The following is a 72,089-nucleotide window of genomic DNA, read 5'->3' on the forward strand; positions in this document are numbered from 1 at the left end:
ACAGCAATGTTAATAGCAGCATTTTTCAACGCAGCCAAAATGTGAAAACAACCCAAGTCTCCATGAACAAATGAATGGCTAAACAAAATGTGTTATATACATGCAGTGGAATATCATTCAGCCATAAAAATGAGTAGAATTCTGATACATGCCATAACACGGATGAAACTTGAAAACATTCTGATGAGTGAAATTAGTCAGACACAAAAGAACAAATATTATTTAGTTCCATTTATATGAAATATCCAGAATAGGAAAATTCATAGAGCCAGAAATAGATCGAAGATTACCAGAGGCTGAGAAGAGGGGGCTTAGAGAGTTAGTTTAATGGGTAAAATGTTTCTGCTTGCTGTGATAAAAAAAATTTGGAAATGGGTAGTGGTGATAGTTGTATAACATTGTTAATTTAATTAATTCAAATTTAACTTAAAAATAAAGGAAATTTTATGTTATATATATTACCCCAATAAAAATATTTTAAAACGTCATTGTTTAAAGAAATCCCCAAAGTTGTTTAAAATACTGTTTGGCAAACAGTGTGTATCAAAAAATGGAACAAACTACACCAAGCTGAGATAAAGATTTTATAAGACATACTAAAGCTGAAAGAGACCCTCTCCAGAAAACCTGCACTGCAAAAAATGTTAAAGGAAATATGTTAGGCAGAAGGAAAATCATACCAGATAGAAATATGAATCTGACTGGGAATGGTGGCTTATCTTTGTAAATCCCAGCACTTTGAGAGGCTGAGGTGGGAGGATGGCTTGAGCCCAGAAGTTCAAGACCAGCCTTGACAACATAGTGACACCCTGTCTCTACAAAAATAAATAAATACATAAATAAATAAGCTAGGCATGGTGGCACACTCCTGTAGTCCCAGATATTCCAGAGGCTGAGGCAGTGAGCTATGATCGCACCTCTGCACTTTAGCCTATGTGTCAGAGAGTGACAGAGTGAGACAATGTCTCAAAACAAACAAATGAAACAAACAAACAAATGAAACAAACAAACAAACAAACAAAAACAGAAACTGAGAGTGCCAAAATGGTGACTACATGGGTAAATATAAATACTTTTTATCATTATTTAAATTATTTTAAAGATAACTTTAAGTGGCCGGGCTCAGTGGCTTATGTCTGTAATCCCAGCACTTTGGGAGCCCAAGGCTGGCAGATCTCTTGAGCCCAGGAGTTGGAGACCAGCCAAGGCAACGCAGTGAAATCTGTCTCTACAAAAACTACAGAAGTTATCTGGTTTGGTGACTTGTGCCTGTAGTCCCAGCTACTTGGGAGGCTGAGGTAGGAGAATCTCTTCAGCCTGGGAGGTTGAGGCTGCAGTGAGCTGTGATGGCATCACTACACTCTATCCTGGGCAGCAGAGCAAGACCCTGTCTCAAAAAGAAAAATTCCTTTAATGAATAACTTTAAGGAAAACATAATAAAGTATTTCCAGGCTTATGACATATGTAGAGGCAATACTTATTACAGTAGTCTACAAATAAATGTAAAAATACTTATTTTGTAAAATACTTTGTAAAAATACGTATTACAAAGTCTACAAGGGGAGAAATGGAGAAATACTGTTGCAAGGCTCTCAAATAATACATAAAATAGTATTATATCACTTGAAAGTGTACCATAATAATTTAAAGATGTATACTATAAACCCTAAATTTACCACTAAATAACAAAGTTATAGCTAATGAACCAATGAAAGACATATATAGGAATCATAAAAATAATAAAAAAGAAGCTTCCCCAATAAAGGCAGAAAAATTAAAGAACATACAGCATGAAAAGAAAATAGTAATTTTCTCAATAATCATCACATTAAAGGGCAGAGATTGTCAGATTATATTAAAAGAGCCAGATACAACTATGTATTGCCTATAATAAAGTTACTTTAAATACTAAACACAAATAAATTATAAATAAAAACATGCTAAAAAATATACCCTGCTAAAAGCAATAAAAATTAAACTAGAGTGATTATATTAAGATCAACCAAGTACATTTTGGAGCAAAGAATATTACCAGGGATAAAGAGGAACTTTCATAATGACAAAGGGATCAATTCTTGAAGAGGACATAACAATCCAAAATGTTAATGCATCTAATAGTAGAGCTCCAGATACATGAAGTAAGTAGACAGAAAATTATGTAAGATATAGAAAATATGAAAAACACTATCAACCAGCTTACCTTAATTGACACTAATAAAACACTCTCTCCCTACCCCCAACACACCAATATGTCTTTTAAATACATATGAAACACTTCCCAAGATAGATTTAAGTTATACAAAGTATGCTCTCTTTCTCAATGGAACTAAATTATAAGTCAGTAATAAGAAGATATCTGGAAAAACTCCCAAATATGTAGAAACTAAAGAGCATACTTAAATTATACAACCAAAAAATTAGAAAAATATTGAACTGAATTAAAATGAAAACACAGTGTATCAAAATACTGCAGTGAAGCTAAATGTAGATTTATAGTACTAAACACCTATTCTCAAAAATAAGAAATCCCTCAAATCGATAACCTCGACTTCTACCTTGCAAAATAGAAAAAGATCAAATCAAACAAAAAAAGCACAAGAAATGAAAAATATAGATCAAAGAGGAAATCAATGAAATTGATAACAGACAATCAATGGAGATAATAAAATGAAAAACTGCTTTTCTCAGATAATAAAATTTATAAATCCTCCAACTAGTCTGCTCCCCCAAAAAAGAGAGGAGACACAAATTAACAACATCAAGAATGAAAGTGGAAACATTATCAAAGATTCTAAAGATATTAAAATGACAATAATAAGAGAATATTATGAACAACTTTAGCCAATAAGTTTGACAATTTAGATTAAATAAATGCCTTCCTTGAAAGAGAAACTATAAAACTATCAAGGATCACTCAAAGAGTAAAAAACCTGATAGCCTTATATCCGTTTTTAAAATTTTAGAAATTGAATTTACAGTTAAACCTGTTTACAAAGAAAACTCCGGGACCAGATGGATTCACTGGAAAGTTTTCCAAACATTTAAGGAAGAAATAACATCAGTTATACACAACTCTTCTAGAAAATTGAGGAGGAGGGAATATTTCCCTACTCATTTTATGAGACTGACATTTCTCTGACACTAGAACTAGAAAAACACTTATAAGAAATTAAAACATACTTACCAATGTCCTTTATTGATAGAGATTTTTAAAAATCTTAACACAACTTAAGGAAATGGAATTCAACAATGTATAAAAAGATTTACTATACCATACCAATTGGGATTTATTCAAGGAATGGTTGAATATTCAAAATTCAGTCAATATATGTGGTCCACCATATTAACAGACAGAACCATAAGAAAACCATATAATCATCTTAATAGGCACACAGGAAGTATTTGACATAATACAACATATTCCAAATTAAAAATAAAGACTTCCAGCAAAGCAGAAATGAAAGATGTAGTAGTTCATTTTGCATAGCTATAAAGGAATACCTGAAACTGGGCAATTTACAAAGAAAAGAGGTTTATTTTTGGCTCATGATTCTGCAGGTTGTACAAGCATGAAACCTGCATCTGCTTGGTGTCTGGTGAAGCCTCAGGAAGCTATTACTCATGGTGGGAGGTGAAGGGGAAGCAGGAATTTCACACAGCAAGAGAGAGAATGAGGTACCAGCCTTTTTTAAACAATTAGTTCTTCTGTAAAGTAATAGATTGAGAATTCACAGGGGATGACACCAAGCCATTCATGAGGAATCCAACCCCATGACTCAAACCTCTTCCACCAGGCCCCATCTCCAACATTGGGGATCACATTTCAACCTGAGATTTGGAAGAGACAAAACATCCAAACTATACCATTCTGTCCCTGGCCCCCCAAATCTCATGTTCTCACATTGCAAAATGTAATTATTCCTTCCCGATAGTTCCCAAAAGTCTCAACTCATTCTGGTATCAATTCAGAAGTCCAAAGTCCAAAGCCTCATTTGAGACTCAAGGAACTATGAGTCCTCACTTATGAACACATAAAAGCAAACCTAAGTTATTTACTTCTGAGATACAATGGTAGCACAGGCATTGGGTAAACATTCCCACTCCAAAAGGAAGAAATCAGCCAAAAGAAAGGGGTAATAGGCTCCACACAAGTCCAAAACACAGCAGGGAAGACATTAAACCTTAAAGCTTTGGCATAATCCTTACCTTCTGCTCTGCATCCTGGGCACGCTGGTGCCAGGGCTGGGATCCCAAGGCCTTGAGCAGCTTAACTCCTGTTGCTTTTCTGGGTGCAGCCCATGTGGCTGCTCTCAAGGACTGGAATCACTTGTGGTGTTTCTAGGCTATGGGTGCAAGCTGCAGCTGTCTCTACCATTCTAGGGTCTGGAAGGTGACAGCCCCATTCCCACAGCTCCACTAGGCAGTGCCCTACTGAGGTCTCTGTGTGGAGGCTCCAGCCTCACATTTCCCCTCAGCACTGTTCTAGTAGGAGCTCTTTGTTGAGACTCCACTCCTGTGGCATGCTTCTGCTTAGGCACCTAGGCTTTCCCAAACATCCTCTGAAATCTTTGTGGAAGCTGTCAAGCCTCCTTTACGCTTGCATTCTGTACACCTGCAGGCTTAACACTACATGGAAGCCACCAAGGCTTACGGTGGCTTGAGCTCTCCAAAGTGGCAGCCCAAGCTATACTTTGGGCCCTTTGAGCCACAGCTGGAGCTGGGTCAGTCCAGATGCGGGGAGCAGCTTCTTGCCGTAGCACAAGCCAGTGGCATCCCAGGGCTGGCCCATTATTTCTTCCTAAGCCTCTGGGTCCATGATGGGAGGGATTGTCCCAGAGGCTTCTGAAATGTCTTTGAAGCCTTTTCTCCTTTGGCTTGGATATTAGCACCTGGCTTTCCTTCAGTCATGCAAGTTTCTCTAGCAAGTGTTTGTTCTGCAGCCCATTTGTGTTTCTCTCCTGATGATGGCTTTGTCCTTCTCTGCCACACAGGATGGCTGCAATTATTTTAAATTGTTATGCACTGCTTCTCTTTTAATTATATGTTCCAACTTTAAGTCATTCCTGTGGTCTCACATCTGATGAGGGCTGTTAGAAGCAAACATGTTATCTCTTGAACACTTTGCTACTTAGAAATGTCTTCCACCAGGTACTCTAGGTCATCAATCTTAAGTTCAACTTTCCACAAATCTCTAGGGCGTGAATACAATGTAGCCAAGCTTTTTGCTAAGGTATAACAAGGGTGACCTTTACTTCATTTTCCAGTAACTTCCTCATTTCCGTCTGAGACTTCATAAGCCCAGCCTTCATTGTCCATATTTCTGTCAGCATTTTGGACTAACCAGTTAAGCAGCCTCTAAGAAGTTTCAAACTTTCTCTCATCTTCCTGTTTTCTTCTGAGCCTCCAAACTCTTCCAACCTCTGCCTGTTACCTAGTTCTGAAGTTGCTTCCATGTTTTCAAGTATCTTTATAGCCATACCAAACTCCTGGTACCAATTTTCTATATTAGTCCAATTTCCATTGCTATAAAGGAATATCTGAGACTAAGTAATTTAGAAAGTGTTTTTTTGTTTTGTTTTGTTTTGTTTTTTTGCAGGGGGGCTTATGTTTCCGCAGGCTGTACAAGCATGAAACCAGCATCTTCTCCGTGCTTAGCAAGGCCTCAGGAAGCTATCACTCATGGTGGAAAGTGAAGAGGGAGCAGGCACATCACACAGAAAGAGAGAACATGAGAGAGAAGAGGAGGTGCCAGGCTCTTTTCAATGAGTTCTTGTGTGAATTAATACCGTGATAATTCACCCATCACCCAGGGGATGGCACCAAGTCATCTATGTGGAATCTGTCCCCATGGCCCAAACCTCTTCCAGTAGGCCCGACCTCCAACATGGGGGATCACATTTCAATGTGAGATTTTGAGAGGACAAACATCCAAACTATATCAGAAAGAAACGTCCTCAACCTGATCAAGAAAATCTACACAAAAACCTACATTTAACATTATACTTAATGGTAAAAGGTCAAATGCTTTTTACCTAAAATAAAGAACAAGTCAAGCATGTCCACTTTTATCAATTTTCTTTACAATTGTACTTGACCCACGGCAGTAAGTCAAGAAAAAAAATTAAAAGTACCCAGGTTGGAAAGGAAAAAACAAAACTGTCATTATTCATATATTGTATGATCATCTGTGTAGAAACTCTGATGGAATCTATAATAAAAGCTACTGGAAGTAATAAGTTAGTATAGCAAGGTTAAAAGATACAAGACAGATATAAACATTAATTTAACTTCTGCATACTACCAACAAAAGTTGAGATAAAAAGAAAAATGTCATTTACAATAGCATCAAAAAATACTCAGGGATATGTCCGGGCGTGATGGCTCACACCTGTAATCCCAGTACTTTCAAACGCCAAGGCAGGCAGATCATGAGGTCAGGAGATCGAGACCATCCTGGCTAACATGGTGAGACCCCGTCTCTACTAAAAATACAAAAAATTAGCCGGGCATGGTTGTGGGCGCCTGTAGTCCCAGCTACTCGGGAGGCTGAGGCAGGAGAATGGCATGAACTCAGGAAGCGGAACTTGCAGTGAGCAGAGATAGTGCCACTGCACTCTAGCCTGGGTGACAGAGGGAGACACCATCTCAAAAAAAAAAAAAATACTCAGGAATGAATCTAACAAAGAGCTGAAGAAACCTATGTTCACTGAAAGCCACAAATTATTGCTAATTGTAATTAAAGATAGCTTAAATAAATGAAAAGTTATGTTTATGAAGCAGAATACTCAGTAGTTAATAAGTTAATTTTTTCCATATCTAGATTTAATAAAATATCAATGAAAAATCCCAGCATGAATATCTTGAAGAACTTGGCAAGCTGATACTAAAATTCATATATAAATGGAAAGAATTTAGAATAGGCAAAACAACTGTTTAAAAAAAGTAAAGTTGGAGTACTAACACTACCTGATTTTGAGGCTTGTTATACAGCTACAGAAATTAAGCTTTTATGACAACATTAAAGTAGGCAAATATATAAATGTAACAGAAGAGAGAGTCCAAAAATATCCACACACATATATGGTCAATTAGTGGTGCAAAAGCAATTCAGCAGAGAAAGGATTATCTTTTAACTAAGCTGAAACAATTGTATTTCCATAAATAAAAAATGGAACTCAAATTCATATTTTATATAATATGGAAAGTTTAACTCAAAATTACTAATAGACCTAAATGTATAATCTAAAATTACAAAACATTTAGGAGAAGAAAACAGAATACAAGTTGAGTATCTCTTACCTGAAATACTTGGGACCAAAAGTATTTTGGATTTAGTGTTTTCAGATTTTGGATATTTGCATATGCATAATAAGTTGCCTTAGATGAGACCCAAGTCTAAATGTGAAATACATTTATTTTTATTATTTACTTATTTATTTTTCTTAGAGACAGAGTCTTACTCTGTTGCCTAGGCTGGAGTTCAGCGGTGCAACCTCAGCCTCCTGAGTAGCCAGGATTACAGGCATCTGCTATCATGCCTAGATAATTTTTTTATTATTATTATTTTTTGTAGAGACAGAGTCTCACTATGTTGAGCAGGCTGGTCTTAAACTCCTGGCCTCAAGCAACCTTTTCCTCTTGGCCTCCCAAAGTGCTGGCATCACAGGCATGAGCCACTGCACCTGACCAAACACATTTGTTTCATGTACATCTTACACACATAGCTAGAGTGTAATTTTAAACAATATTTTAAATAACTTTTTGTATGAAACAAAGTTTGTGTACATGAGGTCACGTATGGAATTTTCCACTTGTGTCATCATGTTAGCACCTCAATAAAATAATATTACATGTACATTCACCAGCATGTTTAAAATTAAAGGAATAATCACACCATGTATTGGTGTAAGTGTGGAGAAACTGGAACTCTCATTCACTGCTAATAGGAATATAAAAACCACTGTGTGCCAACCACATCTTAGAAATTTCTTAAAAGTTTAAACATACATCTGCTATATGACCCAACCATTCCATTCACATGTATTTACCTCCCCTCCAATGAAAACATGTGTGGATACAAAGACTTGTACATGAATATTCATATCAGCTTTTTCTGGAGTAACCAACCACACATTGGGAAAAAAGAAGTGTCCACCAACAGGTAAAAGAGCTTGGCAGATGACAATGTGGTGTGAAGCTATTTGGAAGGCTGAGGTGGGAAGATCACTGGAACTTAGGAGTTTGAGGCAACGGTGAGCTATGATCACACCACTGCATTCCAGCTTGCATGACAGAGAGGGATTTTGTCTCTAAAAAGAAAACAACAACAACAACAACAATGAAAATACAGGTCAAAGGATAAACAAGTTGGGACTTATCCATACAGTGAAATATTTTATAGTAATAAAAAAGAAATGAACTATTGATATCATCAACATGGATGAGTTTCAAAATAATTAAAAACAGGAAATACCGTTTGGTTCCTGTGGAATCCTGATAAGTAAGAAACAGTGAGGAAGGGATCCCAGATGGAGGAGGGTCCCAGGTTGGGGAGGGCCCCAGGTAGGGGAGAACAATGAACAGTTGTTCTGAGAAATGGCTAATCACAAACAACTGGCACAACCGCTTTGCTCTGCACATAGCCCCAGCAGCACAAACTCGTTCTGCATTAGCCTCCTCCAGCACAACTCAATAAAACTTTCCTCCAGCCCCCACCTCTTGGCAGACAGGTCCTTCTCTGCTGTGCTGTCTATTGCACTCTGTGTATTAGTCTGCTCTCACACTGCTATAAAGAAATAACTGAGACTGGGTAATGTATAAAGGAAAGAGGTTTAATTGACTCACAGTTCCACATGGCTGGGGAGGCATCAGGAAACTTACAATCATGGCAGAAGATGAAGGGGAAGCAAGCACCTTCTTCACACGGTGGCAGGAGAGAGAAGAGTGAGCAGAGGAAATGCCAGATGCTTATGAAACCATCAGATCTTGTGAGAACTCACTCACTATCACAAGAACAGCATGGGGCAACTACCCCCATGATTCAGTCACCTCCCACCAAGTGTCTTCCTCAACACCCGGAGATTATAATTTAAGATGAGATTTACGTGAGGAAACAAAGCCTAACCATATTACCCTTGCAACATATTTTCATACTTTCTCTAATAAATCTGCCTTTCTTTACCTGAAACTGACCTGGTAAATTATTTACCACTGATGAGACCAGGCCCAGCTAGTAGCATCGGTAACATTTTGGTGGCCTGCTGGGGGACTTCTTCCCTGCTTTGGTCTCCTCCAACTCCAACCTTTAAGTGGACAGCATCCAAGCCTGAAGACAAATAAAGGTCCAGGCCACTCCTTAGTGGACCAGAAGGCCCTGGTGGAAAGATGTCTGACAACCACTGCCCCATTGAGTGAGAGTTCAGAATTTGCTTTCATTTTTAGTTTTCCAGTAGACAAATTCTGGTACCCCTTTGGCAATTGTTAGCAAATGGCCAGGGGCACTTTCTAGTGTAGCCTGAAGGCCAGGGGGTGAAACAGTTTGGCTGCCTTGCCTGGAAGGGAGACAGGCTCTCTCCTATTCTTTCTGGTCAAAAGTCCCCTGTCCCTAGGTATAGCGCAATTGGCAGCGGAAGCTTAATCAGGGCAAACCTACACACGTTTTGGGGGACTCAGAACCCCCCTTTCTCACTCTAAACTCTCCCATAAAGACAATCAGCCATGCTGCTCCGGATGTCTTAAGCCAGGCGATCCCAAACAGCACCAGGATGATGAGTCTTCCCTCAGACTTTTCCCCTCATACCTGGATTGAGCACCCAGCATACTTTGTACCTGGACTGACCTGGGATCTCTCACCCTCTGTTCATCTAGAGTAAGGTCCTAGTACTGGGAGATCCTTTCCAACAGGTGGGATGTCTCTTTGGAAAGCGCATCTCAAAGTTACTCAGTGGACTTGAGTGGAGCCCTCTTCCTTCAGTTAGAAGCCTTGAGAAAAATTGACAGGGCTAAGGAGAAAAAAAATGTAGGGATAAGAGGCAGGCTCAATTGCTGGCTGCTTCACAAATGTCCAGCCTGCTCCAGCTTGCCCTAAGGACACTCATCCAGGTAACTTACACAGGTTCAGAAAGACACTGGAAGGCAAACTGTACCCATGGGACAAATGGGAAAAAGCCCTGCATAGCTAGGCTTATCTGCCACAAGCTCAGCCACTGGAAATGGAACTGCCCTGAGAATCAAAGGGTCCCTGAGACAGAATCCCAATCCCTGATGGCCTTGAGCTGAAGGGGCTTTCTGCTCTACTGGCTTCCAAATCAAACATTGTCATCAGTATGAGAAAGCCAAGGTCAATACAGGAGGTAACAAGTAAGATTATAAATTTTCCTTTGTTCCCAAGAGGTGCCTACTCTGTACTGATTACCTTCTCTGAGTAACTATCCTCCAAATCCTGTCTAATAATGGAGGCAAATGGCACCCCTCCCTCTAAAAGAAAAAATTCACACCCCTTTATATTACTTAAGGAACCAATTACCATTCTCCCACCAGTTCCTGGTAATGTCTAAGTACCCCACACACCTTTCGGGCAAAAATATACTTTCCAAGATGGGTGCCTGCTTAATATTCACCCAACATCTGAATTCATCTTTCCTTCTAATAGCCCTATTTCTCCTGGGAAAGCTACCTAAATCTTTAATGAATAGCTTCAACCTAGATAGTCCTACCTCAAGAGATTAAAATAGCCCACACTTATTCGACAAGCCTAGCAATAAATCAGAGCAATCTTCTGATGGGGGATAACTTCTACAGTATGTATATAATTTTATTTGCTTCCCCTTTACAGGGCTCACACAGCAACATGCAATACAAACTTTAACTTCCTAACAAAAGGAAGATAATTTTTGTCTAATTCAAAGGTTATTTTAAAGTTATATATAAAAAAAGGTAAAAGAAACCAGGAAATAAGAGAGACATAAAGAAGGTTATAAAGGTAAAGAGCTATTTTTAGAAAGGAAGGTTATAAAAAAGAGATTTTACATGAGAAAGGATCTTGTATGGTAAGTTCTTGTCCTAAAGTAAAATGACTAGTTGTTTAAGAAAGAGAGACGTTTAGGACAAGTCAGAAAATCCAAGCATGTCATAGATGGTCTGTGTAAGTAATGAGAAAATTCATGGAAGGAAATTTATAAAAGGAGTATTATACATAATTAAGGTATAATATTTTCTCTAAAACTGGTTCCACATTCTGCGTCTAATTAAATTCAAACACTTTTTCACCAAGTTTCACTTCCAGGTTATCTAAATGGGTTTCCAATAAAGAAAAAATAGTCACACTGCAAAAGGTTTTTCTTTGCCTTTTCAGTAACTGGCTTAAGAAACAAAATTTTATTTTCTATAATTCAGCAGTTTCACCTTCAAAAGATGCTGTGAACAGGATATAAGTCTCTTCCCAGTGATGCCTTCTACCTTTACAAATCTCTCCTGGATTCACCTGGACACCAATTTTGCCTTGACATGCTCCTCATCTCTGATGAGTCCTTTCCTCCACGAAGATCCAATATCCTAAGTCCCACAGTCTGAGACAATGATGCACAGAAGCTCCTGACAGACCAACCCTCCTAGGTAGGGTCAACTCTATGGTCCAGGCCAGCAGGAAGTAGTTGGAAGATGAGACCTCTTCCCTGATGCAAAGGATTTGTCATTGATGTTTTTTGAGAGGAGGAATGTGTTATTCCAATAAGTAAGTAACAATGAGGAAGGGGACCCAGGTGAAGAAGGGCTACTGATGGGGGAGGGCTACAGGTGGGGGAGAAAAATGAACAATTATTCTGAGAAATGGCTAAATCACATGCATCCCTCTGATATAACTACATTGCTCTGCATGTAGCCCCCTCCAGCATGACCTTATAAAACTTCCCTTGAGCCCCCACCTCTTAGCAGAGAGCTCCTTCTCTGCTGTGCTGCCTATTGCACCCTTGCAATGTACTTTCATACTTTCTCTTAAAAATCTGCCTTTTTTTACCTACAACTGTCTTGGCAAATTCCTTTATTAGCCATGACGCAAGCCCCAGCTAGTTGCACCCACAACAGTTCCACTTATATAAAAATCTTAAAAATGCAAACTAATTTATAGTAAAAGGAAGCCAATCAGTTGCTGCCTGTGTGTCATGGTGGCATGGAAAGGTGGAAGGGAGAAATTACCTAAGGGCAAGAGAAAATTTGGGGGGGATGAGAGATAAGTTAATTATTTTGATTGTGGTATTGGTTTTACGGGTGTATACATATGATAAAACTTTTCAAAGACTATTATATAAATATGCACATTTTACCGTATGTCTGGTATATCTTTAAAAAGCAATTAAAAGAAAAGAGAAAGACAGTCCTTGCTCTCAAGGAGCTTTCTCTTTTTTCCCCCCAGAGACAACAACTGCTCTGTTGCCCATGTGGGAGAGCAATGCAAGATCCTGGCTTACTGCATCCTCAAGCTCCTGGACTCAAGGGATACTTCCCACTTCAGCCTCCGGAGTAGCTGCAGCTGCAAACACACACCCCCACACTTAGTTAATACTTTCATTTTTTGTAAAGAAGAGGTCTTGCAATGTTGCCCAGCCTGGTCTTGAATTCCTGGCTTCAAGCAGTCCTCACACCTTGGCCTCCCAAAGCACTGGGATAACGGTCACTACTTACAGCCTCAGGAGTTTTCACTGTTGACTCTGTTGGGAGGGTTACATGGTTCTGCAATGGCTTTTTAGCAAATACATTCCAATTTAAATACTATTGCATTTTTATATGGTAAATAAAAGCATTTGTCAATTTAACAAATAGAAATTCATTTTTCTTTACTTGTGTACACAATCTGCCAGACTATTTTGTATTTAGTATTCCTAATGAAAACATTATTAGCCTTCTAAGAATCACAACGTGTATAAACATGATGTCTATGAAATAATGCCCTGAGGCAGATTCTGACCTTTCTCTGGTAGATAAAATTCTATACGGCTTATCTTCTATGAATTTCACAGCCAGTATAAGAATTAGCCACTTGGGAATTTACTACAGAATCAAATGTGACATCATAGTGTGTTTAAATCAAGAAGTAGTTTATTTTTCAACTTGATAAGTCTTCCCAGTGAAAGATAAGTTTTATTTGAGTGTTGTGGCTTTTATATGCTGTGTAGAAAGCTCAAATTTAACCCCATAAAGAATTTCAAGTTGCTAGTTCATTTTGCTTCTTTTTTCCATTCACACATTTATACCATCAGTAGTCTCAAAAGAAAGATTGTTCTTCCAATCATCCCATCTTCCTTTGCTGCTTTTACCCTTGCTGCTCCTTCTGTTCTGGCCCATAAGATGTTCTTTCCTATTTCCTCTCCCTTCTTAATCTGCCTCCCTAACTTTCCCCAACTCACTCCCATGTTCCCTCCTTATTCCCCACCAACCTTAGAACTAACCAACTTGGGAATGAATATTTGGGAAAAACCTATTTACACAAAGAAATAACTAGTTGTTATATACATATATTGAACAAACACAATTTCTCACATATTAAAGTACAACTTTATTTTCATATTTTATGAATTTTTTTCATTGAGATTAATATATCTCTCGCCAGATAGAAACAGTAAGATTTCATCAATTTTGTTCTCACTCTCATATACAAACTTAGTCCAATAATTAGTGTCTAGTAGAAGGTATTACTCAATACTTTGATTTTCTTCCAAAGTTAAACCTTTCATTTTCTTTACATAAGCTAAAACCTGTAGTTAGTGTTTACCTGCACCATCATACAAGAATTATGATTCAATTTCTTTCCTTTTTTATAACAACTTCTTCATTTGATTGCTGCTATGTCAGACGATTTTAGGTTCATGAATAGGGGAGGGAGAAAAGGTGAGAGACAGAGCTTTTCTTATGAGGCTGGGTGGTTTCCCACTGTAAGGGTCTGACAGATGGTTAAAAGTCAACCCTCGGTGGGTATTTAAGGGTTCTTTTGAGATTCCTATCAATAGGGCCACTCTCATGAAATTTCTCTGACTCCAGATGGAGACTATTCTATACTCAGTGGTCCATTGCAAATCATTCTGCTAACTCTAGGATCCAAATTCACCTTCAGCTTCATATTGCAACCCTTAGGTCCTCCTTTTGAAAATGATCCAAGGCAGCAGTATTTTGTTCTTAGTGGTTTTGTTCTTAGTGCGTTCTTTGTTCTTAGTGGTCCATTTGGAGTATGAGAAATTCTCATGTATTCCTTGCATCTACAAGGCGAATCTTCCTTGTAAAATCTTTACATAGGCTTTCTTTTCAAACCCAATTTGGAATCCAATATCTGTCATATTGGCTTTTGAGTTGAAACTTCAATTTTGACCCCTATTACATTAATTAGGCTTAAAGTCTTACATCTCTTATGCCCATTTGTACCTTAAAAACAATCACTCCTTAAGACATTCAAAGGAATCTCTATCTGTAGATTTTCAGATCTTACTGAAATTTTGCATTCTATATGCTCCCACATAGAAGGTGTTTAGAGAAACAAAAATTCTTCCTAGAAGTCTAGAAATTATTCCACAAAGGCAACTGCAGTAAGCTTTAGCTGTAATGTTTATCTTAAATTTTAACTAGAAAAAAAAAGAAATTGTAATTGCATTACCGAAGTGAAAAATCTATTTTCTTCCTTCCTTTTCTCCAGTGCATACTTGGCCTATAGGAATTATGCAAAATGGTGGCAAGCTCTGAGAGTTACCATTCTGTCTTCTTCATGGAAAAGACGGTTGTAAGGCAGAGGCATCCCAAGTAGAAACAAAACTCCAATGCCCCACCAGAAGACAGACTGTTTGCATAGTGGGATTATCATAACGCCAAGCATACACTAATTTGCCTATGGCTTGAACTACCCAAGTAGCCTAGATCAAGAGATAAGCCATGATCAGAGCCATCTAGTGGGCATTGGTCATAACTCTGGGCAGGATCCTGGTGGCTACAAAAGTCAGAAAAATGATGAGCAGTTTGATCTAGGTAGAACATTATGGCATTCTTACCTCTCCATATGTAAATACAGAATGCAGCTGCTGGAAATGGATCATCAAAAGGGTTGGATCCAGGTGAAGGCAGACAGCTAGGAAAGAGGGTGCCAGAGAAATATGAGAGGGAATGGAAGTTTATAGAAGTTACTCAAAGTTCAAATTTCCTATTTAAACCATACAACACTGAGAAACTAATAAAAATGTATATTTAAGGTGATACTTCTAGTGATAGCTTTTGTCTACATTCCTACTGGTAGAGAGAGAGCTCTCAAAATTTCCATCATTACTTTGGACCAAAAGGTAAGTTTATAAATTTATTCACAACAAACTCAAGAAAGATAATTTTCTTGTATTCTTAGAATGATTTTTTAAATATCCCTTTAAATTCTTCTGGATTACATTTATTTTTATTAAATCTTGTTGAAGATGAGAATGACTTTTGGCCCACGCAAAGCTGACAAAATGTTGGCACAAATCTGCAGGTCTGAACTCTAGTATGTAAGGTAGTACTGACATTCAAATTCCTACATATTTTAACAATACTCAACTGTTGTGCCCGAGTCATCTATATATGAATAAAAACAAGTGAGTAGAGAAATTGCAGAAAAATTAATTGTGTCTACATAGAAGTGTCTGCTTATTTTTCTCTAATTAACCTAAGTGGAAGAGTTCTTGTTGTGACTGGTGCTATTTCACAGGAATTGACTTAATCTTTTGGAAAAATGAAGATGGAGGAGAAAAATTTGGAAATAGGGCTTTTACCTTCCAATACTGTAGACCTCACTTATTTAGAAAGCCTTTAACACTTTGCCAAAGTTTATTTTATTTGTTTTCTTTTGTTCTGGCTAAAAACTAACTATCCTATGTACCTGGACAAAGCATCTTATTTCCTCCCCTGTTCTTATGTTCAACTCAGGGATAGAAGTGTGCCAAATATACTATTGAGAAAGAGTTTTCTAAGTCTTTGAGAAGCTTCAGGATAAAAAGTATTAAATTACAAATACACATATTACTAAAATATCAAGCTTCATGTTTGTGGTCCTCTCCTTCCCCAGCCGTCACCTCCACCACCCATTTCCTCTATAGAATTTCAAATCAAGAGCAGCCAGCCAAGGAGTCATGGAAAAGGTGTTAAGCCAAAGTTGAGTTCTAGGACCTCTGCTGTACACCCTGTTTCCTCTAAAAATGTATGGCTTGAATTCTTTGGTATAATTAATGCATATTTTATGTGATAGATGAAATTTTGAAGCCTGGGAGTGATATACATATCATAAGACAGTCAAAGTGTAAAAATGTTTTTGTGATTTCAAGTTGCTGATTTGTGTGTTCTGCACAGCCTAAGATCATAATTGGCCATCTCCCTATATGTGCATCATATTTCTAAATGTTTGTAAAATATGAATCTGCATCTCCTCCCAGGATTAAAACTTTTTTAAAAAGCTTTTCTGTAACACCTGTTTTCAATCAGACCTGACACATATATTTATCACAAATATTTCCATAAAATGAATTTAATATTTAAAATGCAATTTTTAAAGGTTAAAAGCAAGTTACTGGATATTCAATAACATATCCAAAGTGATCTTAAGAACACACATACTTAGGCACCACATTTTAAACTCCTGTTATTACAGTAACTAGTCACAAAATGGCTCCCTATTTATGCAATATGTTAGCTGCAATGTTACTTAAATTGAACAGACGAGTGCCTTCTAATAATGTATGTTTACTTCATGAACTTATGGGCAATTACATTATAATTATGTCTTTGTAGGTGCTTTTTACTGACATATAGAACGCCAGTGCATTTTAAGTGTAATTGCAGTTCTCTGTACCATTTAGCAAAGCTGAAAATTGTTAAAGGTTTGTAAATTACCTACATTTAGACCATAGACAACTAGGCAAATTAAGTGACACTGTCAGTAATGTTACAACATAAATTGGTACCAAGTATAAATTCAAGGTAGACTTTCTTTTCTAAATTAGAATGTTGTTTATAGAATGTATTCTAAAAAAAAAAAAAAAAAAAAGATAAGCAAAAAATAAAGAAAGTGCATGTGGCTCATTGACAGGATAGGTCAGCCTTTTAAGACACATGAGAAACAATGACTGGTCTAAAATATTATAATTAAAATTGTAAAGCTGTTTAAAATTAGGAATTAGAGTTGATTCTATGGTACCCAGAGAAAATAAGATATTTGCCTCCTGATGCCCATGATGGCTTTTGGAAAGATGCTACTATGTACACTTTTCATGAAACTATGCAGAAAAGTGGGAAAAACCCAGCATTCACAGTTGAACAGAATTCTATCACTTTTAATTTCCATGGCCTGGTTCAAGTCACTTAATTCTTGAGCCTCAGGTTTTTAATCTTAAAAATGGGAATAATAATAGCCAGCTTCAAAGGGCTACTGTGAGGATAAGGACAAAATAATTTTTGTGGGCCCTCAAAAAATGTGAGTTCCCTTAGTCTTATCTTCTCCTGATAGGTGATTTTGTCTGCTATTTTTTTGTTGTTGTTAATTATTCTTTTCTTTATCTTTGCAAAATATAGGCCTCTCTGAGACTGTGTTGATTCAGCCACAGCACTGCAACATTTATACAGATTTACTTCACCCCATGAGATTAAGAAATCTAGCTACAATTGTATATTGAAAAATGTTCACTTTTGCTTGTAGAGCAACGTCCCATAGAGGAGACCAGTCTCCAAAGACCAGCAACGTCAGTTAAGGAAATTAATTTTGAAAGTATTACTCTGTCACTTTGTGCCTTCAGGCCAGTTACTTATTGATGGTAAGGGTTTACATTCGGATAAAACCATTTCACCCATGCAAGCCCTCTCCATTAAACGGGAAACAAGCATCTAGGCTTGACAGCTCAGAGGGCTCAGCTGTGCAGAAAGCCATTCTTAGAAGGTCATTTTACTTAAGCGTAAGATGAGAGAGAGTTGGTACAAGATCATTTTCTTAAAGTACAAATAATGAATTAATAGCATGATAAAACTACATGCATTTTTTAAAATCCCATATTCATATGTGCATGATTAAAATTAATGTTTTAAAACCCTGTAGCTGTATAGAGAGTCACTGAACAAGTGTCAGATGATGGTTGCATAACAGAGGGTTTCTTTCTCACCAAGTAACCACAGAAATGTCAATTAGCATTCTGAGTTACAATCTCCTTTTTAAAAAAGGAACAATAACTAACAGCTGCCCTTCTTCCTCACAGTTTTAAGTTTATGAATGAGAAAATGTGTGGGAAAAAATCTTTATCAAGTACTGTTGCTATATAGTAAAATATTTTATTATGTACTGAGTGTTCTTAGACATTTGGCATAGAAACTTAAAATGTTGATATTATAATTCTCTTTCCCATATTCTTATTATTACATTTTTCCATCTTGCCTAGAGATATAATTGATCATTGGTCTTTGTAGCAGAAAGATCAAAGAAAAAGTCACCGCCACCTTCATACAAGCAAAGAAAGTGGCGTGTGAGCCTGTAATGTGTGACACAGCAGAAACCAATAAAAGTCTCTTCATAGATAGAAATAAGCAAAACTTAGCTGTCATTCAAGGGGCAGTAGCGTCCTGTGGAGGGAGGCAAATTGAATTAAAGTTGGGAGGTAGAGGGAACTTCTTGGGAAGCAGAAGAGCTATTTAGAGCAGATTTGGAATTTCACAGATCTCAGAAGAGTCTACCACATCAGGGAACATCCAATAGCATGAGGTTGAGAAAATGTCAGCAGAAAGTTTACTGGAGAAGCTTGAGGCGTAAGTGCGATGGGGATTAGTGACCCAGTGAAAAAACTGGCCTCAAGATTCCTGGCCAGTGAGAAGGCCTCAGGCATTTTCAGGGGCCAAGCGAGGCCAGAAGTCTGTGTCCTGATCTGAAAAATATCTTTTGATCTTTTGCTCAAAATGCAGTACTGGTACAAGGCACTAGAGAAACCTCTGTCCAGGTGTTTGGTGGAGAGATTTAATTTTTCTGAAAATGAAATGGAAACAGAAAACCAAATACCACATGTTCTCACTTACAAGTGAGTGCTAAGTGATGAGAACTCATGTAACACAAAGAAGGAAACAACAGACACTAGGGTCTACTTGAAGGGGAGAGTAACAGGAAAGGTAACTATTGGGTAGTGGGCTTAATACCCGGTTGAAGAAATAATGTGTACAAGAAACCCTCTGTGACACAGGTTTATCTATGTAATAAACCTTCACATGTACCCCAAACTCAAAATAAAGTTAAAAAATAATGAAAACAGAAAGAAATGGAAAGTTTCCATGAAAGTCTGACTCAAACAGAAGGCCTCCCATGCTGAAGAAGCAACATACTTGGAAGGACTGGTGCAGGCTATCAAGAAGTTCATGAGAGAACAGATGACTGTGCACTCAGGGAATTAAGACAGAGATGGTGTTCCTGCACACATATTGCTATTTCCCGTTCCCTCCCATTACCTGCCATGGCAGGCTTTGTTTGATAAACTGTGAGAATGCAAGTGATTGTGTTGTAGTTGAACTCTGCTGTATGTGAAGGGTAGACAGTGGAGGTGATGATGTTAGTGATGAAAACAAAGTCCATTTGAACAGTGCTTTAAACTTTATAAAGCAGGAAGGAGGAGCCAAGATGGCCAAATAGGAACAGCTCCGGTCTACAGCTCCCAGCGTGAGCGATGCAGAAGACTGGTGATTTCTGCATTTCCATCTGAGGTACCGTGTTCATCTCACTAGGGAGTGCCAGACAGTGGGCGCAGGTCAGTGGGTGAGTGCACCGTGCACCAGCCGAAGCAGAGGCGAGGCATTGCCTCACTCGGGAAGCGCAAGGGGTCAGGGAGTTCCCTTTCCTAGTCAAAGAAAGGGGCGACAGACAGCACCTGGAAAATCAGGCCACTCCCACCTGAATACTGTGCTTTTCCGATGGGCTTAGGAAACGGTGACCCAGGAGAGTATAGCCCGCACCTGGCTCAGAGGGTCCTACGCCCACGGAGTCTCGCTGATTGCTAGCACAGCAGTCTGAGATCAAACAGCAAGTCGGCAGCGAGGCTGGGGGAGGGGCGCCCGCCATTGCCCAGGCTTGCTTAGGTAAACAAAGCAGCCTGGAAGCTTGAACTGGGTGGAGCCCACCACAGCTCAAGGAGGCCTGCCTGCCTCTGTAGGCTCCACCTCTGGGGGCAGGGCACAGACAAACAAAAAGACAGCAGTAACCTCTGCAGACTTAAATGTCCCTGTCTGAAAGCTTTGAGGAGAGCAGTGGTTCTCCCAGCACGCAACTGGAGATCTGAGAACGGGCTGACTGCCTCCTCAAGTGGGTCCCTGACCCCTGACCCCCGAGCAGCCTAACTGGGAGGCACCCCCTAGCAGGGGCAGACTGACACCTCACACGGCTGGCCAGGTACTCCAACAGACCTGCAGCTGAGGGTCCTGTCTGTTAGAAGGAAAACTAACAGAAAGGACATCCACACCAAAAACCCATCTGTACATCACCATCATCAAAGACCAAAAGTAGATAAAACCACAAAGATGGGGAAAAAACAGAGCAGAAAAACTGGAAACTCTAAAAAGCAGAGTACCTCTCCTCCTCCAAAGGAACGCAGTTCCTCACCAGCAATGGAACAAAGCTGGACGGAGAATGACTTTGACGAGCTGAGAGAAGAAGGCTTCAGACCATCAAATTACTCTGAGCTGTGGGAGGATATTCAAACCAAGGCAAAGAAGTTGAAAACTTTGAAAAAAATTTAGAAGAATGTATAACTAGAATAACCAATACAGAGAAGTGCTTAAAGGAGCTGATGGAGCTGAAAACCAAGGCTCGAGAACTACGTGAAGAATGCAGAAGCCTCAGGAGCCGATGCGATCAAATGGAAGAAAGGGTATCAGCGATGGAAGATGAAATGAATGAAATGAAGCGAGAAGGGAAGTTTAGAGAAAAAAGAATAAAAAGAAACAAGCAAAGCCTCCAAGAAATTTGGGACTATGTGAAAAGACCAAATCTACATCTGATTGGTGTACCTGAAAGTGATGGGGAGAATGGAACCAAGTTGGAAAACACTCTGCAGTATATTATCCAGGAGAACTTCCCCAATCTAGCAAGGCAGGCCAACATTCAGATTCAGGAAATACAGAGAACGCCACAAAGATACTCCTCGAGAAGAGCAACTCCAAGACACATAATTGTGAGATTCACCAAAGTTGAAATGAAGGAAAAAATGTTAAGGGCAGCCAGAGAGAAAGGTCGGGTTACCATCAAAGGGAAGCCCATCAGACTAACAGCGGATCTCTCGGCAGAAACCCTACAAGCCAGAAGAGAGTGGGGGCCAACATTCAACATTCTTAAAGAAAAGAATTCTCAACCCAGAATTTCATATCCAGCCAAACTAAGCTTCATAAGTGAAGGAGAAATAAAATACTTTACAGACAAGCAAATGCTGAGAGATTTTGTCACCACCAGGCCTGCCCTAAAAGAGCTCCTGAAGGAAGCGCTAAACATGGAAGGGCACAACCGGTACCAGCCACTGCAAAATCATACCGAAATGTAAAGACCATCGAGACTAGGAAGAGACTGCATCAACTAATGAGCAAAATAACCAGGTAACATCATAATGACAGGATCAGATTCACACATAACAATATTAACTTTAAATGTAAATGGACTAAATGCTCCAATTAAAAGACACAGACTGGCAAATTGGATAAAGACTCAAGACCCATCAGTGTGCTGTATTCAGGAAACCCATCTCACGTGCAGAGACACACATAGGCTCAAAATAAAAGGATGGAGGAAGATCTACCAAGCAAATGGAAAGCAAAAAAAGGCAGGGGTTGCAATCCTGGTCTCTGATAAAACAGACTTTAAACCAACAAAGATCAAAAGAGACAAAGAAGGCCATTACATAACGGTATAGGGATTAATTCAACAAGAAGAGCTAACTATCCTAAATATATATGCACCCAATACAGGAGCACCCAGATTCATAAAGCAAGTCCTGAGTAACCTACAAAGAGACTTAGACTCCCACACATTAATAATGGGAGACTTTAACACCGCACTGTCAACATTAGACAGATCAACGAGACAGAAAGTCAAGAAGGATACCCAGGAATTGAACTCAGCTCTGCACCAAGTGGACCTAATAGACATCTACAGAACTCTCCACCCCAAATCAACAGAATATACATTTTTTTCAGCACCACACCACACCTATTCCAAAATTGACCATATACTTCGAAGTAAAGCTCTCCTCAATAAATGTAAAAGAACAGAAATTATAACAAACTATCTCTCAGATCACAGTGCAATCAAGCTGGAACTCAGGATTAAGAATCTCATTCAAAACCGCTCAACTATGTGGAAACTGAACAACCTGCTCCTGAATGACTACTGGGTACATAATAAATGAAGGCAGAAATAAAGATGTTCTTTGAAACCAACGAGAACCAAGACACAACATACCAGAATCTCTGGGACACATTCAAAGCAGTGTGTAGAGGGAAATTTATAGCAATAAATGCCCACAAGAGAAAGCAGGAAGGATCCAAAATTGACACCCTAACATCACAATTAAAAGAACTAGAAAAGCAAGAGCAAACACATTCAAAAGCTAGCAGAAGGCAAGAAATAACTAAAATCAGAGCAGAACTGAAGGAAATAGAGACACAAAAAACCCTTCAAAAAATAAATGAATCCAGGAGCTGGTTTTCTGAAAGGATCAACAAAATTGATAGACCGCTAGCAAGATTAATAAAGAAAAAAAGAGAGAAGAATCAAATAGATGCAATAAAAAATGATAAAGGGGATATCACCACCGATCTCACAGAAATACAAACTACCATCAGAGAATATTACAAACACCTCTACGCAAATAAACTAGAAAATCTAGAAGGAATGGATAAATTCCTCAACACATACACCCTCCCAAGACTAAACCAGGAAGAAGTTGAATCTCTGAATAGACCAATAACAGGAGCTGAAATTGTGGCAATAATCTATAGCTTACCAACCAAAAAAAGTCCAGGACCAGATGGGTTCACAGCTGAATTCTACCAGAGGTACAAGGAGGAGCTGGTACCATTCCTTCTGAAACTATTCCAATCAATAGAAAAAGAGGGAATCCTCCCTAACTCATTTTATGAGGCCAGCATCATCCTGATACTAAAGCCTGGCAGAGACACAACAAAAAAAGAGAATTTTAGACCAATATCCTTGAACATTGATGCAAAAATCCTCAATAAAATACTGGCAAACAGAATCCAGCAGCACATCAAAAAGCTTATCCACCATGATCAAGTGGGCTTCATCCCTGGGATGCAAGGCTGGTTCAATATACGCAAATCAATAAATGTAATCCAGCATATAAACAGAACCAAAGACAAAAACCACATGATTATCTCAATAGATGCAGAAAAGGCCTTTGAGAAAATTCAACAACCTTTCATGCTAAAAACTCTCAATAAATTAGGTATTGATGGGACGTATCTCAGAATAATAAGAGCTATTTATGACAAACCCACAGCCAATATCATACTGAATGGGCAAAAACTGGAAGCATTCCCTTTGAAAACTGGCACAAGACAGGGATGCCCTCTCTCACCACTTCTATTCAACATAGTGTTGGAAGTTCTGGCCAGGGCAATTAGGCAAGAGAAAGAAATCAAGGGTATTTAATTAGGAAAAGAGGAAGTCAAATTGTCCCTGTTTGCAGATGACATGACAGTATATCTAGAAAACCCCATTGTCTCAGCCCAAAATCTCCTTAAGCTGATAAGCAACTTCAGCAAAGTCTCAGGATACAAAATCAATGTACAAAAATCACAAGCATTCTTATACATCAATAACAGAAAAACAGAGAGCCAAATCATGAGTGAACTCCCATTCACAATTGCTTCAAAGAGAATAAAATACCTAGGAATCCAACTTACAAGGGACGTGAAGGACCTCTTCAAGGAGAACTACAAACCACTGCTCAAGGAAATAAAAGAGGATACAAAGAAATGGAAGAACATTCCATGCTCATGGGTAGGAAGAATCAATATCGTGAAAATGGCCATCCTTCCCAAGGTAATTTACAGATTCAATGCCATTCCCATCAAGTTACCAATGACTTTCTTCACAGAATTGGAAAAAACTACTTTAAAGTTCATATGGAACCAAAAAAGAGCCCGCATCATCAAGTCAATCCTAAGCCAAAAGAACAAAGCTGGAGGCATCACACTACCTGACTTCAAACTATACTACAAGGCTACAGTAACCAAAACAGCATGGTACTGGTACCAAAACAGAGATATAGATCAATGGAACAGAACAGAGCCGTCAGAAATAATGCCACATATCTACAACTATCTGATCTTTGACAAACCTGACAAAAACAAGAAATGGAGAAAGGATTCCCTATTTAATAAATGGTGCTGGGAAAACTGGCTAGCCATATGGAGAAAGCTGAAACTGGATCCCTTCCTTACACCTTATACAAAAATTAATTCAAGACGGATTAAAGACTTAAATGTTAGACCTAAAACCATAAAAACCCTAGAAGAAAACCTAGGCATTACCATTCAGGACACAGACATGGGCAAGGACTTCACGTCTAAAACACCAAAAGCAATGGCAACAAAAGCCAAAATTGACAAATGGGATCTAATTAAACTAAAGAGCACAGCAAAAGAAACTACCATCAGAGTGAACAGGCAACCTACAAAATGGGAGAACATTTTTGCAACCTACTCATCTGACAAAGGGCTAATATCCAGAATCTACAATGAACTCCAACAAATTTACAAGAAAAAAACAAACAACCCCATCAAAAAGTGGGTGAAGGACATGAACAGACACTTCTCAAAAGAAGACATTTATGCAGTCAAAAAACACATGAAAAAATGCTCACCATCACTGGCCATCAGAGAAATGCAAATCAAAACCACAATGAGATACCATCTCACACCAGTTAGAATGGCAATCATTAAAAAGTCAGGAAACAACAGGTGCTGGAGAGGATGTGGAGAAATAGGAACACTTTTACACTGTTGGTGGGACTGTAAACTAGTTCAACCATTGTGGAAGTCAGTGTGGCGATTCCTCAGGGATCTAGAACTAGAAATTCCATTTGACCCAGCCATCCCATTACTGGGTATATACCCAAAGGACTATAAATCATGCTGCTATAAAGACACATGCACACGTATGTTTATTGCAGCATTATTCACAATAGCAAAGACTTGGAACCAACCCAAATGTCCAACAATGATAGACTGGATTAAGAAAATGTGGCACATATACACCATGGAATACTATGCAGCCATAAAAAATGATGAGTTCATGTCCTTTGTAGGGACGTGGATGAAATTGGAAATCATCATTCTCAGTAAACTATCGCAAGAACAAAAAACCAAACACCGCATATTCTCACTCATAGGTGGGAATTGAACAATGAGAACACATGGACACAGGAAGGGGAACATCACACTTCGGGGACTGTTGTGGGGTGGGGGGAGGGGGGAGGGATAGCATTGGGAGATATACCTAATGCTAGATGACGAGTTGGTGGGTGCAGCGCACCAGCATGGCACATGTATACATATGTAACTTAACTGCACGTTGCGCACATGTACCATAGAGCCTAAAGTATACTAATAATAATAATAATAATAATAATAAAAAGAAAAAAAAAAAAAAGAGAAGAATCACCTGAAGTGATTGGCAAAAATACTGATTCCTTGGGTCCATCTTAGATCTAAATCAGTCTCTGGAGATGGAGCCTAGGATTCCGAATTTCTCATACCATCCCCAGGTGATTCTTAGGCACAAAAAAACTTGATAATCACTGCATTATTTCATGTCATATCCTGAAAAATGAGAAACAGAGAGTTTTAAATTTGTTTTGGTACTAATACAATGCTCTACACATTTACTAAGCATTCTGTAATAATGATACTTGAAAATAAAAGACTTTATGATCTCAAAAAAAAAAAAAAACTTTATAAAGCACTCAAATATATCTGATCCTCTGAACTTTGTGATAGTGAGATAAATTCAGCATGAATTTGGACCCACATTTTTCAGAAGGGTAAATCAAGACTGAGAAAGGATGAGTGACTAGAACATGGGCACAGATATTTGGGGAGTATTGGGAGAGGTCCACCCTCCATGTTCCCACATCTCAATGTTGAATATCCTGAACCTCTGTGCAGTGGTGAGCCCAAGCAGCCCTTGTGGCTGTGAGGTGGCCAGTACAAGCAAAGATACAGAGAAGACCCTGAAAGAACAAAGCCATTAAACCCAGAAAAAATGAACACATGAAGTAGAAAACAGGATTTTTTTTGAATTTTTAAATTTTTTTATTTTTTGAAATAGGATCTCACTATGTTGCCCAAACTGGAGTGTAGTGGCACAATTTTGGCTCACTGCAGCCTCAACTTCCAGAGCTCAAGTGATTCTCTGACTTCAGCCTCCCAAGTGGCTGGGACTGCAGGCATGTGCCACCACACCTCACTAAGGAAAAAAAAACAGTTTCAAAGACTTGAAAGAAGAGACTTTTTTCTTTCTCTTTTCTTATTGTAAACAATATTATTCCATATAGCTTGTCATACTAGTGCTATTTATTGAATAACACATTTTCCCCTACTGAACCAAATAGAAACCAGTTGATTTCAGAATAATGATAATACTAATATTTGTTGAACATTTGTATTCTAGAGCATTTTATTTTATTTTAATTTTTAAACAGGGTCACTCTGTTGCCCAGGCTGGAGTGCAGTGGCACAAACACAGTTTAGTGCAGCCCTGTCCTCCTGGGATCAACTGATTCTCCCACCTCAGCCTCCTAAAGTGTTGGGATTACAGGTGTGAGCTACCACACTTCACCTTAAATTCTTTTTATGCATAAACTTATTAAATACTCAAATGGAAAAAGTGTTATTCCATTTTATATATGAGCAGACTGAGGCATACAGAGTTTGAGCAATTTGTCCATGGTCATAGAGCTGATACTGAGAAAAGGCAGGACTCAAACCCACGTGGTCCAATTGTGGAGCCCGTACTCTTAACCACAATGTGATAAAAATAGAAACAACAAAAATAAGCAATGCATTTACCAAGAAAATTACAGTTTTATATGAATAAAACAATAAAATCTGATGGATGGGCCTACAGAAATGTTAAACAATTAGAAGTGCATATTATCTTATTAGGAGGGATTTCTTCATGAGGCTTATGGTGTCCTCAAGGCTCACTGGAGAGCCATTACAGCCTTTTACCCAAAGCAGTAATAGTTTGTGGTAGGATGCTGGTCATGACTGGTTCCTGTCTTATGTTTTTAAGCATTGGTGAAGATTACTCACTAGTTGAAATATAGAAATATCTCTTGTATCCATGCCTTCTCATCTCTTTTCACTTGTACAGTGTGATTCAGACTCTTGCCTCCTTGCTTCTGGGTTACTGTTGTGGTCTTTTGGCTAATCTCTTCAGGTAAAGGCTTTTCTTCAGTTTCTTTTATGCTGTACCCAAATATTCAAAGTGACTTGCATGGCATACATTTTCATTAGCTCCCTACTTTCTGTCGTATTAAATCTAGTCTTTCCTGTGTGACTTGCCAGCCTCCTATCATTTTATCCTACTATATGAACTGCCCAACTATTTTCCTGACTTAAGAAAAATCAGTTATACTCTATTGTATAAAGTATGCCATCTTAATTCTCAACTTGATGGTTTTACTCTCTCTAAATTCCTTGACATCTTCTTTTTCTATGCAAATCTACCCATTAATTATGGGTTAGCTCATGTCTTCCCTTCATGATGAAGCCTTCTGTAATGACCAAGGCCTCACTCAGTTTCCTCTCCTTTCAACCCCTATATGATATATTTTCTGTAGTTGAAATTAAATAGGGGCTTAATTATATATTATTATATCATGTTCACTATTGTTTCAAGATAGAAGTCTTTTCTACCTAACTCAGTTATAGCCCCCTGAGGACAAAGATATTTTCTTTACTCTTGCCCAAAGGCATAGGTTAATCACAAGTCCTGTCTCTTGTCAGACCACTGGCTATCATTAGTAACTGTGTTTGACTGCAGGTATTAGAGATTCAACTATGGTGACTTCAACACTTAAGGGTTTATTATTATCTGTTACATGTAATGACAAATGTGGAAGGAGGGGACAGCTGGCATCAGTTCAGTGGCTCGAGAGTATGCAATTTGAGCTCTTTGCAATTCTTCCTGGTCTTTTCCCCATAGACTAAAATGGGTCTTGGAACTCTAGCCATCATCTCTGAGCCCCAAGTGGGAAAAAGGAGGGGCAAGTGAGTCACACTTTAAAGAGCTTTCCCTAAAGCACTGCCTAGCGTATGCTTCTGTCTCATTGATCACCTCTCTCTTCACGGAAAGCCTCTTTCAAAAAGGGGACCAGTTATTAAAGAAAGAGAAGATGCTAGTAATAGGTATCTAAAAGCAACCATCAGTTTCTTCCACACTCTATTTGACTCAAGATATTTTCCTTTCATCCAACTATAACACAACATTGCCATACATATTCTCTTTACACATGACTTTTTTCTTTCAAATCCAGGTGGAACTCCCAGTGTATTGCTACATTATTTTGAAAACCTCAGCCTGAATTTTAATGCTATTTCTTATTTGGCCCAGATATATCTGCCCTAATTGTAGCTACAAATACCTTTTTACATACAGCTTTTTCTTTTTCATTATCTCTCTCATTTCTACTTCTGAGTCTGCCCTGAGGTACTGTTCTTTCTACCTGAAATGTTTCAATATTTGACCATCGCATCTTTCCTCTGATGGACACTTATTATGCCACCTTGTGGGAACCTAGAACTTATTCTCTCAGATGCTGTGAGTGCTGCTGGCAGACAGCCCTTAGATCTTAGCTCCATTCAGAAATTGCCTTAGCTAAAGAAAGAAAACTAGCCCAAAGCTGTTCCTCCTTCTCAGGGCAATCCACACTCAATAATGGAAGTGAAGACATAAGGGTCTGGCCTTCTAGGCCCAGTTGGGACATCTGTAAAGGGCTGCTCCATTTGCAGTGCATCTCATAGACTCACAGTGAGACTGTCTTACCTCTCAGCTTGGCTTTGCCTCCTACCCACTTTTGTTTCCTTTTCTTCTTTTTTCCAGATATGGATTCCAAAAACATATCATAGTAAACTTCCTGGCCACTTATCTCCTTCTCAGATTCTACATCCTAGGAAATCCAACTCACAGCCTTTCTCTTTTCTGCTCCTCTAAAAAACTGCCACCTTCAGACAGGCGTGCTGGCTCATGCCTGTACTGCCAGTGTTACAGGATTCCTTTGGTGCCACTTCACCAGTCAGAAATCTCTGTGGCCACCGTGACCTCTGCCTGGGGCCTCATTTGGACCACTAGGCTTGCTCCACCCAGTCAGACCAGCAGGCTGCACTGGGCTCATGCCCTGGCCTGCATCCTGTGCCTGATGAGGGACTCCACGCCCAGCTTCTGGCCGGACCAGGCTTGTAGTGGGTGGTTTTCACATTTGGCACCAGAGTATAGATGGGGGAAACATGGTGCCACCTGAAAACTCAGAGATAACAGCACTCACAGAGTCCCAAGGGGTGTTACACTTCTTGCCTGGAGAGTCCTGAGGTCTGAGCCCCTAAGAAATGCTGCTGTTTTGAAGTTCAGTGAGCCTGCCAGGAGGGAATTGTTCCTCACTTCTTCACTTCTTTGGACCCACAGCTAGGCAAACAGGAGAGTTGTCACAGCTCTCCCCACCACCCACAGCTTGGCAGACAGTAACGTGTTACAACTCTCCCTGCTGCCTGCAGCTCAGTGCATGGGGTGGGGGGTGGGGGATGGGGGTGGGTTACAGCTCATTCATTCCTGCCACCCAGCAGTTTTTTTCACTCCCATAGCTCAGTGAGCAAGAGTGTGTGTTATAGCTCTTTTTGCACCCACCATTCAGTGGGTTCTCACTTCTTGTCCGTGACCAAGAAGAATGAGGTATGCGGACACTGGAGAGTGAGCAAGGCAAAGAAGAATTTTGTTGAGTGACAGAAAAGCTCTCTACACGAGAGGGGACCCAAAATGGGCAGCCCTCTGTGTGAGAAGGGGCCCAAAAATAGGTAGCTGTGTGTGAGGCTGAGTCTGGGTTTTTTATAGGCCCAGAATGGGGGAGTGTGTTCTAATTGGTCTGTGGGTGGGCCTGGAGAAAGCACCATTTGATTGGCTAAAAGGCATCAAGGAAGTTCTCACTCTGGTTGTGGATTCCACCTGGAACCGGCAGCTCTGTTTTCAGACTTCAGGCTGTCTTTGCTTTGAAAGTCAGGTTTCACCTAGGGCCTATCCCTGTCTGCCCAGGAATTTGTCTGCCTCCTTTCACTATCAATCCGCCTCTGAAGAGGTACAGCTAACTGCTGTTAGGATAGGGAGGGTGAGTGCTGTAGCTGCTTCATGCTGACAAGAGACTTTATTTTGGGAAAATGGCAGTCAGGTTTCTCTCAGAGGCCTATCTAAGGGTCCCCAGTAAAAGGGAGCCATTGTCCAAGCCTCCATTTGCATGACCATTTGGAGTTTGATGGTCTCTAGGCAAGAAGAACAAATTTTACAAGGAAGTTAAGTATGCATGGACCAAATATGACTATTATACAAAAAGGAACTAAAAGGAAAAAACCTGGTGTCAAAGATAACAGGAATAAAAAGTAAAATACACTAATTATTCTGAAAACAATGTTGTGGCCAGGACTGTTTCACCTTAGTGTAATAAGTTAAGTCTTGTATAGGGCAGGGCAGTTAAACTTTAGAAAAAAGATGGCTGTTTAGGGGAGTAGATAATCCCATGGGTATTTAGGATCAAGGGGTCCTTGGCAAGCATGCCTTATGGTGAGGAACAGAAGAAGGCAAGTACAGCAAGCATAGGCAAGACTATAAAGAGAATATCTATGGAAGATTAATTATTGACACTCATCTTTTGTTATTTTTAGCTTGAGGTCTCTGATTTCTTCACACTGGTGCTTTGGGGGCTCTTCTGGGTCAACAGAGGTAATTCCATCATTTCTCAGGCCTTTATGTGACTATAATGAGTTAAATAATCAATTCTGGTGACTTTAATGCTGAAGGAATAGAAGTACAGTGTAAGGTTCCTTTCAATCCAGGCCTAGGGAGAGAGAAAGAGAAGGAAGACCATTTACCAGTACTAAGTCCCCTGATTTGAACAGAGGTGGCCCTAGTTCATGGGGTTGGGCCACACAGTTCTTCCAGTTCTTGTTGGAAATGGGCCAAAAAATTACATGTTTAATCACATCAGAGGTTTCTTGGTCTAGCAAGAAATCATTGGTGAGAAAACACCATCCATACATCATTTTGAAGGGACTAGATGGAAGCCTTGGTGAATGATTTTAAGAACTTTCCATTGACTGGAAGCTGGTAGATGAAGCTTGCCATCCTCCAATTGTAGCCATCTTGAGGGCTGAAAGGTATATCCCTGAGAGGTGGCCCATTCTATTTCCACAGGAAAATATTGAGGTTTTATTTATCTTACAAAGCTCTCCTAGATTGGAGGGGCCTCAAGTGGATCAGAAATCTGTGGCCCTCTCACTGCCAATTTAGCTGCTTGGTCTGCCAACTAATTTCCCTTGGCTATTTCATCCCTCCCCTTTGGGTGGCCTTTAAAAGGTATTACTGTCACTTCCCATGGAAAGAAAACTGAGGATAACAGTCTATTAATTTCCTGATGGTATTTAGTGGGCAATTCATTAGCTGTGAGAAAGTCTCTTTCCAGATAGTGGCATTGGCATGGAGGACTAGGAAAGCATAGTTAGAATCAGTATAAATGTTGACTGCTTTCCCTTTGCTTAACTCATGCACCCTTGTGATGGCAATTAGCTCAGCTAGTTGAGCAATTGTGCCTGAGAAGAGAGGCATGCTCTGAATAATGTCATTCAGGGTGATTATTGCATACTGTGCTTTATGAAACTCTTGTTCTACAAAAGAACTTCCATCCATAAAGAGAGTCCAGGCTGGGTTCTCTAAGGAGGTTAGTTTGAAGTCCTCTCTGACCGCATAGGTTTGCACTACTATGTGGTTGCAGTCATGTTCAAACTCCATGGCTTCCCCTGGGAGGAAGATGGCTGGGTTTAGGGAGGGACAAGTTCTTAACTGGACTGCAGATTCGTCTAATAACAGAGCTTGATACTCCAGGATGTGGTTGTACATTAGCCAGAGACTCCCCTTAGAAGACAGCAGTCCTGCCACATTACTTGGGGCATAAACAGTTAAGTTATTACCCACGGTTAACTTAGTAGCCTCTGATACCACCAAGGCTACTGCTGCAACTGCCTAGAGGCAGGCCAGCTATTCTTTAGCTACTAAATCAAGCTCTTTGCTTAGGTAGCCTACAGGCTGCTGGGCTGGACCTTGGGCCAGGGTTACAACTCCTAAGGTCATTTTCTTCCTTTATGTTACATAAAGATTGAACATCTCCCCTGTGGGAAGACTAAGGGCTGGTGCCTCAAGCAAGGCTTGTTTCAATTGGTCAAATGGCCTTTTAGCCTCTGGTTCCCAAATTAGGGAGTGAGTCTTAGCTGCCTGAGTTTCCTTTATTAGGTGACATAAGGAATGAGCTATCTCATTGTACCAAGGTATCCATAATCTGCAGAATCCTGTAATGCTTAAGAATCCCCTCAGTTGCTTGAGGGTTTGGGGGATGGGAAAGGAGAAGCTGGGCTTAATCCTTTCTTCACCTAGTATCCTGGTCCCCTCTAACAAGACTGGACTTAGATACTTGACTGAAAGATTTTGAGACCTTATATCCTCTGTTAGCCAGAAAATTAGGAAGATTCTTACTGCCCTCCTGAGAGACTCAGCTGGAGCACAAAGGATAATGTCATCTACATAGTGTAAAACTTTAACCTGAGGATGAAGGAACTCAGATCTTTTGACAGTGCCTGCCCAAACAGGTTGGGACTATCTTGGAATCCCTGAGGTTAACACTCTCCAGGTTAGCTAAGTGGTTTGGTTGTAGGGATCTTCAAATGCAAACATATATTGGAGTTGGGGTGTAGTGGTATGCAGAAAAAAGACATCCTTTAGGTCCAGGACTGTGAACCATTTAGTTCCCTCAGGTATTTGATTTAGCAGGGCATAGGGACTCAGAAACACTGGATGAATTGGAACCACAGCCTCATTAATGAGGTAGAGATCCTGGATGAGTCTCCATTCCCTGTTGAGTTTCTATACCTCCAGTATTGGAGTATTAAAAGGGCTGTTGCACAGTTTGATACAAAAGTAACATAATGTCCTTCCAGGAGAGTTCAGATACTTGGATTAAATTCTATAAAGACTCAATATTCATGCCTGGGTCATCTGAAAATTTGAAAAAAATCCCTCTTAATTTGCCTTAAGTCCTGTAGAGAAAAGGGGACCTGGACCTTAATGGATCCATATTCACCAGGCATCTCTTGTAGCAGTAGGAGTGAGACTGGGAGCTGCCTAAAACAAGGACTTCTAGGATAGGGCAAGCTTGAGAGAGAACTTTGATAGGGAGAATGTGGTGGACTAGGAGGAGCAGGACCGGAGGGAGCTGACTCCCTTGGTGGAGGCACCTGGGGGGTTCACTTTCCTATTCCCTTGGGATTGCCTTTTTCAGCCTCTCCTGAGATGGTCACTAGGAGGGCTGAATCAATCCTACAATGTCAGCAAAGTTTTGGATTACCCTGCAAGGCAAAGAAAGCCTGCACATATGGGACCTCAGACCATTTGCCCTGGCATTTAAAGAAAAGGTCCAACTACAGGATAGTATTGAAATTAATGTTTCCCTCTAGAGGCCAGGCTTGTCCTTCCTACAAATCACAATCTGGCCAAACCCTCATGCAAAGGAATTTGAAGGGTTTTTTTCTCCAGAGTCTGAGGGTCAAAGGAGTCCCAGTGATTCAAGATTCACTCAGGAGGAGTGCAGGCTGAAGATGGTTTGTTACCCATCTGAAAGAGAGGGGAAAAGGCATCCTTTAGTTCCTGTCTCTCTTTCAGCAAAAACCTGGGGTATGTGAGGGGGAGAAAAAAGGGTGTCATTTTTTTCTTACCCCTCTTTCCTTCCTCAAGTCCTGGCAGCCAGCAGGAAGCCACTCATGGATGTGAGTGCAACCTCCACCCATGAATTGGGAAGGCCTAGTTAGTAGGAATAGTCGTACTTACCTATGCTGTATCCTAGCCTTCTGCTGTCAGTAACCTTTGGGTTCCACAGACCTCATCTATGCCACGAATGCAAACAAGTTCTCCACCCATGAAGCAGGAAGGCCTAGTCATCAGGGATAGTCATGCTCACCTGTGTTGTAACCTAGCCTTCTGCTGTTGACTGGCTCAGGGTCCCTCAGATATAGTTCTCTTTTTAGGGTTCCAAACTGAAGCTTGAAAAATACACTGGAGTAATGTTAAGGTGAAGCTGTGGAACCAGATCCTCCTCAAACAAAAGAAGAAAGAGAGTCCTGGGAACTGGGGACCTGTTCTAATAATATGCCTCCCATGAGGTAAAAATTACTCCCATGCATAGAAAACCTCCCTGTATTCTCAGGACTGTGTTGAGTCCTGACATGGTGGGAAAAAAGCAAACAACTTAAATGCAGGGGAGAGAAGGTGCCTGGGGGATATAGCCTCTTGCCTTATGCTAATAGGTTCCTTCAGCAGGGGGAAGAAAACTTTCTTAATCATTACATCCTACTTGCTTCTAAGAATAGACAGAAACCACATTGTTCCAAATTACACTCCTGATGATGACTGAGCCAAGTGCTCATTTTATCCAATTATATTACCTTTGTGGTTTACAACAGCACCTTTAACATTGTATATAAAGAAGAGAGAGAAGCCATGACAGCTGTGAAAGAAAGAAAGAAAATACCATAGGAAAAACTGGAGGTCCTAGTGCCAACACCCTAGTGGGCTGTGGGGGACTAGAGTCAGTCTAGGGGCCTTTGATAAACAACAAGATATAGCCTCAGCCAGATACCCTCATTTGCCCGAGAACCTTCCAGTCCCACACAACGGCTAGACCTCTATAAAAGGAAACTTGATTGGAACAAAGCTAACATTCCCAACACCTGAGGGTGATGGAGGAGTTGACAAAGTCCTCCCCAGCAAGCCTGTCCTCTGCAGCTGTGCTATCCGAGTAGTAGGTCCACACTTACTCACCATTCTGATGATCCCAGTCAAGCCCCTAGAAATGTTACAGGATTCCTTTAGTGCCACTTCACCAGCCAGAAATCTCTGCAGCTGCTGTGACCTCTGGCTGGGGCCTCCCTCAGGCCTGCCGGACTCACTCTGCTCACTTGGCCTAGCAGGCTGCACTAGGCTCACTTCCCAGCCTAGACCCTGTGCCTGAACAGGGACTCTGTGCCCAGCCTGTAGCTAGACTGGGTGTGCCATGGGTGGTTTTTGTCTTGGGCACCAGAGTCGAGATAAGAGGAACATGGTGACACCCAAAAAGTCAGAGATGCCAGCAGCCATTAAGCCCCAAGAGGTGTTACAGCTCTTGCTTGGAGAATCCTGAGGTCTGAGCCCCCAAGAAATGTTTTGGCTTTTATAGTTTGGTGAGTCAGTCAGAAGGGAATGGCACCTGACTGCTTCACTTCTTTGTGCCTGCAGCTCGACATGTGGAACATGTTACAGCTCTACTCACTGCATACAACTCAGGCACAGAGGTGTGTTTTAGCTCTCCCCCTGGCCTGTAGCTCAGTGGATGGGGGCATGTTATAGCTCTCCCTGCCACCTGAAGCTTGGTGTACAGGAGTGTGTTACAGCTCATTCATGCCAGCTGCCCACAGCTCAACAAATGAGGGCATGTGGCACCCAGTGGTTTTTTTCCCCTCCCATAGCTCTGTGAGTAGGAGCACATGTTGCAGCTCTTTTTGTACCCACTGTTCAGCAGGTTCCAAGTTCTTGTCCTGCAACCAAGAGGAATAAGGCATGCAGACACCAGAGTGAGCAAGGCAGTGAAGAATTTTATTGAGCCACACAAAAGCTCTCGACATGAGAGTGGACCCGAAGTGGGTAGCCCTGTGTGTGGGGAGGGTGAGCCTGAAAGCAGGTAGCCATCTGTGAGGAAGAGTCTGGGGTTAATTTGGGCCCAGAATGGAGGAGTGCATGCTGATTGGTCCATGGGTGGGCCTGGAAAAAGCACCATTCGGTTGGCTAAAAGATATGGATGAAGTTCCCACTCTGGTCATGGGCTGCACCTGGAACTGGCAGCTCTGTTTTCAGGCTTCAGTCTGTCTTTGGCTTGAAGGTCAGGTTTCACGAGGAACCCATCCCTGTTTACCTAGGAATTTGTCTGCATCCTTTTGCTATCACCGGCACTTTGGGAGGCTGAGGCTGGCAAATTGCTTAAGGCCAGGAGTTTGAAACCAGCCTGGGCAACATGACAAAATCCCATCTCTACAAAAAATACAAAAATTAGCCGGGTGTGGTGGCACGTGCCTGTGGTCTCAGCTACTCAGGAGGCTGAAGTGTGAGGATCATTTGAGCCTGGGAGTTTGAGGCTGCAGTGAGCCAAGATCACATCATTGCACTCCAGCCTGGGTGACAGAGTGAGACCTTGTCTCAAAAACAAAAACAAAAACAAACAAACAAACAAAAAACCTTGCCACCTTCACTTCTCTTATGCCTATCCTCTGAGAAACTCCTATCAAGACTGGGTAAAACACCATTTCTCACACAAAGTTCTCTCTGCTACTTCGGGTGACACAATTTCCTCCCAAACTGAAGTTTTAGTGTTTTTTTCCTAATGATGATGATGATAATCAGGGAAAAGAGGAGGTAATTACAATTATTACTATTATATAACTTAGTGGCTATTTGATCCATTGTTATTAACATTTATGGTTTTATCTTTACAAAATACATGTAGATGGTTAATATAGCACATAGTAGGTACTGAAGCCACAGAAAAGCAGGGAATATGATATCATTACTTTTTGTTTTCAAAGTAAAAAATACTATGCTATCTACATTGTAGGAAAGGCACTTGCTGATTAATAGGGAAACTAAAAAACCATTGGCTATTGAGTTTCAAATCTGAAACATCCTGCATTCATCAGGCTTCCATGCATGTGGGACAGTAGTCACTAAACTTGATCAAGAAGAGAAAGTCTTTGCGCTTGGTGAACTACTGAATCCCATTGCTGTTCTTCTTTGTCCTTAATCTGTCTCTCTCCCTTCCTGAAACTTTGCTCCTCCAGCCTTTCTTGAGGTTGTGTAAGCTCTAATTCTCTATTCTAAATCCTTCATAATTGGCATTTCTAAAGTGGCTTCTGAGTTTGTTTTTACTGAATCCTAACTAATACAGAAGATAAATAACCAGTGTACACTACACTCACCTTCATGATCCCCTTTACCACACAGAAAGTTTGTAATCCCAGTTGTTTCCTTTTAAGTCTGCTACTATTTCAACATTGGCAAACATTTCTTATCAACTATAAAAAAAAAAAAAAAAGGGACTCCGTGGTCCAACACATATTTTCTGAAAAATAGAATTTGAAAAAATGCATTAATGGCTACAAAGCAAAAAATTAAAGGCAATGGTGTTTAAATGTTGAGATCTACTTTTTCATGTAGATACAGAACAAAGAATAACCTACATTATAACTGCTCATAAAAAATGCCGTGCAGCAACATGGGTTTCCAACAAATTTGATAACCTGTTTCTGTCTCCCCCTTCCTCCATTAAATTGAACTCTCTGAATTATTCATGAAGGCTATTTTAATGGGATAATTTTTTCTTGCAAACGCTGACACTGATACCAAAGAATATCTCTAGGTATTCATCTTGGATAAATAAGGCTCCTGGTAACTAGTTTTCTTGATGCTTCACCTTATTCAAATGAACATATATGGAAGTAACTAATGCAAACCATTTTTTAACACTTAATGTTTTCAATATGTTTCTCTCCATGTATGTATAGTCAAACATATGTTTACACAGGAATTAGCCAGGGTGTTGAATTAAATGAAAATAAAGCAGAAAGTTAAGCAATTCTCAGGTGAACTTGGGCAGGACATTAAGAGGAAATTTAAAGTCCATGGTTTCCAGCTGTGATGACAGTTCAGAATTACTGTGGGAATAGCCCATCCCTCCACAGTACTTTGGCCATAGTCAGAACAAATCACTCACTTGAATTTGTTGCATTAAGGGTTCTTAGTCCAGGATAGTAGGATTTTAGGGAGTTGATGAATCCTTTGAAATGGAATATCAAATTTTCTGTGTATTATTTTTCTTCTGAAAATAAAGTTTATGACATTCACAGCTTCTCAGAGGTGTTCTTGACTACTCCACCACTGCCACTACTTCTAAATGGCAAGAACTCTTATTTCACACAGAAAAGACCTTCGGCAGCCAGCAGTCTCTGGATTTCCCTGTTCATGTGTGTGTCAGAGGGATGGAGTGGGGAATGACTATTTATTTGTCCCTCATTAAATTTAGTATTATAAAAATTCACAAGCAAACCTTTCAAGACTTGGAAAAAATTGTACTTTGTGGGTTAATTATATATCATTACACTTACTAGAGTTTAATTTTTACCAATATCTTTGAGTTTTTCCCCTTAGGTATCTACAAGTCTGCTCATATTTATCTTTCTTTAAATATTACCCCAATAATTTTATGATTTTTATACTGACACACGATAAGAACTTAAGTTAGATATTGGAATGATCATCTTTAACCTATTTTATTAGAAAGGATGGTGCTGACCACATAGTTAGATTTCTTGAAGAGGCAATAGTACAAAAAGTGATGCTGTTGTGTAACAATATTGAAGACGCTGCAGCTCCTGAAGCAATACAAATTTTATTTTAGTCACGATGTAAAATGAGGATTTATATTACCTTTAAAGAAGCAAAATTCTCAGAAAATACTCATTTCTTTTCTCCCAATACAGCTTTCCAACATTTCTAATCGTTCTGTAATAAATCTGGCAAGATTTTTTAAGACACTGAGGTGACTGTCACTGCTGGAATGTGTCCTGGGGGCTCTTTCTGTCAGAGGACATGACAGTGACTCCTCCCATGCAGATTAAGCTGGTGTTTACAGATTTGCCCTGGGTGTGCATTTTTATCCCGCTGTGATCAAGTAACACCACGTGACGAGTGCCAGACAGATCTCTGAATAAGAAAGTCTTCACTGTGCCCTCACTTTGCACAAGATGCAGCCGTAATCTGGAGCCCTTGACAAGAGTCTGTTTCTTGTTCTCTTTCTCAGTCATACTGTTATGTACACTTTACCTTTAGGTGAAGCATGAGGAATGAATCTGCAAATGGTTCAACAGTGATTTCTGTGCTGAAACTTAGACATGAATTGAAATCAGTGTACAATATATATCTTTAAAAAGACCAGCATTAGGGTTTCTGGAGACATGAGAGGAGGCCTGCGTGACCAAGTAGAAAACATCTAAAAATATTTGAGTCCTTTACAGTAATTTCAAAAGTTTTGTGCATTTTCACACTGGAGAGTTTTCACAGACAAAACTAGTGAGATAAGAAATCTTATTCTGGGCAAAATCTAATCAGGCTCCAGATGCTGTGAGTGCAAAATCAGGGATGGTGGAGCTAAAGCTGCCAGTAAGCAAACACCACCACTCAGTCCCAAGGTCCTTTTACCTTTTCACCATTTTGGTCTTAAAGAAAGTATTTTTAATATCCATGAAACAAAACTGGCTGTTTTCATCAGATACTGAAACTCAGCTCTCCATATTGCGATTTCTTACTTCATTTCAATAAAAACACTCCATAAGGAAATGTTAGGCTTTGAAGGGGATGTCTTCTTTGTAAGTGTACTTCAGAGGAGATGACTTATGCTGAGTTGAAAAAATAACAAAATGTCATGCTAACGATGAAAATATTTAAGATTGAAGCCTCAAGTTCCTGGATGTGCCATTATTTAGCTTTGAGATCTTCAGCAAGTTACTTACTTACTCTCTATAAGCTTGGATTTCCTTATCTGTAAAACAGGAGCAATAAAACCTTTCTGTCTCTCACGACCCACTCACAGTAACCTATAGAGTAATCTACAAAGTGCAACAGTAAAAAAGATTTTATGTAGTGCTGTATAGCGTTCAACACACCTACCAATCCTAAGAAGCAATCAATCTTTATTTCATTGTTAATTTTAAAAAGCATATAGTTTTAGTATGGTTAGTTCCAAAGAAGCTGATGTAGTATTTTGGATTTTTAAATTTATATAAGACTTTGGAATAGATGTAAGATTTCCCATTATAACCAAAATACTTGTGGCTAAAACCTTCTCCCAGCAAATCATGCTGTTAAATAGATTTATGTTTATCATTTACTCTTTCAAATTAAGTTTTTGATCTGCACCTTTAAAATTATTAATTTTGACAATAATGTCACTAAGGATATAGAAAAAGTACAGTGTCTATATAACATTTTATGATATTTTTCTTTATTACTAAAGATAGTTTAGCTATTAAGCAAATTAAAAATTCTAATAAATTTGATAAATTTCTGTGACTCCCAAGTATTAAGAAAAAATTTCTAAGAAATAAAGATGCATTCCTAATATTTCTGAAAATACCTTCAGCAAATGTCATCTCTGAAGGCCTGATAGTCTAGTCATTGATACAGTTTTTGTGTTAGACTCATCAACTTCCAAAAAGAAGTCCAAACCACAACACAATAGAGTATAACAAATTAAACTAACAGGAAAGGAACCGATGACTATCATATCACATCAGTGTAGCCATAGCCAACTCTCAGCACTTATTTTTCTTTACATAAATTATCTCAGTTAATCCTCAAAACAACCCTGATGAGCTTGTCATTACCATCTTCATTTAACAGGTGAGGAGGCTGCCTACACGTCCCAGGCCACACAACTGTTAAAAGAGGCAGGGTCATGAATCCAGGATTCCAAAACCTCTGTGTGTGTGTGTGTGTGTGTGTGTGTGTGTGTGTGTGTTTTCTTTGTTTGTTTGAGACGGAGTCTCGCTCTGTCGCCCAGGCTGGAGTGCAGTGGTGCCGTCTTGGCTCACTGCAAGCTCCGCCTCCCTGGTTCACGCCATTCTCCTGCCTCGGTTTCCCGAGTAGCTGGGACTATAGGTGCCCGCCACCACGCCCTGCTAATTTTTTGTTTTTCTTTTTTTTTTTTAGTAGAGACGGGGTTTCACCATGTTAGCCAGGATGGTCTTGATCTCCTGACCTCGTGATCCGCCCGCCTCGGCCTCCCAAAGTGCTGGGATGACAGGCGTGAGCCACCGCGCTAGGCCATGTGTGTGTTTTTTTGTTTCGTTTTGTTTTGTTTTGTTTTTTTACAGTTCTTCATTCCTCAGAGATGCAAAGGCCAAAAGATTACAATATTTATCTTCAGATGTGATATTTTTGGAAGCAACATCTATTTTCATAATGTTATATATAATGTGTGTGTGTAAGAATTAGGTTATTGATTTTACCGAGCTGAATTTTTTGCCTAAGTAATTAATTTATTCAAGTTAATTCTCTCTTACCTTCCCTCCCTCCCTCCCTTCCTTTCTTCCTTTTACTTTTTCTTTTTTAAAAACTTATGCACTATCTGGTACTGGGTTCCTCCAGATTCAGACCTCGCAACAAGGATTTGAGTATAAGTAATTTATTTGGAAAGTGATTGCAGAAAGCATGTGTGAGGTTGTAGGAACCTAACATAGGTAAGAGAAGGAGGTAATACCAGGTGCATTAATGAACAAGTTACTACCGTGAGTCCCTGCAGAAAAGACAGAACAGAACTTGTCTCAGAGTTGTCCCATTAGAAGTGGGAGAAAGCTGTGCTATTCATCTACCAACTCCTAAACCTCCTTGCTGACAACTGCTCCCAGGGGCTATTACCCCTTCCCCAGTGCTGCCCGACCCATACCCAGCTGCGCATGCTCCTGCCACCAGAGAAAGCCCAAGGGAGAGAATTGCAGGTATTTGCAGTAAGAAGCCATCAATATATTCAGGAGAGGCAAGTGTCCAGGCAATCTGGGTGGATTGTGGCTGCTGCCCAAACTTTCTTAGATTCCATTCTACGGTGAGAGGAGACCATTATCTGTTCTACGTTGTTTCAACAGATTTAGTTTAACAATGAAAATGAACAACAAATATGCCGCAGAGAACATCTGACCCTTCTCTGTAGAGAAAAATAAATGCCCAGTAGGCAGACAGAGAATAATGGGCCTGGCTTGACCTAGATTGGTAAAAATTTAGAAGTTTGTCCCCTGGGAAAAGAGGTCTTACAGTGCTCAGAGTAGCTAGGATGAACTGAGAAAGCTTTTTACCTCTTTAAAGAACAGTGTAAAATGGACTGTAGCCTTTGAAAAGTACCTGTGAGGCCAGAGTTAGCAAGATTTTTAAAGAGCCAAGTTATGAGGCAAATGATTAGCTAACCAGAGTTTGTAACAATTAGGAAGTGAGAATGAAATTCAATTTGTGTTTAGAAGTTTATTTTGCATTAAGCTCTTCTATCTAGGGTTTTAAACCACACAGAAAGCAAAATTTAAGCTTACACTTGTTAGGTGGTAGAGAATTATTTTTTATGGAAGTGAAAAAAAGTTGCATACATTGATATAAGTAATTCATCTTTGAATAAGCTCAAAAGTTGGGTTCACGTTTTCCTGATCGTTATATCTCTTATTTGAGACCTTACCTAATGAGGAATCTGACACTTAGAGGGCATTAATTCACCAAAAGCCATATTTCATGCACTGTTTTGATCAGTAATGGAAAAGTCACACTCCATCTATTTGGATAGCGTTTTGGAGTGTACAGATCAATATGATTCAAAAAGTAATGCATAACTAAATATAACAAAATATCAGTGAATGCACTAATAAATATTTGACATGGGAATTCAAATCCAATCTCACAGGTGTTTTTTAAGCCTTGGCTTGAGTTAGGTCTGCTAATATCCCATTGGCCAAAGCAAGAATGAGCCAAGCCAAGAATCAAAAGGAGGGGGAACCACTGTCCATAGAAGTGAGGGAAAAGATGATGACTATATTGAACAACAATCAGCCACACAGGACAATGGAGAAGAAATATGTAACTGTTTTCTTGTTTCCTTTTAGGGAAATAAATTTTGTCTATTAAGGGAATATATATGCCTCCTTTTTCTTTCTTGACTTTGAAATTGTCATTAATTTTATAATCAATTATTATAATTAACTAATTATTAATTTAAAACCTTTTCCACTGCAAGGTCTACTATAAAAAGAAATTCAGAGAGTAGACCTGGGATTCTAGTTGACATGTATTTGTTATCCTTGTTCTCCAAAAGGTTAAAGGGGGTGGTGGTGTATAATCATTAACTAATAATAATTAGAACATAAGAATCTGAAAATCAATATTGAGGGGGATCTAATTATGCCCATGGCATTTTATTTTCTTAGTTTGAATAAATGAACGGTGTGACAGGTATGGATGAATCTGCAAACATTCTATAAGCTCCTCAACATTTCTCAGCTTCCCTGCAGTTAGGCAGGCTATGACTTACTCTAGCCAATGAAACGACTGTAGAAGTGGTATCTGTCTGACATTATGTCAGGGAAAGAAAGAGTGTCACTTGTGGTTACCTTAGAAGAGACTTATATACATAATGAAGTTGTAGCTCTAGGGAAAGAGGTAGGAAAACAGAACATTAACAGTAAATGTTGACGGTTTTGGGGCTGTGTTTATCAAGTGTTACAAGAAAGAAATGAGCTCAAGGAAGAGTTGGCTGAATTTCAAATAGAACTGAAGGAATCTCATTTTGAGGGAATCTGTAAATTCAAGGTCTTGCAAGTTTAGAGAAAGCAACTGCACCTTGACTTTGGTAAAAATTATTTGGAAAAATAATTTAGTTAAAATGAATTGGCAAATATCCAATATGGAGGCCTTCACAGAAGCCCAGAGGAAAAAATAAAAAGTTATATAGGTTAGTCAAAACACAGAGAAATATAAATTAACTCAGAAATGGGCTTGTGATTTTTTTCCTTTATTCTTTCACAAAACATTGTTACTTTGGAGCATATGATTATTGGCACATAGAACTTCTTGGAATAAACAGGTAAAAGCCTATTTAGTTTTGAAAAAATTTGGCTGTCAAAAACCATGACCCTGACAATTTCAGAATGCCGGAATTCCTCAGTACTTAGTTCCAGGTCCTCTTTTCTTTCATCTTCCTACCTGATCTCCTGCTCTCATTCATTTTCACGGCTTTCAATACTATCTATTGGCCCATTTGTATCAAATTTATTCTTCTCTCCAGACCTCAACTAAGCTTTAAAATTTTAACTCCTACTGTATATGTGATATTTCCAGTAAGATATCTCACAAGTGCCTTAAATCATTGTCTCTTGCCCAGTTCTTAACGGTAGCCTCCTAACTGGTCTTTCTACTTTTACTCTTACTCCCTTCGATTTATTCTTTATACAGCAATGAGAATGATCATTTTAAAAATGTGAATTGGATCATGTCACTACCCTGTTTAAACTTCTTTAGAAGAATTCTCATTGAACTTAGACATGACAAATTCCTAAAAGAGCCTACATGGCCTGCAGGACCTGCCCTTTGCCTTCTCTTCAACTCACCTGTACGTTTGTTCTCCTCCAGGTGCACTGGACTTCACTTATTTTCTTGAATGCCTCACCCTTTCACATGTCTCAGAGCCTTTGAACTTGCTGTTCTCTCTGCCTGTAACTCCCCACTCTCACCCTCACAAATCCTCATGCACCTTCAGATCTCAGCCACAATGACCAAAGCTCAAAGAACATTTTTAAAAGCATCCCTTCTTCCCAAGTAAATTAGGTCTGCCCTAGCTAGCATTCTCTGTCAAGGAACTCTGTTTACCTTTACAGTGCTTAACTATTATTTGTAATTTTACATGTATATGTGTGTTTGGATTATCCACTAAAATGTAACCTCCTATGAAGGGAGCTTGCTGACTACAGGCAGCTAGCAATCCACATCTATCCCTGTACCCTCTAGTTGCCGCCCTGAATTGTAGTGGTAGAAAGTTAACAGGCTTCTTTACATGTAGACTTTTGTATGTGAATTATGCTCTGCCTATGAAATACACCTGGTGAAATTTAAAAATGAGATAGAGTTCATCTATTTGCTGCTTTAGGCAGTTTTCTCCTCTCAAGCAAGATAATGGAGACAGGGGTTTTTCTGCAGCAATATCCAGTCTCCAGCCTTGTGGGTATCCAGAAGCAGGTGCAGCAGAGGTGGGGCCTGGATTCCACTCATCATTTCATAGAAGTTAAGAAGTAGTTGTGGCAGAGTTGCCAGTGGCTTCTTGTCTCCAATTCACAGTAACCTTGATGAATCGTTGATCTCAATCACTCCTGGGTGGACTCCTCATGCTTCGCCTTTCTGAACTGTAGTTGTAACCGTCCTCACAGGGTTAACAAGAATTACATGTTGGGCTCATGGCAGAAATATAGTTATAATTAAGCATTAAACAGGCTACATTTTGGCCCACGTCTTTGTAACCAAAAGTCATGTTGCTGTAGATGCTGAATGTTTGCATACCCATTGTTTTTATAGATAGAATTTCTGACATTGGAATCATAAGACTCTTGTTTAAGAATTGCTTAAAATGTTCTTTAGATTGTATGAAGTCATCGGCTCTTCTCTAAGCAAATGTATAGGCCATAAAATAAATCAAATCAGTATGCTTTACAACTTGTCAAAAATGCACTATTTCGCTAAATGTGTGACTCTACAATTTTATAATATGCTAAAGTATCCGGTTAGATATTTATATGTTAAAATCTAAAAGTGATCTTTGCTAGCAATTTTACATTTTTGTTCAGAAAACCCACAGGCATTTTTTTTTTTAAATAATAAATGCAGAGCCAGGCACAGCAGCTCATGCCTATAATCCCAGTACTTTGGAAGGCCAAGGCGGACAGATCATTTGAGTCTGAGACAAGCCTGGCCAACATGGTGAAACCCCATCACTACTAAAAATACAAAAAAAAAAAATTAGCGGGGCGTGGGGGTAGGTGCCTGTAATCTCAGCTACTCCAGAGGTTGAGGCAGGAGAATTGCTTGAACCCAGGAGGCAGAGGTTGCAGTGAGCCGAGATCACACTACTGCACTCCAGGAGAACAGAGCAAGACTTGGTCTTAAAAAAAAAAGAAAAAAAACAAAGAAAGAAAAAAGAAAAGAAAAATAAATTAAGTATCCACAAACAACAATCAAGGTAACCTGAGTTGTAACATCATGGGTAAAGAGTTGTACCTGAAATAAGAAAGTAGAGAGTTGAAGAGAAAGAAGTTTGAGGTGGCTGTCACATGAAAAAGATAACACCATTAAATGATCAAGTAAGTTGGGGAAACTTCTTCTCTAAATCTGTTCCCTTATCTTTAAAAAAGGGATAATTATAATTCTCATTCAATTGTATTGTCATAGTGCATGTAGCATTCAAAATATGACTATTGTTATTTGTTATTATTCCACTATTTATATAGCAATTTTTGTTTATAATTTTTTACATTTTTGTCATCCCCTAAAGCAAAATTAAGATAATACACTAGAAAATGTATAAAGAATTTTTGATTTCCTTGATTTTAAAATCAAGTCTGAAATGAAGACTTGATTTTAAAGTTAAGATTTTAAAATCAAGTCTCAAAATGAAGACTCAGTTTTTTTGGAGAAAGCTATTAGAGAATTTGAATAATGAATTTTTCCTCTGAAAGGAACTGTACCTGTTCATCATAAAAACCCAATGTCACGTTTTTGAAGTGAGCATGTTATGTTTTCCACTGTCAATCACATTTGGTTAAAATGTAAGCAATAGAAACTTGAAATTTCAGGCTGGGCTTGCTGGCTCATGACTATAATTCCAGCCAAGGTGGAAGGATCACTTGGAAGGCCAAGGTGGGAGGATCTCTTGAGTCCAGGAGTTTGAGACCAGCATGGTAAGACCCCATTTTTATAAAAAAATTTAAAAATTAGCCAGGTGTGATGGTGAGTGCCTGTGGTCCCAGCTACTCATGAGGCGGAGGCAGGAGGATCACTTGAGCCCAGGAGGTCAAGGCTGCAGTGACTCTTGTTTGCACCACTGCACTCTAGCCTGGGCAACACAGTGAGACTCTGTCTCAAAAAAGGAAAAAAAAGAGAAGAAACTAGAAATTTCAAAAAATAAACTACATGCTAATGAGGGAGGAGGTGAGTGCTCAGTCGTATAAAGGGTTACAGCCTGCAAAATGGCTGTCCCACAAGCTGGGAAACACAACCTCCAGCTAAGACTAGAGACAAGCACTTTGATGGAGGAGGGGTTGGGGTGGGAGCTTTATGCCGAATAGGTTGGCTAAAGCTCCAACCCCTGGAGATTCCTCCCTGTAATCTCCAACCCCTGGAGATTCCTCCCTGGAGATTCCAACCCCTGGAGATTCCTCCCTGTAAGCTCCAACCCCTGGAGCCTCCTCCCTGTAATCTCACCAATCAGGGAAGATTAAACTCCAAGAAAAGAAGACTAGAGTTGACACCACACCCAGAGCCCCAGGAGAACTATGTCCCAGGCCATTTTCTGTTCTGCCCCATTCTTCTCTCCTAAAATCATCTGTTCTTCCTCTAAATCTGCCTATGTACCCCACTTCCCTCTCCCCTGTGAAGGAGAGTGTATAAGCTTCTAAATCTCATTGGGCTATTTGTTACTCACCTTCCTTTAATGCTCCCTGCATGTAATAAATTTATATGCCTCTTTTCCTGTTAATTGGTCTATTGTTCATTTCTTTTATATTCCTTCAAAGTGTGTGCCTTTGTGCCCAGAAAAAAACCTTTTGATGTATAGGGCCTAACTGTAACACATTTAAATGTGAAGTATCTGCACCAAAGTGAACATGGGTCATATGTAACATGCATGTTTGTTCAATAGGCATGGGTCAGGACCAAAGGCACACGAGTGCAGAGTCTCAGTAAACCAGACAGAGCCAGTCCATGGTCAGTGGTCTTTTTATTGGGAGAAAGTTATTGAAATTAGTCTCTTGTCCAGTCAAATCTGTAATTATGGCTTGTGGAACAGGGATTCAGTTAGTCAGCATCTATGAGCTGGATGAGTTGTAATTGTTTTAATATTGCTTATTTAAGGCCTGTGCTTGTTCAGTTGTTAGAGAAAAAGAAAAACTTTGTGGCAGTTAAAGCATAGTTTATTCTTAAGTGCAGGTGTGCGTGACATAACACTTGGCTATCATGGCCTTAGATCCTATTTATAATTTGGTTTCTTATTGTCACAGAGTCTGTTCTGTCAGTCTTATGGTCTGTATTTTAACATTAATGCTGACCAGTTGTTGTGCCTAAACCCCAAAAGGGAGTGGGTAAAATGAGATCTGTCTGACCTCCTGTCCTAGCATGACGGGGAACTGAGTTTTAAGGTTTTTCTGGGGTCCCTTTGGCCACAAGGAGGTCTGTTCAGTCAGTGGAGGCTTAGGATTTTATTTTTTGTTTACATAGAGGAGAAAAAAAATAATTTTCTCTCTACCCTTTATAGTTTTCAGTTGGGACAGATGGCTATAACAGATTAACAAGAGAAGAGCAAACATTCGTTTATTAATATGTATATGGTTCATGTATATGTTGGGGGCTCAGAAGATGATACACCAAAGTGTGATGCTATGACATGCTGAGTGTTTTGAACTAAAGAAGCAACCTCAACCAAGATCTCTCTGACCCTTCTCCCCTTGCCAATCTTGCCCCACTGTCTCTCCTGAAGCACAGGGAGGGGCTTTCTCTGAAGTTCACTTCTTTGACTAGGGGAAGCTCCCACAGAAGGAGTGTAATTGTGTTGAGCCTCCTCCCTGTAATCTCACCAATCAGGGAAGATTAAACTCCAAGAAAAGAAGACTAGAGTTGACACCACACCCAGAGCCCCAGGAGAACTATGTCCCAGGCCATTTTCTGTTCTGCCCCATTCTTCTCCCCTAAAATCATCTGTTCTTCCTCTAAATCTGCCTATGTACCCCACTTCCCTCTCCCCTGTGAAGGAGAGTGTATAAACTTCTAAGTCTCACTGGGCTATTTGTTACTCACCTTCCTTTAATGCTCCCTGCATGTAATAAATTTATATGCCTCTTTTCCTGTCAATTGGTCTATTCTTCATTTCTTTTATATATACTTTTTTTTATTATACTTTAAGTTCTAGGGTACATGTACACAACATGCAGGTTTGTTACATATATATACATGTGCCATGTTGGTGTGCTGCACCCATGAACTCATCATTTACATTAGGTATATCTCCTAATGCTATCTCTCCTGGCTCCCCCAACCCCAGGACAGGCCCCCGTGTGTGATGTTCCCCTTCCTGTGTCCAAGTGTTCTAGATTCTCTCTTTTGTTACTGAATCTCTCTCTCTCTCTTTTTTTTTTAAGACAGGGTCTTACTCTGTTGTCCCAAGCTGGAGTACAGTGGCACAATCATAGCTCACTGCAACCTTGACCGCCTGAGCTCAAGCAATCTTCCCACTGCAGCCTCCCAAATAGCTGGGACTACAGGCACTTGCACCACCACACCTGGCTAATTTTTCTTTTTTTCTTTCTTTTTCTTTTTACTTTTTTGTAGAGATGAGGTCTCACTACATTACTCAGGCTGGTCTCAAACTCCTGGGCTCTAGCAATCCTTCTGCTTCAGCCTCCCAAAGTGCTGGGATTACAGGTGTGAGGCATTATAGTCAACCTCAAATATCGAATCTCAACAGAGGAGAGAGAGGATTCTCTCACTCTAACATATAAATGGGAGTTACCCAAAGAAAAACAGGTAAATCTTCAAGAGGTGGCTTTGAGTTCAGGCTTAAATACCATTATTTGCTGAAACAAACAAAGAAAGGTGCTAAGGAGGTCAGTTAAGAGGAGATGCCCAGGAAAAGTGAACAAGAGTGAGTTTTGTTCAACAGTATTATGTCAGTGCTCTCCATTGATGAGAGTCTCCAGTAAGTTACTGTTTCTTCTCTTCCTGCTACACAGAGGGAGACACCCATACAAATGGAGATTTCCTTTATAGATGTACATTTCCCTTATAAAAGGGTAATTTTTACTGTTTTCTGAGCTTCTCCCGTGTTTGTAGTTTCTCAAAATAGCCAGTTCAAAATAATCCTTAATCCAAAGAGACACATTTTGGGGTCGACATATTCTGGTCTACTATAGGTCATATTTTGGGGTGGCATAGTCTCACCTCCTACTTGTTCAATTCAGTGTTATTAAGTGAAGGAGTGAATTATTGTTATGACTTAACCTCTCATCTAAAACATGTCAAAGGGACCTTATTAATATAGATTTTTTGAACCTAGTGGTGAATCTTGGGCATAAATTGCTGTTCCTGTGATGAACAGCCAGAATCTGACCAAATAAACCATCATTATATTCAATTTTTTAAAAAATTATATTTTTTTTCATGAAAAAGAAGTCACAGCATGTAGCACTGCTCTTAAGAAAAAGTTAAATAAAATAGTTCAGCTGGTTAGAAAATATGCTTCAAGTTTAAAACCACATATCATTGTTTATACAGATGATTATTTGGGACAGACTTCAATAGAATCATACTTTGCTAGCAAGGAAGGCAATTTTGGCAATAGCACACAGTGATCGGCAAGAGTGACTCATATTTTCCAACTGAGATCAATGGACCCTAATCCATTAACACAGACCTAAGTATTACCTGATAGAAAGGGATGACAGTGGAAGTGCGAGTCAGAAAGGTATGGCATATTCAGATTTAAAGTTGTTTTTTCATGTTATAATCCCTTTTTGTACTCTACAGGAATGCAACATAATTTTAGATTTTCAATTAGTTTACACTAGGTATTAAATGAAAAATGTCTTTTTGAGTAATGTAAATTATTTTTGTTCACCTACTTCAAGCTGCTCTTTGCAGGATTTGATTTTAAAAGTCCTTGGCAGCATTTTACCAATAAATCATTTTAAAATGTCAACAAATAGTTTCATTTTGGGGTGGATTATAAGCCTTTCAATAAATCAGATGCCTGCTAGATATTTAAATATTAAAAGGTAAGCCAGTGAATTGACCACAAAACAATCAATAATTAGCTATATTAAACTAAAACAATTCAAGTATGTAAAAAAAATCTAAGACATGATAGCATCTTTAGTTTAAAAATGATGCTCAGAATTTGTTCTTTCCCTGTTCATCGCAGTATTTTTAGGTATGCATTTGCTAATAGAATTATTTTTATATTTAAATTTATTTATATAGCTCTTAATGAATTATAAATTATGTTGCATTGATGCAGATGTGAAAAGAATATAGGAGTTACTTTTGGGTCCATAACACGCAATCTGTGGTTTCTTTTTTTTTTTCTTCTTCCTTCTTTCTTGATTATATTTTTCTTATATTTTCTTACTTTTTGAGTTTATTTATTTCTTCTTTCTACTTACTCTATTTTAGATTTATAAGCCTTTTGGGGATTGAAACTTTATTTTATTTTTCTTTGCATCTCAGGGCTCCAAGTGTGAATTTGGTCCAAAATCAGTATTTCTTGAATTATTGAATTAATGACGATGAATGACAGACTGACAGGGAGATAAGATAATTTCACATCTAACAGAAAAAGCTGGATGAACTTTAACTTAGAGCATAATTAGTCAAAGTAGATGAAATTGACATATCATATTTTTAACTACTAGCAATTTTTACATCTAATGCTTTTCTAAACAACACAATAATGACATGAAGGCAATTATACAACTTTGCAGAGGGCATTAAAGGGGACCAAAAATTGAGGATACACTCTTTTTTAATAAAAATATTAAATGTTATAGAAAATGTCAATTCTTTACAAATTAATCTATAAATGGAATGCATTTCTCAAAGTTTATAGCAAGAAGTTTAATTTTTGAAAATTGAAGGGCAAATTTTAAAGCTGAAAGAGAAACTCTAATTCCTAAGAATATTTTGAAAGAAAAAGTAGAACAGTAAGGAACACTTTAACTCTTGGATAGCATAACACATTCAGAAACGGTCAGTTAAAATGATGTAATATTGCCCCAGGGTGATCAAGAAGGAAGCAGAAACACCAGTGAAGGCATTAATACAAGAGCCCATATTGGCAACCCCTTTTCTCAGCCCCCCTTATCCTTGCTAATTTTCTTGATCTCCCAGTTTCTGCTAAGATGTGTAAAACTAATTCACTATAAATGTATTAATCTATTTCTTTTTGTACCTCTGTCAGTTATTGCTTTATATTTTGAAGCTATATTATCAACTGCATATGAATTTGTGATTATGTTTTTTCTTTTTATTACAATGTAATTTTTATTTCTCTTAATGCCCTTTCACTTAAATTCTATTTTATAATAATATTGCCGTAGTATTTTTAGTTAATAATTTGCAAGATATATCTTTTTCCATCAGTTTATTCTCAGCCTTTCTGTAAATTTTTGCTTTAGTATTTCTGATGAGCACAGCATAGTGGGTTTTACTTTATTATTATTATTTATATATTGATAGTCTTTTTAATAGGTTGTTTTTACCCATTTAACTTTAGCTTTACTGACAGAATTGGAGTTATTCCTGCCATTTTATTTTGTTACCGTATCTTGTTATTTACTTTATATATACATATAATATATAGTATTTAACATATATAAATATATACTATATATTTCCTTCTGTATATAGATTTGGAAACTATAGATTTTTTTTTCTTTGAGATGGAGTCTCGCTCTGTCACCCAGGGTGGAGTGCAGTGGCACAATCTCGGCCTCCCTAGTAGCTGGGACTACAGGCGCCTGCCACCATGCCCAGCTAATGTTTTGTATTTTTAGTAGAGATGGGGTTTCACCGTGTTAGCCAGGATGGTCTCAAACTCCTGACTTTGTGATCCTTCCACTTCCTTACTTTTGGATTTTAAAATACATACAGATCTATATTCAATATTTTTCTATTCTTCCAACCATAATAAGACATTTAGTGTGCCTTAACAATTCCCACTAAGCAACTTCTACATACCTCCCCATCGTATATTATTGTTGTGCATAATTCCAGTTTTACTTTCTTTTAATTAAAAAAACAAAGCTTTAAAGTTAGTTTTAGAAGTTAATACCTAATAAGCTTGAGGCATATTTTATCAATGATAATATATACCATAATCTCATGTTTAATACTTTTTATCTGTGTTTACTTTTATTTTTTCAGAAATATATTTTTTAATAATCCTTTGAGTGGCAGCCTGTAATCACTTGACAGGTTCTTCTTACCTGCTGCAGACAAAATTAGTTCACTGAGATCTCAGCACTGTAGTAGAGAAATTGGCACGAGGCCAGCCCATGCAAGAAAACTGGAGTTATCACTCATATCTGTCTCCCTGAAGGCTTGGAGGTTAAGGTTTTCATAAACAATTTGTTGGGCAGGGGCTAGGGAATGGGTGCTGCTGATTGGTTGGGGATGAAATCACAGGAGTGTGGGAAATGGCCCTCATGCACTGAGTCAGCCTCTAGGCAGGCCACAGGATCAGTTGAGCCATGGGTCATGAGCCCAGCTGGGGTCAATCTGAAAGATATCTTAAAAAAATTTCTTAGGTTTTACATAGTGATGTTATCTATAAGAGTAATCAGGGAAGTCACAAATCTTGCAACCTCTGGCCACATGACCCCTGAGGAATAAGGGATTATAGAAACTATGCCGATGTTATCAGAATTCTGGCCCTTCTCATAATCCTAACCTTGTGGCTTTTCGTTAGGTTTACAAAGGTCATTTAGTTTGAGGAAGGGCTATTATCATCTTTGCTTTAAGGTTAAACTATAATCTAAATTCCTCCTAAAGTTTGCTTGGCATATACCCGGGAAAGAGTAAGGACAGATTGGAGGTCAGAAGCAAGATGGAGTCAACTATGTCAGATTTCTCTTACTGTCATAATTTTGCAAAGGCAGTTTCAGATGAGCTTCTTTATATATTTTTATAAGTTTGAAAATATCAGTTTTTCTTTACTTTTAAAGGAGAATGTGGCTGAGAATAAAATTCTATTTTGACAGATTTTTTCTTCTATTATTTAAGACACAATTTTACTAACTTCTGGCGTAAATTGATACCAAGTAATTCTGGCAAAAAATTGTTGCTGTTAGTTTAAATGTCATTCCTTTGTAGGCAACATTTTTTTTTCACCTGGTTGTTTTTTAAATGATATGTTTATAGTTGATGATCTGAGGTACAATTGTAATGAATCCAAATAATAATTATTTATTATTTTTTAATTCTGCTCATATTTGAAGCATAATTTTAATTCTGAAATGTTGTCAATAATTACCTCTCCAAATATGGATTTTTCTGCCATTCCTTCCAGTCTGTTCTTCTGGTGCTCTTATTAAATCAATAACAGAGCATTTCAATTTAATCTGTGATGTTTCTTAACTGGTCTTCACATCTTCATATCTTTAATATATTATGATGGCTGGGCACGGTGGCTCACGCCTGTAATCCCAGCACTGTGGGAGGCCGAGGCGGGTGGATCACAAGGTCAGGAGTTCGAGACCAAGTTGATCAACATGGTGAAACCCTGTGTCTACTAAAAATACAAAAATTAGCCAGGCGTGGTGGCATGCACCTGTAATCCCAGCTACTCAGGAGGCTGAGGCAGGAGAATCGCTTGAAACCGGGAGGTGGAGGTTGCAGTGAGCCGAGATCATGCCACTGCACTCCAGCCCGGGTGACAGAGTGAGACTCTGACTCTGTCTCAAAAAAAATATATATATATATATACAAAAAATATACATTTTATATATTATATATAGTATATATTTAATATATTATACATATTTAATATATATAATATATATTATGGTACCATATTCCAATTGACTCATTTTGTTTCTGATCATATCCAGTCTTACATTTATCCCATATATTATTTTTCATTTTAATTATTATACTTTTTATTTTCAAGATTTTACACATTTTTTCTCATCTTCATTTTTTGTATTCTTTCTGAGCTTTTTTGTTTTATAAATTGTCTTTCTTTTTAAAGAAAGCAATACATTTTTACATTTCTTTTGAAATCAGTAGCATATTTAAAGTTTTTGTCAGGCTATTTCACAGGATCTGAACTTACCTGAAATAAATTTTTCTTCTAAAAGTTTATCTTGATTTGCCCTTCTTAGCATTCGATATTTTGTGTGTGCTTTGGAATTTATAGTTGCAGATTAATTTAATTAATTTATTTATGTATATTTCATACCTAGTCATGCAGACAGATTAATTTTAATTTGGGAAGATTTTTATATTTGTTTCTCTCCATTAATTCTCATTTTTGCCTACCATTCCCTGCCCTTGTAAGTTTTACACTTGCTTGTAAGTCTTGCTCTTGTAAGTTTTACACTACTTAGCCCACTGGGCCCCCAATCTAGAACCAGGTTTTTAAAGGCCACTCAGAGTGCACAATGACATTAAGGGTTTGCAGATCCAGCCTCTGATGCAACAAGCAGTTTGCTTCAGCTCCAGATTGGAGGCTCTGCCTGTTTCCTCCGCATCTTTAGGCCTACTGCTTCCCCTAAACGAAAACCCCAGACAATAAGTGATAGTTGGTAGGAGAAATTTTCAGCCTTCTTTAAAACCAAAAGGGCTGTGCTGAGTTCTTGGCCACACACAGTGAGTTTGATTCCAGATGCCTGTGAAAGGTGAGCACTTTTGCTTCTTTTGTTCCACAGGGAAAAATGCCTGACCACCACTTCCTCCTGCTGGACCCTGAGCCCAGCAAGCCCTGTTTGAGGCTTAAGTCAAACATTATGATCCATTTCTTGTCTAAGAAAATGTTTGCCTTTATTCAAGCCAACTATGTCTTTAAAATTTTCTTTTCCTCCCTCTTTTAAAATATTATATCCATCACTGCTTTGTTTTGGGAAAAGATTTTTGAGCTAGAATGTGTCACTCTTTCTTTAAATAACCCTGTTAGGCAGATAGGTAGGTCTGAGAAAGTCAGAGATTAGTAGATGCCTCCTTTTGTTAATTTTACAAATAAGATATTGTAGCGACCAGGTCAGGTGGCTCACACCTGTAATCCCAGCATTTTAGGAGGCCAAGGCAGGAGGATCACTTGAGGCCAGGAGTTTGAGACCAAGTTGGGTAACATAGCAAGATTTCATCTCTACAAAAAAAAATTTTTTTAAATAGCTGCGCATGGTGGTTCTCAACAGTAGTCCCAGCTACCCTGGCACCTAAGGAGAGGATCACTTGAGGCCAGGAGTTCGAGGCTGCAGTGGGCTATAATCACACCACTGTATTCCAGGCTGGGTGACAGCAAGACTCTGTCTCAAAAAAGAGAAAAAAGAAAAAGAAAAGAAAAAAAGATGTTATAGAAATGCAAGTAGCTTTCCAATATTTCAGAGTGAACTGACAAAACAGAGTTAGTCTTGGAGCTTTAGATTCCTATTCCAAAGCCTGTTTTTCTACAGCTTTTTTTTTAGTCTTACCCTCTTCTATTAAAAAAAAATTTGAAGTAAATATTTATTTAAAAATAAAAGTAATATTTAAACCTTGAGAATATTTTAATTTTAATTATTTTGTTTTACTTTATTTTTATTTTATTTATTTATTGTTTTAGAGACAATGTCTCACCCTGTCACTGCACTCTATCAATATAGCGGCATGATCATAGCTCAATGCAGCCCAAACTCCTGGCCTCAAGCAATCCACTCACCTCAGTGTCCAGAATAGCTAGACAGGCAGGTGCCACCATACCTGGCCTATTTATTTTATTTTATTTTTTGTAGCGACAGGGTCTCACTTTGTTGCCCAGGCTTGTCTTGAACTCCTGGCTTTAATCTATCATTCTGCGTTGGCCTCCCCAAGTGGTGGGACTACAGCATGATCCACCAAGCCTGGCCAGAGACTATTTCCAATGACTACATTCCAAGATAGCCTGTGCTACTGGATGATAGCTTAGATGATTGCAGATCCTTTTCCTCAGAGTCTCAAGGCCAGCCCTAATGAAGAGGTAAAACCCACCACTTTGGATGGGCCAGTGGCTCAAGCCTATAATCCCAACTGTGGGATGCCGAGGCTGGTGGATTGCTTGAGCCTAGGAGTTCGAGTCCAGCCTGAGCAACATGCCAAAACTCCATCTGTACTAAAATGGCAAAAGATTAGCCAGTCATGGTGGTGCTTGCCTGTGGTCCCAGCTACTCAGGAGTCTGAGGTGGGAGGATCACTTGGGCTGGGGAGGCAGATGTTGCAGTGAGCCAAGATCACTCCACTGCACACCATCCTGGATGACTGAGTGAGACTTTGTCTCAAACAAACAAACAAACAAACAAACAAACAAAAAACCCATAAAACATAAAACCCACCACTTCACAATTTCTATCCCTTGGATTGCTATCTGAATTAACCCAGAATGACTTCTTGACCCTTGTCATCCCTTAGATGACAAGCACATGATGGGCTACAGTCTTACTCATTTATTACTTCATTCAGTGAGTAATGAACGTCTACTCTGTGGCTATCTTTAGTTTGCCAGGAGGACCCAGTGCTCTGTTCAATGTAGGAGTTGTCTCAGACAAAAACATTCCAGTTGGAATGATCAACTGTATAGTCTCCCTAATCACGTTGCTTGATCATGGATCTGGCTGCTCAAATGCTCAGACAAAACCTCCTGCCTTTTCCTGTTGTACACAGCTACCTTAACTCCACATGAAAGCTCACTCACTATAAATGGAGAGGTCAGAGGGCTCCTAGGTAAGAGTTGTTTATGCTTTCCTTCTGAGAGTTTAACAGGCATCTAGAGGCTAATAGATTGTGTACAGGAACAGAAACTACATTTCCTCTGTGAAAGGAAAGGAATCAAGGGGCTGAGTGATGGGACTGTTTGCATTGGTGATGTCAATCCTTCCTCCAACTCCTTTTCTGCCTCTCTCCTTGGTCTCTTACCTCTTTTTACTAGGCCCATTAAAAGTTAAAAAATATTTTTTAAAAAACCACAGGGACCATATTTTGGTGAGTTTGTGAACATGGAGAGAGATATAATTTCTGAGTCAAAGTGTAGAAAATCAGGCATTACATATTTAAGATACAACCAATATGCATGTAATTAGAGTCTCAAAGCTTGATAAGTATTAGGGCCTTTCTAGTTCCAAGGCCTCCAGAAGGGTAAAAAGTAAAGAAATGCCAAGATAGAGTTTGAAATACTGTGATCTCTTAACTGCAAAAATTACAGAGTGAACACCTCTCACCAAAGTCTTTAGTGCATGTCTTGGCTTCTCTATTTATATTTCTTTAAATATTTTGCTTTATCAAAAGTCTAAATGTGAGGAACTTCGGGCCCTGGGCTTTCTCTAAAGACACACACACACACACACACACACACAGACACACACACACCAAAGTCTCTGCCTATAATCGCATATTTTAGCAATATGCATTATTTTGTTTTCATTGTCTCCTTTTCTTAGGGCACCTAAATTTTACAGCAATTTCTTTATTGAAGCCTTTAGGTTGATTCAGAGTACAAAAATATTTATATATAAATATCCATATATAAAGAAAGGCGTGGCATTTTATAGAAAAAATTATTCATTAACCACTGGATTTTGGTATTCAAATTTCTAGCCAAGGAGGGAAGTACATATATGTGGCAAGAAGAGATATTATTATCTTAGAAAAATAAGAAACTAGGAAAGGCTAGTTGCAAAAGGTTCTCTGTCAGAAAATTCAGAAAACAGCGCTCTCTCAGATGGGTACAGACACAGGCAGAAGAATGTGTCTTTTCCCACTGTGCATTCCAACCCTTCATTAAAGGACAAAGCTAGGTTCATTGCTATGGGAGCCACACCAATTACAAGTGCATCTGTATCATCTCTGCCACTTCATTTGCTCGCACAATCATTGTCAAAATGCATTGCCTGAAAAAAAGTTGACATGTATGCCTACTGACTTTGTAAACTGAAACAGCTAACAAATCTTGGAAATGATTCAGAATTGCCTCTGGTAATAGTCATACTATTGGTTTATTTTGTCTCTTACTTGTTTCTTTATGATTCATGCCAACAACTTGGCTGAAAATCTTAACCAGAAATACAGTTGCAAGCTGTTTTTCTTTTTGCTTTTAGATTTCACAAAATGCTTGGGTTGATTCTAGGGAAATGGGTAGAGAAGGAAGAATCTAAGAAATGTTGCATTTATATTTACTTTCTGAGGATTAACCGGTGAACAAGTGAAATAGCTTACAACAACATGCCTCTCTTTATTTATGAGGCAACTGTGCCTACACCTGATTCTTATTAAGAGCATCCAGACAATTAGGGGATAGGCTGCCCAATACTTTAAAAATATATTACCAAAATCTAGGTGTAGTCTTATTTGAAACAACGCTGTACAGGAATCATTTGCATTAATCAACTTGATAACCAAGACCGATAGAATGCAACTATATTAGGGTGGTGGCTAAAGCTAAAAGTTTAAAATATGGCATTGGTAGGTGTGGGATGTCACATGGAATGATCTTAAGGACCTCTTAAAATATACCTTTTACCACTATTACACATTGTGCCCACCACTCAATTTTCTCAGAGATTTCTGGTTATCTTCTCACACATATGTCTCATATCACTAATTGGGTCTATAACACAAGTTCCTAACATGAAAATGTACTATATTATGTGTTCAATGTTTGTCACTATTTTACCTCCAGAATAGAGGGCAGCTCAGAACCTAGATGCTCAAAGAAGTTTAGATTTTATCAAGACCTCAGACATCATTTAGTCAGTTGTCCTTCAAACCTTTTGCTTAAATATCTGAACCTATTCTTACAAAGAAGCCTAATGTGTAAAGGAGACATAAAAAAGGAGCTAGGAGGGCAGAACCTAGTGGACTGGACTTCCTCAGACCTCTAATTTCCCAGGTTGCTTCTCTACCCTAACCACTTTTTAAGAACCCTGTAGGTCCCCTTGAAGTAGTGTCTAAAAAGCACTAATTTCTTTAATTTAAAGATGAAAGAATTATGAGAGGTGTTGTCTTCAAAATTTTCAGATCACATATTTTATCAGTAAAAACATTTTGAAGGTATCCTCGTATACCATATATAGTAACATAGTATGCTGCTTATAAAACATACAGAAAAAAATGAAATATATACAAAATAAAATATACAAATAATGACTTGAAAATATGGAAGTTATGTTTCTCTCTCATACCCCAATATATCACCTTGTATGTCCTATATTCTCCATATAAAGAACACAGCCTATAGATGTAGGCTGACATCCCCAAGGCTTAAGACTGCACTAAAACTAGGATGCAAAATGTGGCCATCTACTTAGTGGTGCAGTGCTCTACTTTGCAAATAAATGTTTACTCCAGTTTACAGCCTAATGTTTTGAGTAATGTACAACCTTTTAAAAAATAATAGACTATGAATTTATTAGCCTTCTAGTTCTTATACAATAGTAAAACCATAGATTAATTTACAAATCAAATATGATATAAACTACAAAATTAAGACTAAAGTTGCCAGAATGAATTGATTGTGATGGATTATTTGCTTTGATGAAACTAAATTTCCAATTGTATCATCCAGGAATGATTCCACATGCATATAACGTCAAACAAGATTTACAAAAGTTTAGAGAAATAGTAATTTATTGTTAACGCATGGTGTTGTGGTCTGAATGTGTTCCTCCAAACTTCATGTAGAAACCTAATTCCCATTGTAGTGGTATTAAGGGATGAGACCTTTGTGGAAGTGATTAAGTCATGAGGGTTCTCCCTTCATGAATGGCACCAGAGTCCTTATCAAAATGGTTGAAGCGAGCTACCTTGCCCCTTCCACCATGTGAGGACCCTTCCAACATGTGAGGACACAGCATTTGCCCCTTCCATCATATGAGAGTGCAGAGAGAAAATGCTGTCTTTGAAGCAGAGAGTAAGCCCTTCCCAAATACCAAATCTGCCAAAGATCTTGGACTTCCCAACCTCCAAGACTGTGAGAAATGAATTTCTGTTACTTATTAATTGGCCAGTCTAAAGTATTTTGTTATAACTAAAAAACCAAGACAGAAGTAGTAACAAATCTGTAGATAGGCAATTACTGGCATTAGTTTAGGGGTTCAACAATGTCAAGGCTGCTATATCTGGAAATCTTGTTGGCATTTTCTTCACTGTTGTAAGGTAACTTTTAGTTGTTTCTATTTTTAACAACATGTTTCAACCATTGACTGGTTAATGAGCAACTCAGTATAAGAGTGCACCATAATATATGAAATCAAAACAAAATTTAAGTTCTGTTTAACAAAAAGTTTTTTTCTTATAGCTACCTTACCTGATAATTAATTGATTCAACCTAATGTATACTAGACACCCTACCACTAATATTCTTGTTCTTTCAAACTGATGACCAAATTTATCATTAATTCAAGACTGGGCAGCTTGAGGAACAGGACTTTTGAGAGTAAACATAGGAAGCATTGAATACACACCCCTCTTGTTAGAATTCATTATTTTTAGGTGTGTTTTCAGGGCCAACATACACCTGGTGCTATCTTCATATGTTAGTAGCAAATTAAATAAATATTTAGGAACCAATGCATAATTGTATATGGATGGGTTGGACTGTCACTGGAAAAGGAAAGACAGTTTCAAGGAAGAACATGTGCAAGTGCCTGAGGGCACCAAAATAGGTGAGAAATGAGAAGGAAAGGCCTTGGAGATGGCCAGGGGTACAATCCTGTGAAACCCGTGAATAATTTTATTAAGACTTTGAATTTTATTCTCAGTGGAAAGAAGAGCTTTTGAAGGATTTTAGATACGACAGTGACATGAACTGAAACAGATTTGGAAAAATTAAGTAAATTCTCCAGGGTCAAGCTGCTAATTAGTGGTGAAGTTTTGATTCAAACCTCACCTCAGTAGGTGCATTTTACTCCAAAGACTGAGCTTCTAACAATCTATACTTCCAAGTATTGCCTTACTTCTGATATTATCCAAATCAAATTCTAAACTCAAACTTTGAATTTTTATCAAAGTTTATTTTTACTTAAAGAGAGTCTGTTATATCACTAATAACGTATTTTGACTCTGAAATATATTATGAAATATGAAGGCACAGAAAATAAGATATAATGAAAAACAATCTTCTATTAAAAAACTGAAAAACTTTACTATATTGAAAACATTTAAGCAAAATAACATGAAAGAATAATTTAGACAGTAATTTATGTTAGTTGCATTTATGAACTATAAAATATAATGTGAATTGGTACATACAAGTAAATACTTTTATTTCAAAATTTTTGTATAAAATAAAAATTGAGCTGAGCATACTATGTACATGAGTTCTTTATGAATTTTTCATCTGTTTCTTCTCTTCCAGATTGCCAACAAGTACATGATTAGATATGTTGAAATCCACGAGAAAGTCTCGTGTTATATTTTTCTTCTGATTGGAAGAAAACTCATGAGAGAAACTATTCTCTATTCCTGCACAATTTGCAGTCTCAAGAAGATTGGATATTTCAAAGCAAAGCCTCATTCTGTTTTGAAATTCTTCCATTATTTATTTATTCTGAAGTCATATTATTGCATTTTTCCTTTCTCCTTTCTTCTGAGGGAGCCAAGACAGGACACTTTTATGGAGGAAAGTAACTACCTCACAACAAAATTGCACATTTATTTATTCAGTCAAATTGTTTTTTGTATTGATGATCCCTAATTTCCTGTGCTGCTTCATTTTTCTACGGAGCAATGAAAATAAAACTTCCAAAGTAGATCAGCTAGTACATCAGAGCTGCATAGACTATTAATTTGTTTTATGTTGCATTTTTTAAAAAGCGAAAAATTAGCTTGATAACTACCAAATGTATTCTCTCTTCCTATCTAGATCTATATTTGGCCAATGCTTTATTTAAGTAGATATATTTTGTCATGGATTCCATGCCAGTCTGAGGTCATTGTCAAATGCTGTCTTCATTTACCGTATTGAGGACAATTCTTCATGCCAATGAATATACTTCTGCAGAATTATCATTATTAACAACTTTGAAACATTGTACTGTATGAATGTACTAAAGTCAATTTAAACAAACCAGTATTGTACCTTTAGGATATTTTTTATTTTTTATTACTATTAAAGTTACTTTGAAAAACAAAATTATAATTAATCTCATTCATTTAACAAATATTCTACAATTTATATCCCAGCACAGAGTTGAAGTATTCTGTCCATATTAAAATTCCTTAAAAGTTTTAAAGAAAATGTTAGTTATTTGAGAAAAAAACAAAACTCTAACCAAAAAAAAGAGAGAGAACTCTGGTGCTTTCTTATGCCACTTTCATCACATACCACATTCCCCCTTTTCTTGCCATGCCAGTCACAATGGTTTCCCATCAAGTCTTGTATCCAGCAAAACTAACATAGACCTATTATAGGATCCAGCAATCCTACCACTAGTTATATACCCAAAAGGGAGGGTGTATTGAAGAAAGAGATCTGTACTCCCATGTTTATTGTAGCACTATTCACAATAGCCAAGATTTGGAATCAACGTAACTATCCAAAAGATGAATGGATAAAGAAAATGTGGTACATGTACACAATGGTATGCTATTCAGCCGTAAAATAGAATGAGATCCTGTCATTAGCAACAACATGGGTGGCACTGGAGGACATTTTGTTATGTGAAATAAGCCAGGCACAAAAAGAGAAGTTTTGCATGTTCTCACTCTTTTGTGGGAGCTAAATATTAAAACTATTGAACTCATGGTAATAGACAGTAGGGTGACAGTTATCAGAGGCTGGGAAGGGTGTTGGTTGTGGGGAGAGGGGTGGGGAAAGGGGATGGCTAATAGGTACCAAAAGATAGTTGGATAAAATAGATAAGATCCGGTATTTGATAGCACAACAGGTTGGCTATAGTCAACAATAATTTATTGCAAATTTTAAAATAACTAAAAGAATGGAATTGGAATGTTCCTAACACAAAGAAATAAACGTTTGAAGTGATGGATATCACATTTACCCTGATGTGTTCTATGTACATATTGTATGCCTGTATTAGAACACCACATGTACCCAGTAAATATATATACCTACTATGTACCAATAAAAATTACACATTTGGAAAAAAAACCTCTCTTAAAAGCATCCACATCTCCTTTTCCCATGAAACGTGCCATAGTTGTTACATGTTTATGTAATTTTTAATTTATCTCCACAACTAAACTGTACTTTCTTGTCATCATTGTATACCCAACACCTAGCACATTGTTTGACACAAGTACGTGCATAGTACGTCTGTGTGTGTGTGTATGTAAATATTTATCAAGTGCATATTATGTGCCACTTACTATGTTAATTAATGTATCCGTGTGAATTTTATTATGTTCTTATAATACATATCTAGAAGTGGAAACAATTTATTTTCTCACAGTTCTGGAAACTGAGTAGTCCAAGATCAAGCCTGATTCAGTTCCTGGACAGGGCTCTCTTCGTGGCTTGCACAGTCACCGACTTGTGTCCTCCCACAGGGGAGTGGGAAAGTGAACATGCAAGCTCTCTAGTTCCTCTTTGAATTAGGGCAAAAATCCTCTCATGATGTCCCCACCCTTATTACCTCATCTAACCTTAATTACCTCCCAAAGGCCCTATGTTCAAATACCATCAAATTAAGAGTATGGTTTCAACATACAAATTGGGAGGGGACACAAACATTCGGGCTTTAACATATGCCAGACTGTTTATATTACCCCCAACCTCAACTGGCTTCTCTCCTAGGCTTCTGGTTTCCTCATTTTAGTAAGGGGCACTGCATTCCAAATTGTTCAGGCCAAACATTTGGAGTCATGGTTTTTTTCTTTTCTTTTTTTTTTGAGACAGGGTCTCACTCGCTCTGTAAGTTCTGTCACCCAGGCTGGGGTGCAATGGTGCAATTGCAGCTCACTGCAGCCTCAATCTCCTGAGTTCAAGTGATCCTCCCACCTCAGCCTCCCAAGTAGCTGGGACTACAGGTGCTTGCCACCTCACCCAGCTCATTTTTGTGTGTGTGTGCGTGTGTTTTCTTTTGGAAATGGGGTTTCACCATGTTTCCCAGGCTGTTCTCCAATTCATGGGCTCAAGCGATCCACCTGCCTTGGCCTCCCAAAATGCTGAGATTACAGCACTGGACCCAGCCTGGAGTCATTTTTGATTCCTCTTTTTTGCCTATCTCTAATAATCTAAAAATTATTTTAGCTCCTACAGCAAAATATTGCCTTCCCTGGATGACAATACCTTGTATGATCTGGGATCTGACTACCTCTCTGAAATTCTCATCATTTCTGGCTAGGCTTTCTTGGCTAAGATTAATCATATTTTATCCTATAATCAAAATTTCCGTAATTGCTTAGCTTTATTTCTATATTTTAGTGAATTCAATATTCATTTCCAAATGTTTTTTCCTGTTTTCTCTAGTAATATATTAAGTGACCAAATTTCATCATCCTGATGGTATCATCGTGCTGTGAGTTCTTGCATATTTGAAACTGCATGCTTTTTGCCTTTATTTTTGAGCAATGATTTCACTTAATATAAAATTCTCGAATCGTATTTTCATTACTGAATATTTGTTTAACATTGTTTTATCATCTTCTGGTATTGAATGTTGATATTGAGAAATCCAAGAGCAGCTTAATTTTTAGGCTCAGTAGGCAGATTTTTTTTTAATGAGATTTTTTTTTTACCCTTGAATTCCAGCAATTTTAAAAATACATAACTTGTCAATTATTCTGTATCAATTATTTCTCAGATATAATGTACGCTTTGGTATTCAGATTCTGTTGCAGCAAATATTTTCAGTACCAATTAGTTTTGTATTCTTCTTCAGTTACAACATATGAGTGTCTCTCATCCCCTGTATCTGTCCTCCACACCTATTCTTCTTTTCTAATCACTTTAAACTTTTATAAATTTGGTACCTAATTTTGCTCGATTAACTTGTCTCTTTTTCATACCCCCAACTGTGTTTTCAGTAGAGTCTATTTTAATTTTGGGTTCTATATTTAATAACATAGGTAAGCTGAGTCTGACAGTTTACTTTCATCTCTTTATTTATTCTTACATATATATGTCTTTGACATCACTTTTCAAATAAACCATGTCTTTAATTAGTTCTCTCAGATCATGAATACGTCCTTGTTAAGTTGCCTGGTGTTATTATTTTGACGCAGAGATTTTTTTCTCCTGCCTTTATATATTAACTTCTTTTCCACCTCTTCCCTTTCTTTTTCTCCCTTCTTCTTCTCTTACTTTTTATTCATTTTTGGTTAGCTCCATGCCTGTTTTCATCTAGTTATTACTCATCTTTAAATGTGGTCAATTCTATCTGAATCAGCTTATTGTTTAAGAAAAGATGGAGGAGTAAAAAAATGATTGAGCAGGAAATTCAGGCAAATTTATTCTAGATATGGCATCTCTGAACCTTCACGCTAAATATTCCAGGGACTTTACCTTGGGTATATGTTTTTACTCGCTCTTCTGAGTAGCCGTTCAGAGAAAGTAGAGTATTTGTGAGGATCGCAGCAAAATCTCCAGTGTCACTCATTTTTGTGCAATGGTTTGACATTCAATCGTTTATTTTTAGCTGCCTATGATCAGCACCGATGGCATGTCTCTGCTGTTTCTCCTTCATCTCCCTTTTGTAAGGTGTCCTGGATTTGTAGATACTCCCTCAGACCACCCCTCCCAAATCTTGCTGAAACAATTACGTGGACACTGATTTTTTAGGAGAGGATCCCTTCTACATTAGGGGAATTTTAAAATTTGCACTATATCTTAGAAATATGTTTCCTACCTGGCATTCTACCTCTAGTTGATCTGGACTTCAAATTTCAATAGTTGTAATTGTGAGTTTTGGCTTTTTCCTAGTTTTTTGAAGAAGGAGTTTGTAATTTTTTTTTGTTCTTTGTAATATTTGGCTAGTTTTAGAAAAGAAGAGGAATAGAAATGACTTAACTCCTCCTCCATTAACTGATGTTAAAGTTTGGGTCACACCTTTAACTGGTGTTAAAGTTTGGATTAAAGGATTCATAAATGAAAATATGAGCCCAGTACTCAAGACACTCATAGTCTAGTAAGAGGAAATAATCTTTAAATGAACAATTCCTGTTTTATGCGCTATGTGGTATAATATTCAGTAGCTGCCTTATTGTAATACCTTCATCAGCTCTTAGCATAAAATAACTTTCAAGTGAACATATACATGCAGGTAAAACTTACAGTTTTATATGATATCAGGCAGATGATTTACATCTAATTTCTATTAATAGGAATTTTAAATTTTTAATTAAAATAATGTGGTATTGGCCAGGTGCAGTGGCTAACTCCTGTAATCTCAGCACTTTAGGAGGCCGAGGTGGGTGGATCACTTGAGATCAGGAGTTTGAGACCAGCATGGCCAACATGGTGAAACCCCCATCTCTACTAAAAAAAAATATATATATATATACAAAAATGACCTGGGTGTGATGGCAGGTGCCTGTAATCCCAGCCAATTGGGAGGCTGAGGCAGGAGAACAGCTTGAACCCAGGAGGCAGAGACTGCAGTGAGCCAAGATCATGCCACTGCGCTCCAGCCTTGGCAACAGAGTGAGACTCCATCTCAAATAATAATAATAATAATAAAATAATGTGGTATTATTAAACATTTATTATGTTAACAAACTTTTAAAGTTTGACTGTACTAGGCTTTAATGAGAATGTACAGGAAAAGGAATTTTCTTATACCATTGGAGGCATCAATGGTACTCCTAACATAGAGCTCAAAAAGGTATTGTATGTATGAAGACGAGACACAGGATTTTCATTCAAGCATTAGGAGTAATAGCAAAACTTTGAAAACCAACTAAATGTTCCTTCATAGGACAATGGATAAATTGTAATAAATAAAACATTAGCATATTACATATCAATTGAAAGGAATGAACTGAAACTTTGTTAACATAAAAAATAGGTATAGAAGTTTGCCATTTGTGTAAAGTTTAAAATCATATAAAACAATGTTTGTTATTTCTATCAGTTGGTATCTGATTAGCAAATCAGAAGCCACATTATATTTCAAGTATGGACTTTGATACAAGAGATTAGAGCCTTGTCCAATAATTAAAATGGCTGGGAGAGTATAATAAATAAGGGAATTTACTAGTGATAATCTTAATTTTAGCAATAGAGCTAGAAGTTTTCAAAAGATTCTTGAGAAAGCACTGAGCTAATATTATTTCATCCAGCAGCCCTGGTTCTCAAGAAGTCATTACTTGCTACCTCAACTGCCTGTAGCACTAAAGCAGGTGAGCTTGCCAGAAAGCTCTTGCGATCTTGTTTGCAATCTGGCCGGGGTCTGCCTGAAAGTACCTCCAGAATATCATGACCTTCGTTTCGTTTCTGCCTTCCAATATCACTGGAGTACCTCTCACTGGCAAACTCTAACCAAGAACCATGTAGAAAAAGGGACTGAAATGTCACTGCAGAGGAGACCTTAAAAGGGATAGTAGCAATTTCCTATTGACCACAATCCAGCCAAATATTGTTTCTAGACAAAATAATTTTTGTCCGGACAAAAGCATTTCTAATAAATGTTTACAAATAAACTTGGGAATGATAATCGCCACACACAGAATTGTGATTACTTCTGAGAAGAGAGATATTCAAAGTAAAAGCAATACAATGGTAAGAGAAACAACTATGAAAGTTTTAAAATAGAATTTGTGATATGACTGCAACCCCTAGTGAATAAATCATTATTTCAAGCATACATGTAAATATCAAAACTTGACTGGATCACTTATTATCTATGCCTAACTGAATTTGTTTTGTGCCTTGAGTTTAGCCAAGTAAAAAAAGTTTTCAAATTATCCAGATTCTCTTTTAAAGAATGTATAATTATGGCCAGGTGTGGTGGCTAACACCTGTAATCCCAGCACTTTGGGAGGCTGAGGCGGGCAGATCACCTGAGGTCAGGAGTTCAAGACCAGCCTGACCAATATGGTGAAACCCCATCTGTACTAAAAATACAAAAATTAGCCGGGCATGGTGGCAGGTGCCTGTAATACCAGCTACTCAGGAGGCTGAGGCAGGAGAATCTCTTGAATCTGGGAGGCGGAGGTTACAGTGAGCCGGGATCACGCCATTGCGCTCCAGCCTGGGGGACAAGAGTGAGACTTCGTCTCAAAAAAAAAAAGAATGTGTAATTATCAGTAATCTGAAGGACTTCACAACACTGACTACCAACCTCATGGAGGTTCAACTAAATCTGTGGAAGATGAGGAGAGTAAACACACAACTAAAAGGCTAGAGTGTGTGCACAAGGTGAGTAGCACTTGGGGAAGTTGTAGACAGATACATACAAACTTAGGCTGTATTTAAACACGAATGCCTGACAATTTCCTACTTAAAAGTGATCAAGGGACAAAACTGATTCACTTTTTCACATTTCCTGTGTATATACAGTACTTACCTTATCTTATAGAAAGTTAAAAAAGAAAAAAAAAGAAAGAAAGAAATTTAAGGAGCCATGTGGTGCTATTAGCCTGTGTGAAAATCTTATGAGGACCTTTTTTCAATCACAAGCGAATACATTTTATATTTTTCTATCAGAAGTTGTCTTTGTTCTCCATAATTATTATCACAGCTCCATTATATCTGAGTCTCTGATGTGAAGTAATTTTTTTCAAAAGAATAAAGCTCACCTTTCTATAACTTTAAAAACATATTTAATAGAATTTATATTGTATTTTAAACATTTTAAAGACATTGACATGTTTTAACATGATTAAAAACACACAAGTAAAATGTTTATGATGTAAACAGGTGCTTTCATTTATGTATTTAAAGTAATTTTGTATTCTAAGAATTTATTCATTAATCTGTAAGACCACAAGAGTAAATTATAACACATAGTGTTCAGAAATTAAAATGTAGCAATGTTACAACTGTTTATTTTGTACTAATGTGAATGTTCAAATAGATCCTGATGCAAAAAAAAAAATGTTCAAAAGAAAGAAGTCATGTAAATACCAAGATGGGTTGAAAATCAGTAATCTTTAACAGAAGGCAAGAGTAGTGAATCATTTCAGTTTTATGTGAAATTGTTTTAGTTACAGATGCCAACAGAAAAGCAAATGACTGGAAAACAGTGAGAGAAGGATTCCTACTGTTGTTTAACAGACATGTGCCAGTTCTTCCTCTATCAGACAAAAACAGTCACAGAAACTATGGAGCTGGGATGGCAGCCATATTTTTTTCAAAAAGTCTGTGGTTGTAGTTTGCAGTAAGTGAGAGGCTGAATGAAAAAATAGATCTGGCTGAAGATTTTTACTCAGAGGTGACAGTCAATATCTGAAGAAGTAAAGAGAAGTAAACTAGTTTATCTAATTAAAGCTTTTGATAACGTATATGGCTCACTTACTAATAACTAACCTGGGATTTACAGTTTGTGAAGTGTTTCACATTAAAATATTTCTAAAGAAAGTGCTTGAACATGAACACTCAATTAGAATATTGTATCGAGCACTTAAAATTTACCATGTGTGTTTTTTTCTAAAGCATGTTCTCTCCACTTCATTAAAAATGAAACAAAAAAACCAACACATAACATGACAACAGAAAACCTCACAATAAAAAACTGACTTTTAGTAACCGATAGAGAAAGAGACTCTAGGCCCAGTTAGACAAAACAGAATGACTTGAGAGCAATTATATTTTAAGACTGTAAGCTTAAATCTAAGAACCTTAAAGTTGGATTTGTTCAACTTCACAAAATGTCCCAGCTGCCTCAGTGTCCCCATATAATTCCAGTATTCCGTAGCAATCGGACAACAAAAGATAGGCAGTAAAATAGTCAATTATAGCCATTTCCTTTTGCTGTATTAGGCAATTAACCATACATTTTATGTTGTCTTTTGATATTTAAACTGGTCTCTCTACCAGTTATGAAGATAAAGAAAACTCAATAGGTAGGTTAAAGAAATACATTTAGTGTGGCTCTTTTGAGTTGCGGTCCGAAAGTCAGAGACTTTTTTTCAATTAAAAAAAGGAAGACTTATGATTTTGGAATCATCATACCAAGCCTGACTTTCCTATCTCTATGTGGCACCAAAACAATTTTTTTTTTTTTTTAGATGGAGTCTTGCTCTTGTCACCCAGGCTGGAGTGCAATGACGTGATCTTGGCCCACTGCAACCTCTGTCTCCCGGGTTCGGGCAATTCTCCTACCTCAGCCTCCCAAGTAGCTGGAATCACAGGTGCCCGTCACCATGTCCGGTTGCTTTTTGTGTTTTTAGTTCAGAGGGAATTTCACCATGTTGGCCAGGCTGACCTCAGGTGATCTGCCCCCCCTCAGCCTCACGAAGTGCTGGGATTACAGGTATGAGCCACTGTGTGCGGCCACTAAAACAAATTTTTATGATGTTTAATTCACGATTTTCCCCCATCAGAGGTTTCCCCCATCTGAATCTTTCCCAGCTGATTTAGAGATTCTGACTATCCATCTCCTTTTTCAAAGTTTGGAAGTAGTCATTAATATCTCCAGTACATCTCATTGTAAACACATGTTTACATGTGACTTGAAGGTTAATTCCTCAGAAGTAGCTTCTCCCTAGCATACTCTACTGGAAATGATAATGTACAATATAGTAAAAAATTCAGATAAATGTTTTAAAAGTAGGAAATAATGTTAGGATTATGATTTTGTAGATTGTAGTTTCTGCTTCCTAATTGTTAGTGTTTTAGTGTATCTTAGTTCAAGCTACTATCACAGAATACCTGAGATGGCTTAAAAAGCAGAAATATATCTCTAATAGTTCTGAAGGTGCCAGCAGATCTGGTGTCTACTGAGGACATACTTCCTGGTTTGCAGACTACTGTCTTCTTGTACCATTACATGGCTGAGAGAAAAATCATTTTCCTCATGCCTCTTCTTCTAAGTGCATTAATCCCATCAAGAGGAGTCCATCCTTATGACCTCCTACCTCCCAAAGTCCCCACCTCCTAAAACTGTCACCTTGGAGTTAGGATTTCAGCATATGACTTTTCGGAGGACACGGACATTAGGTCCACAGCACAGGGGATTTGGGAGAAACACTCACTGCAAACTTCAACCTTTAGTAGCCATAGCAGGTTAATTCCAACTTTGCTTCAAGAATGCTATGGAAATTTTG

Source organism: Pongo abelii, chromosome 2 (assembly GCF_028885655.2).
Source record: "Pongo abelii isolate AG06213 chromosome 2, NHGRI_mPonAbe1-v2.0_pri, whole genome shotgun sequence".
Classification (NCBI taxonomy): domain Eukaryota; kingdom Metazoa; phylum Chordata; class Mammalia; order Primates; family Hominidae; genus Pongo; species Pongo abelii.